This window comes from Daphnia carinata, chromosome 9, assembly GCF_022539665.2.
Source record: "Daphnia carinata strain CSIRO-1 chromosome 9, CSIRO_AGI_Dcar_HiC_V3, whole genome shotgun sequence".
NCBI lineage: Eukaryota > Metazoa > Arthropoda > Branchiopoda > Diplostraca > Daphniidae > Daphnia > Daphnia carinata.
The window spans coordinates 795,754-867,842 of record NC_081339.1 but is presented as its reverse complement, the minus strand read 5'-3'; the positions used below and the strand labels follow the sequence as shown (position 1 = coordinate 867,842).

General features: G+C 39.0%; 3 protein-coding genes across 5 annotated transcripts in view; 2 read left to right on the top strand and 1 right to left on the bottom strand.

The window, feature by feature from the left end:
* Positions 1-2,443, top strand: part of LOC130697319 (cap-specific mRNA (nucleoside-2'-O-)-methyltransferase 2-like) — a 2,459-nt gene extending 16 nt beyond the window's left edge. The window contains exons 1-9 of one of the 3 annotated variants that reach the window (XM_057520237.2): positions 1-139; positions 206-367; positions 432-590; positions 651-839; positions 914-1,025; positions 1,082-1,295; positions 1,356-2,079; positions 2,144-2,273; positions 2,337-2,443. The exon at positions 1-139 is cut by the window's left edge and continues 14 nt beyond it. In XM_057520237.2, coding sequence (XP_057376220.1) covers positions 35-139; positions 206-367; positions 432-590; positions 651-839; positions 914-1,025; positions 1,082-1,295; positions 1,356-2,079; positions 2,144-2,273; positions 2,337-2,428 — 1,887 coding nt within the window. In that variant the 5' untranslated portion in view covers positions 1-34 and the 3' untranslated portion in view covers positions 2,429-2,443. The remainder of the gene's footprint in view (positions 140-205; positions 368-431; positions 591-650; positions 840-913; positions 1,026-1,081; positions 1,296-1,355; positions 2,080-2,143; positions 2,274-2,336) is intronic. The other 2 variants (XM_059496801.1, XM_059496800.1) reach the window with 2 other exon arrangements.
* A 191-nt stretch (positions 2,444-2,634) lies between these two features.
* LOC130697320 (serum response factor-binding protein 1-like) lies at positions 2,635-4,162 on the bottom strand. The gene is made up of 4 exons (XM_057520238.1): positions 4,011-4,162; positions 3,037-3,941; positions 2,842-2,963; positions 2,635-2,771 (listed from the first exon to the last, which is right to left on the bottom strand). Exons 1-4 carry the CDS (start codon positions 4,053-4,055, stop codon positions 2,659-2,661), a joined length of 1,185 nt encoding a protein of 394 aa, XP_057376221.1. The 5' UTR covers positions 4,056-4,162; the 3' UTR covers positions 2,635-2,658.
* Positions 4,163-32,003: 27,841 nt separating this feature from the next.
* On the top strand, positions 32,004-54,650 carry LOC130697304 (chaoptin-like). Its single transcript, XM_057520226.2, has 11 exons — positions 32,004-32,362; positions 46,702-47,083; positions 47,399-47,567; positions 47,640-47,750; positions 47,905-48,023; positions 49,203-49,271; positions 49,336-49,932; positions 50,009-50,557; positions 50,633-52,230; positions 52,416-52,575; positions 52,647-54,650. The coding sequence occupies exons 2-11, from the start codon at positions 46,717-46,719 to the stop codon at positions 52,937-52,939; spliced, it is 4,032 nt and encodes a 1,343-aa protein (XP_057376209.1). The 5' UTR covers positions 32,004-32,362; positions 46,702-46,716; the 3' UTR covers positions 52,940-54,650.
* The last annotated feature ends 17,439 nt before the right edge of the window (positions 54,651-72,089 follow it).

Sequence of the window (72,089 nt, the reverse complement as noted above, 5' to 3'; positions counted from 1 at the left end):
TTGTGATCATACCTTGTGGTTCGTCTAAGTTCAAATGGAAGATGAAATTGATAAATATTTCCTCAAGAAATTTCAGTTTCAACAGTTAGAAATTCAATCTTTTTCTTGCGAAAATCCGTTCGGGAACTCTTCGTGGAAGGTCTGCAATACAATTCTTTAAGTGTTAACATGTATTGATGTCTAAATTATGGAAGTTGTTTGTTAGGTTCCAGAACTACAAAATCTCAAAATCCATTTAAATTGTACAAAAGGTTTTTTAAGCCATATGGAAGCTGAAAGGTGGCATGTGCATACATCTTACACGAATCGTGCAGGGGCTGTTTTTCAAAAGGTTAAATCTGAAGTGTGTCCAGAGCTACTGACGCAAGTGATTGAAAAACTATTTCATGTAAATTTTTCTATGTACAGCCCACTAAACCATTTTTTTCTAGGCTTGGCTGAAATTCTATGAATGCCTTGCTCAGTTTGATTTATTTTGCAACATTCCACAAGGAAATTTTGAGTTAAAAAGTGTTCATTTGTGTGAAGCCCCAGGGGCTTTTGTGACAGCTTTGAATCATTTTTTAAATTTACGCCACCCTGATTTGAATGTAAAGTATGGAGTAAAGTTTTGTGCATGTAGTAGCAATAACATTTTCCTTAATTCTTAGTTTAGTTGGTTGGCTGCCACTCTTAATCCCTACTATGAAGGAAATTGTAGAAAGTCAATGATTGGAGATGACCGGTTCATTCACAATACTTTATGCCACTGGAATTTTGGTCATGATGACACTGGTGACATAATGGAATGGTGTAATGTTAATGCAATACTGCAATGGAAGGGAAACCATGTGAACCTTGTATGGAAATTGAACCAGTAGAATATTTTTAATCGCATATGTGACAAGCGCTCCTCTATGGTCATGATGTATAGGTTACAGCAGACGGCAGTATTGATTGCGCAGGAAACCCAGGTGAACAAGAAAAACATCTCGCTAAATTACATTGGTGTGAAACCATATCTGCTTTATTACTACTAAGTCCTGGTATTTTCAATATTTTTTTCTATTTCATTATCTTACTAATTCTTTCTTCTTCATAGGTGGATCATATGTTTTAAAAATGTTTACCTTTTTTGAACATTCTGCAGTCTCACTGCTATACCTTTTAAGATTGTCATTTGAAGACCTGAATGTGTTTAAACCATGCACAAGCAAAGAAGGAAATTCGGAAGTATACGTCATTGCCCTTCGTTATACGCAAACGCAAGAAATGCAAAAACTATTGAGCATCATTCAAGCACAGGTGTATGAAAGGTATGTGAAAACAATTAATATTAATGCTTAATGCACCTATTTGATAGAGTTATGTAATAGGAAAGTGGATATTTCTTTGAACGCTCTGTTTTCGCTGTCTGAAATTCCTAAAGGCTTCCTACGCGATATTATAAATTGTGCGACGCTTTTCAAGGATCACCAGGAAGAAGCCATCATGCGTAACCTTACGCTTTATAACGTTCCTTTACAAGAAAAAAAATTAGCAGCTACGAGAAAGAACGTAGCACAACGTTATATGCAGAAGTACGGCCTACGAAGTATCGCCGTAACGAAGCAAATTTTGGGTCCGGAAAATTTAAGAGAGTCATCATTGTGGAACTTCCAACCATACTACGAAAAGAATTTAGACTCTTCGCCTCCAACGGTTACTCCGGAACTCTGTACAAAATTGCAATCTGAATTGAAAGAAATTGACTTTTTTCTTGAGAAAGTCAAATCGCTGAAGTGGGTAAACCGAGCAAAGCAAGATTGGAAAAATAAGACCTGCTATACTTATGGGAAATCTTATGACATTATTCGACACACAAAATTTTGCCACGCGTACATCTTTCGCGTTTTTAAATTTCTAGGAGAATTATCATTGAACCTTAAATCCAAATCGTTCTTTGAAACGCTAAAGGAAACAGAGCAAAGTTTCCTCATCAACAGTTTCTTGGATGTAAGTCCAATGATTTGCACAGGGGGGAATTTCGAATTACGACGTCCCGTACTTTCGAGATTCTCTGTGGCGTCTCTGTGGATCATTTCTCTTCTTTTCTCCCAGGTATTATTTGAGATCGCTTAAGCTATCACTTTGCCATGGGTAGTTCTCGAAATTACAAATACAGGTGGAATTTCACTCTGAGAGTGATCCTCTCATTCGGTTTGTGGGCTATCATGAAGAAGCCGTAATTTTAAACTGGATGCGGCAACTCGACCGAAAATTACTAAATTTTGTGGAACTTCCTAGTCTCTTTCGTAAGTTGCATTTCCTATATGATGATAAATCTATAGTAATAGGTAAATGTTTCCTGCTTTCAGAAAATTCGTTTTACAATCTCGTAACACGATATAACTCAAAATTGCTCCTAGAATTTTCCATAGAGATACTAAATACAATGCTTTTATTATGATAAAAGCATCCATCACTCACGAGTATTTCGCATTTGTGATTTGACGCTGTGGGCTTGTAATTGATTGAAAGTTACTCCGACTACTATACTAAATGTGATAGATGATTTACAGTTGCATTATCGAAACGCTTGCAATGACTGCTTGAACCCGAGGGCGAAATGAAGTGAACGGAATACAAGCAAAAACACAAGATAGACGTACGGGATTGCATGATAGAATTTGAATGCTTTTAATTGTCATCAAACCTTATCTTTTTTCCATGACAAACACCGATTTTGATTTGAAGCTCTTTTTCCTTTCTTTTGGCTTGCCAAGATGGATGAAGAATCTCAGTAATTGGAACTGAAATAAAGTTGATAAGAATTATTGAAAATTGAGACATGATTGAGATAAGACATCACACAATCCATACCAGATGTTATTGCGGGTTTGGTATAAGGTTTTCTGTTTGATAATTTATGTCTGGATCTAGATGCCTGAGAACATTTTTCATCTTCAGATTCTTTTACTTTTGAGTTGGTAATCTTGTTTACCCTATAAATAATGTGCGCATTCACAAATTGAAGAACACAGCATATTTTACTTTTAAAGCTGGTAATAATAATACCTTTGCAGGTTGGAATTGTCCTTGATAACCTCATCATCTGACGACGAATCAACACCCCCAAGAAAAAATGAGTCTCTGGGTCTGGGAGTCCGATTGATATTTTGCCTGGAATTTTGTTCTTCGCTTGTTTCATCTAATGAAATTGCATCAGCTTCGTTTTCAAGGTTAACTTGTTTAATTATCATGGTTCCAATTTTTTTGTTAACTGGAGGTACTGAAAATTTTGGCCATGGGACTTTCTGGGCCAAAGTCTTTTCGCTTTGGGATTTCTTTACATTTGAATTTCCAGTGCTACAGGCTTCATCCTTTTTCAACAAATCCTTGTGTTTATTATTTGTAACAGCTACGGAGTTTACTCTACACAAAGAGTTTAACATGCATCCAGATGTAGAGGTACTCTCAATCTCTGTCTCAGAAATTATTTTTTTACTCCCACATGATCTTTTTTGTGTATCACACACTATTTTTCCCTCTTCCTGGTAATTTTTTCTGCTGTCACAATCTACAGATTTTTTTACTTTTTTTTTTTGGTATTGCAAACCAAGAGACCTAACCAAAAGAATTAATCTGTCCATAGGGCCAGTATAAGTTTGGCGGAACACTTGAACCTGTTGTTGAACCAGCCTATGGTTAGCAAGCTGTAGCATTAGTTTTTGGGACAAACCTAATTCACTTTCACTTAACAGAAGACTTGAGGAATCGTTTTTGTTACAAAGTGCAAATTTAGATACTTCATCAATGCAAATACCCTTAATGATGCAAATTTTTTTTCTCAGTTTTTCAGCCTTAAGCTGATTTTTTTCAAGTTCATTAGCTTTATTCCCCTTAAGTTTCTTCACACGTTGAGTCAATCTGTTTATAAGCCACAAACGAGCCCTTTTCACATCTTTCCTCATTCGTACTATCTATAAAATAAAGATAACGTACCAATGATTAACACGAGTGTTGCGTTCCTTTATATCCTTTTGACTAACCTGATTATTTACGGCAAGTTTCTCCATTCCATTTATGGTCGTCATGGTGAAAATCAACGTATAAGAGTGTTATTAATGTACGTGTATTCACCAATACACGAGTTCACTTTAGCCACCACACCGTCTCGGTCCAGAGTAATGTTGGGGATACTGATACCGATACAGCGATGCATCTGTATTTTGAGATACTCGATACCGATTCGATTCAGATGTTTCGGTGTATCGATTCAACGCCATCTACCGGTGGGAATAGGTACAATGGCTGTATTTACAATGGGGACAAGGGGCTTAGTTGTTTGTAATTAAACGGCCTGCATAGAGTAAAATATTACGTCTATTTGGCTTTTCTGTTTTTTATAAATAAATACATTTATTTTTTATACACCAACCCACAGTTTATTGCCATGGGATTACAACGTTCTTCTTGTCTGGAAACGATTTCCAACGATAAAATCTCAATATCAGCTTTGACAAATGTTCGTGTTACACATTTGAAACCTCAAAAACATTTTAAAGAATAGTTTTCTCAATTATTCTGAAGAACTATTTGGGTAGCGAAACAGGGGTCACAGATTACCTTGTCACCTTTCTAGCACTACGCGACATCTTTTAAGTTTTATACACAACAACTACCAAATATATGAAATCTACTATATCGATACATACCGATACAGAAAACAAACAAAAAGATAAACAGATAAAGATAATTTTCTTTCTAGGTATAGAAATCAGAACATAGTAACTTCCAAGCACTGATTGTTCCGACACTCCACGATTGCAAATATGCTTATTGTAAGGACTTGAAGCTAAAATTAAGTTAGTTGGAGGACTCGAATATTGTCCCTTGCTATCTCTCCACCCCACTCGACCTTATTTCTACGACTTCCTCTTTTATTACCTTCTTCCGCTTGACCGAGGTGGGTAGCCGGTGAAATAGGACTGAAACGAAATAGGACTGAAAATTTCCAGTCCTATTTCTACCGGAGAAATAGGACTGGGAGAAATAGGACTGACTTAAAAAAAAATTTAGGACAGTCCTATTTCTCCATGGCATCAGTCCTATTTTTCCTCGGCATCAGTCCTATTTCTCCTCAGAAATAGTCCTATTTTATTTACCTTGTTCCAAGGGGAACGATGAGCCTCCAATCCGCTAGGCAATGTATAGCGTAAGAGCGCCGGCTTATATCCATTTCCCTTTTAAAAAAACCGATGGTGTTTACATTAGATAAATGGTTTACAAAAATTTTTTTTCTTATCCTATTTTAATTTAAATTACAGGAGAACGTGAACTATATTGTATTTAATAGAGTTCATTTAACAAAATACTATTAGACATACTACAGAAATATTTATTACTTATATTGCACATTATGTGGTCATAACCAACTTTTCCAATTGAACTAATGTTTTACTATTTCATACATCTATCGTTATATACAGCTCTTACATATTCTGATTTTGCTCTAATAGTATTTTATTAAATGAACTCTATTAGACTCGAAATAATTTATGTTCCCCAGCAATTAAAATTAAAATAGGATAAGAGATAAAAAATTTGTGAACCATTAAAATAATAAGTAAACCCCATCGGTTTTTTAAAAAGGGAAATGGATATAACGCACGCTCTTACGCAATACATTGCCTACCGGAATGGAGGCTCATCGTTCCCCTTGGAACAAGGTAAATGAAATAGGACTATTTCTGAGGAGAAGTAGGATTGATGCCATGGAGAAATAGGACTGTCCTAAAAGTTTTTAAAAGTTTGTCCTATTTCTCCCAGTCCTATTTCTCCAGTCCTATTTCGTTTCAGTCCTATTTCACCGCCAATCCCGAGGTGTCAACGACACCAACCTCATCTGTTAACCTCGTTTCCCTTTTTGACACTGTTTCGCTGTTTTATTGCCCACGCTAACCTTAGCGTCCCCAAGCTAAGTCGCGGTATAAAACCCCCAGCCGAGCTTCCAAAAGAGAGTCCCCTCGTAGTCGTCGCACGGACTAGTTGTGTATTTTTATAATGTCTTGGTGCCAATTTAAAATTAAACCTAAACAATAAACAAAACGCAACTATCAATTGTTGCATTATGCAATAAAGGAAATAATTTCTGGAAATCATTACCAATACCAATATTTGTCATTTCATAAACGTCTTGTTTCTTGCTTTTTACAATTTAATCTCTTGAAATTTCTTGGATATTGTGTTAGGTAAAGATCATGGATATGGTTTGATACAAATAATATCTGTGATAAATAAAACCAAAACAATCAAGAAAGAAAACCTCTGTTCAGGGTTAGAAGCGATAACTTGAAAAGTATCGGTATCGTGGTACCGATACTTCAATTTTCGAAAAATATATCGTGATAGCGGTACTATCGCAATACTATTTTAAGTATCGCACGCCTTACAGATACCGCTACTTTCAATTTCTAAACGCCATCGCCAGGAGTAAAAGCTATTGCTAATTTTTTTTCGATAGAGGGCGTTAACCAAAATTTCAGCCATCACAGTTTTATTGGGACGTTATTTTATCAGCTGACCAACAATAAAAATATAGCAAAAGTAAGTTTTCGCATTTCTTTTATTGTTTCCTTTTTCTTTTAACATTTAAAAAAAATATGTACCGGAAAGACGATTCCGCGTTGAGCGGAAAATGATTGCTACTAAGACTAGAACATTCTATGGTTATCGTAGAGCCAGCTGTTGACAGAAATTGTAGTAAATTTTTTTGCTCCTAGATGGCACCATAAGTTAAAAGTATCGGGATCGCAAGCCTCAATTTATGCTTCCGATACCGGTATCTATACTTCTTAAAAATATCACGGTACCGGTACCGGTACCGGTAGTATCACGCTACTGCAATACTATCGCGATACTTTACGATTTCGCGATAGCTCAACCCTGCCCCTGTTTCGAACCCTTCTTACTAGGTGTGTTAGCTAGAGGTCAAACCAAAACACCCACGATACTATTGTAATTTTAGTGTTACAGAAAATAGAATGATTCTGTAATGAAACAAAGCGATACCGATTTTTCACAACATAATTTAAAATTTTGATTTGTCCTATATAAAGCATTCTTATTTTTTTATATGGCATCTATATTTCCGATTACAAAATGAAGCATTTTTCGGAATGCAACCTTGGTGTACAAATTACAATGCCAGCACTTAGCCACTGTGCCATTTTTCATGGGTGTATGTAAAAAAATTACGAAATAGATGAATTAAAATCATCCTATACATTCCGATACGAAGAAAGAATATTAGAAAAAAATGTTTTAGCAAAATATCTCTGTAATAAACTTATCTTTTTAATAAATGAATGAGAGAATCTTTAATAATTTTAAAATTTTTTTAAAAATTAAACCATGTCTAATGAAACAGAGTTTGACGTATTTGGGATTCGAACACCAACCACAAGGTTTTCATCCGTATGCCAAACCATTGTGGCATTCATTCTGCAAGGTATTGTAAAATTTTAGAAATAGCTCAATTTAAATATATCGAATCTATTCGATAAAAGTACCAAGAAATATATCTGAAAGAAGTACAATAGGAAAAGTTTCTATCTACTAAAAGTAATACATAAAATCGGATTTTGAACCCATGCTAATACCGAAATGTAAAATCATTTAAAATTGCAGTTATCGCCATTTGCATTAAACGTTTTTCAGTTTTTTTTAAATTTTACTTCAAACTAAAAAAATAGAAAACCAAGAATTGCACTCTGGACTATCAACTCAGAGCGACTCTACTCTGCCGCTATGCCAACACCGTCAAAATTGTTCCAGATAACACTTTAAGCAATGGACTTACCGTTATTAATACGTTTCCGGTACAAAAATGACAAAAAAAGTTTAAATATTTAGATTTTAGAGAATAGAACCCATGATATTTGATTTTAAATCAACAGCTTGTACCCACCAACCAGCAAATCTTATCAAATCTGCAATAAGATAAAATAATAATTCATGAATATTATTAATCCTGATATTTATGATCTTAATTTTCAATTATAGTAGTAGTTGTAGTCGTTTTGCATTAACATTTTATCAATTTGTTCAGTTAAAACCTAGGGGAAAAAAATTTGGGAATCGAATCCTGGAGTTTCAGTTCACTTTCCTCTTCTCTACCATTTAGCCATTACAGTTGAATTCTTCACTCAAAACGACATAAGCCATGAATTTGATTTTATCGATACATTCCGATAGGAAAAATATTTTTGAATAATTACACAAAAATTCTTTTCGTGGACTTGGACCCAAGTAAACTGATTATAGCATGTTATACCCAACATCCTATATTATTTATCATAACAACGCTATTTTTTGTGACAGCTAATGGTTTGCTTCAAAAGTGGACGCATTTCTGTCTGCTTTTACGTAGTGAGTTCCTCAAACGGGAACCGAATAAACTATTTTTGACGGGAAAAAGCAACGTCTTCACTATAAAAAATTCCCTTTCCTAAAATATTTAGTCTTAAGTGATAGTACTAAGTAGTATAGTTTAATAAATACCATATTGATTAATGTAATTGCGAGGACTGGAAAACTTTCCTTGTATGAAAAAAAAACAATTTAAAAAATGAGTATTAGGTATTAGGTAGTGCCATTAGGTATCCCGTAAACTAAAAGGGGTGTTCGGATAATACAGACTAGCATGCTAGTCAATAAAATCTTATAGATAGAAAATTGCAAAGAATTTTGCTGCATAGCGACTGGCTTTCTAATTTTGCACATGCTAACCTCGTTTGGACCCAAAAACTCAATCAAAGCTCTCTGCTCTGCTGTATAAAATGAACAACCTTCACGTGAAATCATTAGTTCAGGTTCAGTGGAAGACGAGTCAGTGAATATCAGTTGAAGCAGCAGTTTATCATCAGTTGAAGAGGCAGTTCAGTGACAGTCAAGTCGGTTTAACTGTTTGTTATTATTTTCGGACTATATTGGGCGAAAGATTGCGTCTGCATTGATTTCTGTGTTACTATAGATTATTTATACCGTACCCAACAAAAATATTATACACTCGGTCATTTTTTGGCCCTTTTAACATGGCGTCTTATGGCGCTACGTTCCCCTAGTTTTTATTTATTTGTGGGTTACCCCTTATAGTTATGTTTAAGAAAAAAAATCTGCGTACTCATAGATGAATTTTTTATCTAGCGATATCCGACGCATAGTTGTACGAAAAAAACCCTGGACGTTATATGTGCGTTCAGGTGTATATTATTTCCCCGTTTTTCCGTTTCCCGCCGCCATTGCCTTGCATAGGGCTTTCCCCAAATTAGGCCTTTTTTTATTTTGCGTGTATCTTTTTAACTAGAAGCCGCAAGAGCTTCTAGTTTGTTTCTCGAATTTAAGAAAAGGTTTTTCTTTATAACAATACAATAAAATATTTTTATTGTATAAATACATCCCGTTATATTTGTTGTTTCGTACTGGCTAATTTTTTTCCTGCAAAATCAAAGAAGACAAAACAAGGAGGGTTGACTCGAGTGATTTTTCTGTACCACAAGTCTGCAACTTGGATGACAGTCAAAAGTGTGTTGCAGGCGCCTCTTGTGGTACAGAAAACAAACTCGAGTCAACAGTCCTTGTTTTGTCTTCTTTGATTTTTGCAGGAAAAAATTTAGCCAGTACAAAACAACTATGCGCTGCATATCGCTGGATAGAAAATTCATCTACGAGTACGTAGATTTTTTTCTTAAACATAACTAGAAGGGGTAATCCACAAATAAATGAAAACTAGGGGGATATACCGCCATAAGACGCCATGTTAAAAGGGCCAAAAAATGACCGATTGTATAAGATTTTTGGTGGGTACTATAAGTATTGACTAATTTCTTTCCATGGGAAATAAAAAAACAAGTGCTACTTGAAAACAATTTTAACCAGGTATAAGTGAATGGTAAACAGTTCACGATGTGCATCCTTGTTCACGGTGTGTAAAGCCGTCACCCCCTACCTAAAGAATACCACAAATATGTTGTTCATCTCGAATAAGAGGTTACACAGAACATAAGGAGGCCGAACCCACCGCACTGAAACTCCAGAAGCAGTCCTCACCGAAGAGGAAGAGGGTTTTATTTTCACGTCCAACGAAACTGTACGATGAAGAAAGTGTAAGGAACGACCCAGTCGGCACCGTTTTCCCCACATCAACCTTGGTTCCCACGGAGGACTTTAACCTCCGAGAACCGGCCATACCCTTTTCACACCTTAGTGTTAAATTTAAATAGCAAAATTCCCTACCTTTCCTGAAGTGTTAAAAAATTCGACCTTCCACTTTCCTATAAAATGTCAAGAAAAATATTCTTCTCAAAAAAAAATTCTGAGAGTGGATTTCAGAGAAAGCCGAGAAACAAACCTGTAGAACCAGTTAATTTTGTGAGTCGGAGTGAACCAATACTCTGTATTAAGTGCGTGCTCAATAAAAAACTTTGTTACTCTTACACTTGTGTTGTGTTATTCCGCCTCCAGTCGCCGCTTCTGCCATGAGCACACTGTAAGTAGAATATTCCTATCTATCTTTATTTTGAATAGCTTGTTCTCCACAATTAGTGGCCAAGCTTTACATTAATGACAGTGAATTTCGAATACCAAGCCTCCGTGGTAGACATTTCTCCCCCTTCTTTCACTTTGACGCACCAGACAGCGCCATCTATTGAGTTTTTCAGACATCATTTTTTATGAACCACAAAACGCCGCCAAAATAGCAAAAATTGAAAAGTAGATGGATAATTTAACAAAAGTATTTCGAAGTGCCGGGAAAATAGTTACTGAACTCGCATCTAAAGGAAAGCTGAAAGCCCAAGGGCACAAAAATGAAATAATTGATTCCCCAATCCAAGCACAAAACACTCAAGAAGCGTCTACCCATACCTTTCACCGGCCAACGCACCAACCCAGCCAGCCCCAATCAATCCCACTCCTCGACCAAATCCAGAGTTAACCAACTTTAGATCGGACAGACCACACTCAGCTTTCGCGCCAAATCCCATCAGAGCAACAGGAAACGGGTACGTAACAAACCAAGAACGAGACACCGGAGCCATTAACAAACCTAGCAAGAAAACAACGGAAGAAGAAATCGATCCCAAATCCGATCCCAAAGAGAGTATCATTAACCCCTCAACTTTTAACAAATACAGGACACGACGCTACAAGCACAATGTAATCGAACCGTCGCCCCGAAATCTGTAGTAGCATGAGCGAGCCAGAAGACGACCTAGTCACAGTATTCCGAACCCTAACCAGGAACAACTGGACAAGAGACGCAGCAGCAAGCTTTGTGGCGACCCTAAGGGGTAATACGAGTCAACCCACGCCGGCACCCCAATATACGTCCACGCCGAACCCTGCTCCGTGGCAACGACAGACGAACAACCCTACTGCGCCTACACAGCAAGATTATCCGGCCATGTCAGCAAAAAAGACCCCTCAACCCCGTTTCATGACCACTGGCGCGTACCAGTCGCAACCATTATACGGGCAACGTCAGTCAACCATCAGCGATCTCGACATCCAAGCGACACAGCTGCTATCACAAACTAGTGTATTCTCCAAGCCAGAAGATAATGTGGACTTGAATTTTTGGATCAGACATTTTGAAAACACAATGGATATCGGAGATTTTGAAGAATCAGAAAAGATTAAATACATACGGCGATTTCATTGAACAATACCAACTCGATAACCCAGTCGAAGCCACCTGCTACGAAAATAGTCCGATCCATCAAACTGGAAAAATGGTGACAAGCAACGGAGAGATTCAAGGATATCCTAGATTTGGATCCGGCAAATCGACATTCGCCGCTTTTCGGATGGCCAGCCGAAAGTTGGGGAGGCAACGATCTGTGTCTTCATTGCCACGAGCCCTGTTAGGGGAAATAATATAGGGGAAAGAAAATAAAGGTTTTAAAACACCTCATTACATTATATAAGGGGGTTGCTCGTGGACAAAAGGACGAATAAGAATATGCTACATGCATAACTTTTCCGTCTATCGTGCCATTTAACAACCCAACTCCCGTCTTTATAACAAAATGTACGTTTTGTCTGCCCAATCGCCACACGTTAACCGCGACAGACTTCTTTCACGTAAATGAAATAAGCTGCCGTAAATTTGACCTTGCATTTTTTTTCTCTTTCTCGATCCACTTCTTATTCTTTCTCTCGCGCCAGGTAGAGTTTTTACCTTCTGTTCAATTCCTTTTTTCGTAGACACTATCGTCCCCATTTCTATGCGTTAATGTTGCCTCTACGTTTTGCCAAAGGGCAAGTAACACGTCTCATTTCCAACACAATATGCATGGGGCGAAAGGCCTTGTTTCACGCCTAGAGGAATAGAGCCACTTCTTCTCGTATATCACATTCTTTTCCCTCTGTCTCTTGCTTCCATTCTCTTTCCTTCTCCCTACGTTCGACTAAAAGAAAAAGTATAACTTTCGCGTCGGTTATTCCACCATATATATATGATTGGCAAATTTATATTCAATTCCTTCTTGTCGATTGCTATATCAGCTCCTTCACTAATGTTGAGTTAACTAGTCAAACTGGGTATTCGAACCTCAAACCTTTGGCATCACAGTTAAGAGCGCTACCATAGGGCTATTAGCATTTATATTACATCTGGCGTAGAAAATTAGGTAATATACCATTTGCTTCCGCTAACTGCATTGTTTGTCTTCTTTTGCCTTTATGCGCTATCCATACCGCCCTTGTAGAACTTAGGGTATGACCTTTTGCTGCAAAACTTTTTCCGCCGTAAACTTTTAAACGTTTCTTTTCTCGTCCTCCCCGCTAAACTATATTGTATTTTCTTATTTTCTCTTTTCGATAATTAAGTATGTTTTCTCCTCTTTCCAATGATACTAATTATAATATATATAAAAATTTTCCTTCCCCTCGAAAACGCAGTTATATTCCAGTGCCCAGACTTGCCGCGATCGCGATCATCGATCACCGATTACGATTAAAAAAACGATCGGCGATCAAATCTTTACGTTTTGACTTTGATTTGATCGGCGATCAAAAAACTCGTTGATCGACAGCGATCATATTTTGCGATTGAATTCAGTGCCACCAAACGTAAAAACTTAGAATTCATATAAATTTTTGCTGAACAGTTCTGCTGAGGAAGCTGTTTATCCTTCTTTCGCAGTTGCCTTTTTTGTCGCCATTGACTTGAAATGGTGACAGTTTAGTTTAAATTTCCACTACTAGATTTCGCCCCAAAAAGATCGCATTCGCAGAAATATGATCGCCGATCAAATCATTTTGAAAAGATCGAATCGCCGATCAAGATCAATCAGTAATGATCGGATCGGCGATCAAAATAAAAAAACCAATCGCAACGGCAAGTCTGCCAGTGCCCTATTTGTTTCTTCCCTTTTTGCCATAGCCAACTAATAAAAGCCGACGGGAAAGTAGTTGGCCTTTCAAAAGCCGTAGAATATTTTTCGCTTTCGTTTTTTTACTTCTTTCCTTCCTATCTTTAATTCTATTTTTATGAAACCCACATGATACATTTATATATTTTTGTCAATTACATTCTTCTCTTTATTCTTGTATGTTTTGTTTTCTATATTCTTCCGTATATAGAAATGTCCTTATTTCCATTTTTGCTGCTATTGTGCTTTCACGGGTTTCATCCGCAAGCATTTGAAACGACCGTGTGTGATTGCTCGGGGCCATTGAAAATGGGAAATATTCAATTCTCTGATTCGAGTTGTCAGCCGACATCTACCGATAATCCGGCCTTCAATGTGAAATATGGCGTATATAGTGAGGAACGAGCTGCAATTAAGATTCCGGGATATATTTGCGCGCGCTGGGAAAATATACGACATATTACAATTAATTTTTTCGGACAACTAGTGATCGTTCCAGATAAAATTTCCATCGATACAACACCCGCCAAGTACAACGAAATGATGAAAAATAAAAGGTGTGACGATAATCGAATGATTTTTTTGATGGAAAATTTGTGTTCGACGATAAACCCGATATTTCTGGATATTGGTTGCAAACAATCGATTCAGAAATAATAAACTGTGTTCTTGAAAAGATTCAACTTTTCCAACAAAAGGAAGATGCTGGTTTTTCAACACCTTTCGGAACTGCTACAGCTGCGCCAGGCAATTTTCATATAATAATTTAACACTGATTTGGAACAAAACCTACCCACAGAAAACAAAAACAAATTTTCAGACCTCAAGACGACAAAAGTCAACTAGACTTCCATTTGTCACGGGTATCCTGTTGTGTTTCCATCCAACAAATTACTCGAATAGGACTTCTTCCTATGAAATTATTCGCCAATCACAACTCTTAGTCACGACGGCAGCCATCATGGAAAATTCAACAATATTGGAAACCCAGGCGCCATCTAGCGCTGAAAATTTAAACATGCGAATATTCAATATATTCGAGATCAATAGACCGCTCATGAAAATGAATTGGCACAACAAATTCAGTTTTTACAGTGTGATGGTCGCAAAGCCAAGCATGAAAGAGCCGTTACACCTGTTCAATATAATGGATGGTTAGCAGTCTCACAATTAATAAGCTCAAGCCCGATTCAACTCCGATGGCACATACTACTCGCAATGTTCCAAATTTTTAACCTGAGGATAAGGAAATGTCCTTCGACTGTGTTCTGATATCAAGAGGCCGTTGGGTAACATTTTTACGAAAACGGGAATCCAAGAACTATCCATCAAACACGATCCTACATGGCAAATCTCCTTCCTGGGAACCTCCTAAAAGGCTGTTAGCCTCCCCAGCGCATCAATCATACCGTTGAGAAGCACTGAGGAGGCCACAAGAGGCTGGAAAATTGTGGAGAAACATGCCAATATTTTCAATACAAGAAATTGTTAGTGATATGGTCAGGAGTGCTTTAGGAGATACCTCCATGAAAGTAAGACCGAGAGTTTTAAAGTATCACAAAAACATTTGGCTCAAGTAGAATTGCTAGATAATCTAAATTTTAGGGTTACCATTTCAAATTAGAATAAAAAATAAACAATTTAGAATTAGGTAACAATAGTAGTATGAAATAGTAAAAAATTTATGCAATTGGAAAAGTTTGTTATGGCCACTATTAAGTGCAATATAACTAATAAATATTTCTGATTTTGCTCTAATGGTATTTTGTTAAATGAACTCTATTAAATACAATATAGTTCATGTTCTCCTGTAATTTGAATTAAAATAGCATAAGAAAAAAAAGGTTTTTTGAACCATTTAAATAATGAATAAACACCATCGGTATTTTAAAAAGGAAAATGCATATAGTCCGACGCTTTTAAACAACTAATTGCTAACCGGATTGGATGTTCATTGTTCCAATTGGAACAATCTTAGAAAATAGAACTATCTATAAATATATAGGACTAATGCCTTGAAAAAATAGGACAGCTCTAAAATATTTTAAAAGTCAGTCCTATTTCACCGCCAATTACGATAAAAGAAAAAAGTTTTGGAAATTGAATATTCAATTTCCAATGTTCTTTTGTCGTATAATATTCATTCTATGTGTTAATTACATTCAATTCCTATAAAACTTATATAAAGCCGCTGGGTATATCGAAGACATATGTCGCACAACTTTTTCATCATTGGAGGTTCTAGGTACTAGCTGAGGAGGATGTAAGAGGGACTGAAGAGCCTGTCAGGCTGCTACCAGTCGACCAAAAAGAAGGTTCTAAGAGGAATTTAGCATGGTTATAGAGAAGACTTAGGAGAAAAGTAGGCAGTTCTGCAGAGGTACTGAGGAGCCCGTCGTGCCGTGTGGGTCGGTTAAGCGTGCAGGCGGCGTCGACCAGCGAGGTTATAGTCAACACGATTTGGCGATTCATTGATTGGGGTGATTCCATCGATACATCTACGGCCAACCGGTAGTTGGTGAAACTGATCACAATGTATCGGCAGGTCTAATTGACAAACCAATTGCTATGTCCCCTTCTTGGATTCAGAGGATGAGACCTCATCTTCAATGATATTGAATGACATCTTCATGATTTTGAATTGATTTACAAGATGAGAGCATGAACTCAAAAATAACTGACGCCCTCATTCGCGCTCCCCATCCGAAGCTGTATAGGGAAGACGCAGTGCAATATAAAAGAAAACATATTCACGCAGCTGGAGGCAGTGGTTCCGGTCTTGGCTACGCGCGCCCGGTACGCCACTGAAACCACTGCGGATCCTTGTTCAAGTTGTCCAAAATGTTCTATCACGTAGCTTAAGAGCATCGATGGTGGAAACCCAGTTTCAGCTACGAAAAGCCAACACAAGTTACCATAACAATCACTCGCTTGACGTTCGTTGGTGAGCACCATCGATTTGACAGTCCGTTTGGGTAAGGAAATCACACAAGTAGATTCCACGCAAAATTGTTTGCATTTGCGATTATTCACATTCTTATATAGCCAAGACACAATACGGACGCTGTTTCCGCCGAAATCGACGGGCCATCAGCGTTAGCAGGGCTGTTACAACAACTCCAAAGAACTATGCGCTGGAATCCTTATCAACATTTTCCTGTTCATCACCATCATTTTCCGCTCCACCAGCACAGTCATCTCAGTTGTCGCCGTCAATTCAACACCAAGTGGAATACTATAAGCTAGCATGGCCGGAACTATTGAAGCTGGTCGGCTGTATTCAGCGCCACGGAAAAATGTTTTTTTGGTTATCTGTGTCGAACTCGCGTTTCTTATTTATCGTTTTCAACCCCGAGTTGTTAAATGTTGTGTGTTATTTCTTATAATCACCCTGTAAACCGGAAATGTCAAGGTTTTCCGCAAGAGGCACTACCGATCTGTTGTAGCTTAAGGGTCGAAGCCACTAGAAAAGTAAAAGGGCAGTTTTTTGCCCGAATTAGAAACTACAACAGCAGTTGTAAGGAAAAGAAATAGTAACAAAATCCGGTGAATTTACTCGTTCTTGGTTTTTTTGTTGCAGGCAAAGATAGCGAATGTAGATCTAAACCCCTTTTCGTAAATATGTGTTTTTCTATTGAGTTAAAACAGAAATTTCAGATTCCTTGTTCTCCATCTACAAACTATTTTCCTTTACAAAATCATATTTTAAAAATTGCGAAGTACACTAAATCCCAAATTTTGTCTGGGAATCGCCATCTCAATTAGATCTCCTTGGATTTTACATTTTTTCTTAGTTTTCAGAACACACGAAACGATAAGTAAGGTTTTTAGTCCCAGCATCGTAGTAGAACAATGTTGTCTACATATTGGGTACGAGATTACAACTTAGTAATAACCTTTTGACTACCAACCAAGCAACAATGAAGTTTATGTTGACTGCTGCATGGACAAACCGGCCCTTCATTGGTATAGGATTAAGAATTTTGCCCCGATGAACCAGGTTCTTTCGTTTCTGGTGATTTTTCAAAGTTTTGTCACGATCGTAACTTCGTGATTCGTAAATAACAGTGTTGTTTTAATTACAAATTCCCACACAAAACGGGTTCTCAGATATATTCGGTGGGAAAAACCTGGAATGTATTCCTATCCTTACAAATATCGAAAAACCTTGACCATCTTTCAACCTTGAAAGATACATAAAACTGACCTTCACGAAGTCTACCCAGAACCCAGTATCCTACCCATTTTAGTGACCTAGATAAAACCTTTGAGTTAGCTAGAAGTAGGTTTTGTGATGTGTATGTGGTTCAGTTGTATGATATATGGGTGGAAAAAAAAATTCAACTGAATTTTTTTACCTTACTCTTTCTTCCACCTTTGCCACCCCATATCCCAAGGCTAAGCCGCGGGTAGGGACACTCCATGTGTGCGATTTTAGGGGTGATCTAATATTTTATGTCTATGATTTATTTCATAGAATCCTGAACGGATTTTACATTTAAAAAAAGGAGATAAAGAACATTCCTTTATCTTTCGAATGCAAAACCCGATAATTTTCCGAGCAATATTTCTATACGAAAAAAATTCCGGCGTGAGACACCGTAGGGCCTATCCTACGCGTGTTAAAACAGCAAAATTGGACGAGGGTGATCCAATTCTTCTGGTGGCGACTGTATAACCGTTACCTACCAATCATCTATAGGAGATTGTGTAACGCAAAGAAGGTTGAACATCCATAATAAGAACAATTTAAGAAAGTGAACCAAAAAAGGGTAATGAAATTTATCTAAATTCGATTCCCTCAACTAGGTAATTATGAATTGCATGATTTTATTTTGGGAGATAGCTAGCTAAAAGTGTGAAGTTGAAATTACCAATTTTTAATAAAATTGTAAGGATGAGCCGGCTAAATAAATTCAGAAAAACAAACGTTCTATATGCGACCGAATTCATCAACAGTAAAATTTACCATACTCCTTTTATTGCCCCTATCTTTCTTTCAGTTACTGGCCTATTTTGACCCTAATTTCGTTGTTCCGAATGACTCACTTTCTAATTTTATTTTTTTTAATGGTCAAACAAGTGTTCTCTCGCCTGGCACATAGGTTTGCACATGCTGATGTCGTCTAACCTAAAACACTGCTCTTTCTCTTGCCATATACAAGACAGACATGCATCACACGAAAAGTCAGACGAGCCAAACAGCCAAACAGTCTGAGTCAGGCAGTACAAAGCCGGAAAGTCGGAGTCAGAAAGATGGTCGGCAGGCAGATTTCCCAGAGTCTTCTTTCGGCTCTTCCTTCAGCTTACCCTTTATTCCACCTGTCTTGGCACCAACTTTAAATAAACTCCCATCCCAGCTCTGAAACATTAAACATCCCCGTTGTTTCAATATTATTCCCCAATCTTAGACTGTTTTTAAAAGAAATGTCGTCTACAATAACCATTGAATCATAGAACAATAGATTGGAAATCCCATGTCTTTCCACTACTCCACATAATTTAAAGTATTGTTTACAAAAATTTTTGATAATTGAAATAAAGTACATAAGGTAATAGAACATTTTTCGAAAAAATTTCGATACATTTAGAAACATTTGATATTACAAGCTAAAGTTTTGCTTTAAATTACTAAAGATGAATCTAAGGTTAATTTCATAAATTTTAATTGGTTTATTTATTTTTACCTTTGGACTGTAAGCGAATAAACAAAACCAACATAAGATTTTAAGCAGATTTGTTCCCCGAGAACTTATTTGTCGATAACCTTTGCTAGGTATTGCATGCAAATTGTTCTACCATACAACTGTGTTGACCTTCTTTTATTAGCTACTTCAATGCAGACTATACAAAACTTTTTTTTTTTTTTTTCATATATAAGAGGGTTGGGGAGGTAGACACACCGCCAGGCGGCGACACCTTAACCCGTCTACCCTCAGATCTTATTTAGCTATTGTCAAGTGCAGTCATGTCTGGAGAAAGTGGAAGTGATAGTGAAAGTGTCTCGTCTGGATCACGAAGTGGTCGCAGCTGTATCCGCGATCATCGGGCTAAGACTAGCTCGCAGGATGTCGAGGATAGTCTCTTTCAATCAGAAAGCGAGATGGGTGATAATTTTCAGTACGAGATTGATGTTCCGGGCGACCCCTTGATTGAGACGGATCCGCATGGTTCGGCCAAACGCAAGGCGGTGGAGTGTGAAGATGACAGGCATAAGAGGCAGAGACTAGCCGAGTCGGACAGAAGTAAGACTGTGGAAAAATTCACGCTTTCGGAACGCAAAACAAAAAGATTGAGGAGATGGATTGTGAAAGGAGTAGGAGCAGCTGACGCTAAAGATCTAAAAGGCAAGTACGCGCCGTCCTTCGAGAAGCGATCGTTCTCCCTGCAGTGCCCGGATTTGGATGAGGCTATGCTGAAGCGGCTAAAGATCATTAGGAAATCGCCATCAGCAAAGAGTGTCTCTGACCCACGCGAGAAAGAGCTTCTGTCGATGCAGTATAAGATCCTCGACATAGCTCGTCCCTTGCTTTATTTGTGGGGCATGAAATGGGCCGACCCCAAGATCCAAGAAGCAGTGGAGGATTCCATGCAGTTATGGGCCTGCTCCTTTAATGATGTGACGCGTAGGCGTCGGTTAAACATCTTATCCCAAACGAATCCTTCGTTTATATCTCTGTTGGCTAACGAGCGCAACTTTTCAGAGAGGGAATCCCAATGGCTCTATGGAAAAAAGCTGATCCAAGAGATGGTCCAAACGGCCAAGGACGAAGCTGCACTGAACGCTGTTGGTCGAGCTAGCGAGCAAATGCAACGCACGTCTTCCAAGGGCAAAAGCTATCGAGGCGGATACAGCGGTGGTCATAGGTCCTCACACCAGCCGTACAGTGGATCGGCCAGACAGCGTTCCGGCTCAAACTTTACGCCGGCGGCGGGGCCTAGTGGCCATGGCAAGTATGTCTCTAAATTTGTTTTACCTACCTTTGTGCACTTGACACCTATCGGCGGTCGATTGAAGGAATTTGCTCATTCTTGGTCTCGGTTTTCTAACGACCCTTGGGTGCTACATGTGGTTTTTGAAGGCCTGAAGCTGGACCTAGTAACTAGGCCTATTCAGTGTAATCCTCCGCCTAACCCATCGTTTGGGGAACAACAAGTTGAGCTCTGTCGAGCGGAGGTCGCATCCTTGGCGGCAAAGAGAGCAATTAAGGTGGTGTCGGATAAGGGTTTTATCAGCACCATATTCGTGATCCCCAAGAAAGCCGGGGGCTTCCGTCCGGTAATTAACCTTAAAAAACTAAACGAACATGTAGTGCACCAGCACTTTAAGATGGAAGGTCTAAATTACCTCAGACATTTGCTTCGGCCAAATGACTGGTTGGCTAAAATGGATCTGAAAGACGCGTATCTAACAGTGCCCATTCATCCGGAGGATCAGAATCTCCTTCAGTTTATCTGGGAAGGGCATATTTGGCAATTTACCTGTTTACCCTTTGGCCTAGCGTCAGCCCCTTGGGCGTTTTCAAAGCTCCTCAAACCGATTGTAGCATTTTTTAGGGCAAAAGGTATTCGAATGGTAATTTATTTGGACGATATTTTGCTTATGAACTCTTCGTGTTCAAGTTTAGAGAGGGAAATAGCGCTTATTTCAGATACCTTTGCGCAAATCGGGTTTATTCTCAATGTCGAGAAGTCGATTCTGACGCCAGCGCAATCCTTAGAATTCCTTGGTCTTCTGATCGATTCAAAATCACTATCTTTGGCTCTTCCGTTAGAGAAAAAAGAATCGATCATTTCGCTTTGCAGCATAGCTCTTTCAAAAGACAAGGTGTCGCTTAGAGATCTCGCGTCGATCATGGGAAGGTTGTCCTGGGCTATCCCAGCCGTGCCCTTCGCGCAAGCACACTATCGTAGAATGCAAAGGCTTTTCATCTCAAAATCAAAACAGGTTAATGGTAACCTCCAGTGCAAAGTCTCTCTCTCGGCCGAGGCGGTAAACGATCTCAAATGGTGGGTGGCTAATTTGGCAGGGTCAAAAGGCAGGCCTTTATCTTTCCCGGGACCGCGTCTGGTCATTTATTCGGATTCTTCCTTATCGGGATGGGGTGCCGTGTGCAACTCAATACGCGCGAAGGGCCCTTGGACGGCGGTCCAAGCCCAGAAGCACATAAACTACTTAGAACTATTGGCGGCTTTCAACGCACTTAAATGCTTCGTTAAAGCTCCATTCAAGGGCACAGTTCTCCTTAGGCTAGATAATACGACCGCGGTTTCCTATATCAATAAGCTGGGGGGTTCCCATTCGCATTCGTTGTGCTCCTTAGCATTAGAGATGGCTTCCTGGTGCGAAGACAGAGATATTTTCATCCAAGCTGTTCATGTGGCCGGAATTCTTAATGTGATCGCAGATCAGCAATCCAGGAGCGGCCAGGAGTCAGGAGATTGGAGGTTGGACCCATCGATGTTCGGGGCAATAATGAGGATCTGGCCGGCCAAGGTGGATTTATTTGCAAAGGCATGGAACGCTCAACTGCCTCTGTTTGTCAGTTGGTTCCCCCAGCCGGGAGCTCTGGCAACCAATGCCCTATCGATGAATTGGGAAAACATAGAGGGGTTTGCATTCCCCCCGTTTTACCTGGTCAAGGATTGCCTTTCCAAGCTGAGAGCGGAGGCAGCCTCGTTGGTATTAGTGTGCCCCCTCTGGCCGAGCCAGCCGTGGTTCCCGCTGCTATTGGAGTTAGTGTGCGATGTGGTTCGCGTGATTCAGCCGAGCCCGACTCTGTTGAAATCGTGCCTCAATGTTCCGCACCAGTTGTGCAACAACCAGTCATTCCGTCTGACCGTCTGGAAGTTGTCAGGAGACGGCTCTCAGAGCAAAATCTTCCGGAGCAAGTGGTCACACTATTGCTGGCCAGCAATCGTCCCGCCACACGCGCTGCATATCAGAGCGCCTGGAACGCTTGGTGTGATTGGCACCATAGAAGGAACTCGCATCCCCTGTCAGTCTCTATAACCACGGCCCTTTCCTTCTTGACGGACGAATTTCATAGCGGTAAGGCGTACAACACCTTAAGTATCTATCGCTCGATGCTGTCAAGTACCTTTGCGAATATTGAGAACCACCCAATTGGGGCTCACCCTTTAATAAAGAAGTTAATGGCAAGTATTTTTTATTTGAGACCAGCCAAGCCCAAGTACTCTGTTACCTGGGATGTTACCTTGGTTTTGGATCACCTCAAGAGCCATTATAGAGAATCTACAACGTTAATGGACCTGTCTTGCAAGTTAGTCACCTTGCTGGCTCTGGCGACAATGCTAAGGGTATCGGAGCTAGCCTCTATAGTTAGATCTTCGGTCAATTTTTCAGCCGAGGCCGTTTCCTTTGCTCTGTCCAAACCAAGAAAGACACAAAAAGAGGGCCCGCTACAGTCCTTTGTGCTCCGAAGGTTAACGGAGATCGAGATAGACCCCGTAAATTGCATGAATCAATATTTGGGAATGACGGAACCCCTCTGTTCAAACCATTCTACCCTTTTAATCACCACCAAGAAACCTTACAAAAGTGTGTCTGGATCTACGGTTGGCCGTTGGATAAAGAAGCTGCTCGGGGAAGCCGGTGTGGATACAAACACCTTTTCAGCACATTCAACGCGCGGGGCGGCAGCATCTAAGGCAGCAACCATCGGCGTTCCCGTCGAATCGATTTTGAAGGCAGCAAATTGGGCGTCAGAGAGTACCTTTACCAGATTCTATAGACGGGAAATACCGGAGCCTTCATTGGCTGAAAGGGTCTTGGGCTCAGTGGTTAATGATTAGGTGCTTTTAAGTCACAGTTGTATGGTAGAACAATTTGCATGCAATTGTAAATTGTTCGAGAAAGCGCGGAGCGCTTTCGATGAACAATTGTAATTGCATAATGATTAGTGAAGACCATACAACTGTCTGTATTTCCCTAGCGAACCCGCCCGCCCTAGTCTTCACTAATTGCATCATCTCTTTCATTTTAGATTTCGTCAACCCTTCCGTGGCAGCGCCAATGGGGGAGGCTCGGTTTTCCGTAGGAGCAATTTGCGTTAGCAATGGAGAATGCAGAGAACGTCACCTAAACAAGATCTGAGGGTAGACGGGTTAAGGTGTCGCCGCCTGGCGGTGTGTCTACCTCCCCAACCCTCTTATATATGAAAAAAAAAAAAAAAAAAAAAAAGTTTTGTATAGTCTGCATTGAAGTAGCTAATAAAAGAAGGTCAACACAGTTGTATGGTCTTCACTAATCATTATGCAATTACAATTGTTCATCGAAAGCGCTCCGCGCTTTCTCGAACAATTTACAATTATCGGTGAAGAAAATGATCGAAATTCAAATGTTTTGAAAGATTTTATTAACTTGTTTCAAAACTTTTATTACGTACGAACCAGTTTGTTCTGCTTGCAAGCTAACCCAAATACTCACGAGTAACAATTTTATAATACATTTTAATGAAAGCACGCCGTTATTTAGTTCATCCTTTTCCAGAAAATGACAAAATATTAAATAAAGGTAAAAACATTATTTTGTCTAAATAAACAAAAGACGAAAAGCAGACAATAAACGTAAGTAATAGAAGTATAGGCCTACATAAAAAAAAAACAAATGAAAGCGGCAGCACGACGGAAGAATCCAAACACCAGAATAAGGCTGCCCACATAGCACAATTCGGTCCCACGGACATCCGTGGTATATCCTATTTGGATAACGATGACATCTTACGAACATCCGTGGAACTGCCCGACCTCCTGGTTGGATGTCCATCGGATGCAGACGGAATATTAGAAGACCTCCCGGGAATATGCCGATTGATATCCGAGGGAAGTCCTGTTGGACGGGAAAAGAACATGCTCTGAACATGTGAGAATTATGGAAATACCTTTGTTTAAGCATTCCTGGCTAAAGTAAAGTATGAAAAATAAATAATGTAACACAACGATGGAATTATGGTGAGAAATTTCTTTGTATTGACATATACCGACATATAAGATACAACATGTAACTTTCAAGTTTGGAAGACAAATAAAAAACTGATCCATTTTAATAATCTACAGTGAGGGGCCTCAGTAGGAAGACTACGCAGCTGGAGAGGAACAGAGCAGGCCGCTGGACAGCATCGAGAGAAGCACATAGGCACTGAAAGTAATCCGGAACGGCACAGCACAGACAAAATGGGAAGACGGTAGTAGCCCACAGCGTAACAGAAGCACTAGTTGCTAACGAAAAAAGTTCCAAACGCGAAATTCACTTAATGTTACACGAAAACTCCAGACGTAGCACATAAACACCACAGACGATAAACTACACCACGAACAACTAAACGATGACTAGCTGAAATGCTGAATCAGCATGCGAAAATTGGAATGTCGAAACTACCATTATTTATCATTTCAGTAGTCTTTCCCTAAACACCGGGGAATGGTTTCATCTCAAAAATCTTTTTATATAATAACTTGATTATTGAAGGAGTTTTTTACAAGGATATAGTTTAAACATTACAGTAAGTGTTTAAAGTCCGTTTTAGATGATAATTGTGAATTATTTATTAACATTGGGTTACCTCTCAATGCTAAATTTGAATTCAGTTGGCGATTGTTAAAGTAACGTCTGCTCGAGTGAGACATCAGAAGAATATCAGGCAAGTTTACATTTACTGTAATTTATTTTGGTTAACGTTACATTTTTCTTATATTTAGATATCAGAGTTCGACAATTTATACTTAGAGATGAATGGGATTATTTACAATTGCTATCTTCCAAATGATTTTTATATTTTTCTATTGAGGTTGTGGCTCCCCGAGCCAAAATGAGCCCACAGTGAGGGAGAAATTTCAACTCTACACAATTGGTGAGTCCAACAGACAGTTTCATTAACATGTACGTTTCAGCAAACACTTTACGTGCTCTTCTTTAAGGTATTGATGGGGTTCTTGGCCGTAAATGGTTACCTAATCTTCCCCATTTTAACACAAACAACTTTTGATGTTCTAGCAAATGTTTTTAAAGACAATTTGTTACCTGTTCCTTTATCATTCTGAAGGAGACACTTTTCTGTGTGGATTGGGAGATAAAAACAGTCAGGAATTTTGGCACTTCGAGCAATTGCCGAATGTATTTACTTTTATCATTATTAAGATTGGTTTATTGGTAACGGCATTATCTACCTTTGTAGGATGAACGAGGAGATAAGGTATTTTAATCTAGTTTTGACACAAATCAGATGAATAATGTTAGGAATTGTAATTATTTAATTAAAAAATAATTGAAAATTAAAATTATTATTGTAACGTATGTTGAAAATTAAATAAGATTTGATGAGATAAATATATTGCAATGTACAATGTATTATGTAATATGTTTAACATTTTGTCATTTCATTCGCCATGGTCTAATTTTTAATCAAATAATTTTTTTCAACGACCGTTCAATTATATAACATCATTTTTACGTATGGTGATCTTTAACAAAGCTTTTTCAAGTTGAATCAAAACCTAAGAGGTCTTTTCGATATCGATTTAAAACATGGTTTAAATTCTCTTTTTTTAACAACGTTTATTTAGAAAAAAGAAAAAAAATTGAAACTCTTCTTTGCTGTTGCAGGGACGTCCTCAGGATCTTGTTTTGGCACCTCCACCGGGCTTCAAATTCTAATAGCCGACGGACATCCATGGAACAACCCGATATGGCGCAGGATATCTAACGGATGTTCGGATCACAGTCGGACATCCGACGGCAGAGATGTGCTATGTGGGTGTGCCCCATCGTCTTTGATCGGGGAAAATTGCGGTTTGTCGAAAAAGCTGTCGGTTCGGTTTAGCCATTTACGACTGCGGTTCCGTTCTCGGTTTACAACTAGGCATAACTCCATTAATTTTCTTGATTTAGTGGAAATTCCAAATCAAACAATCATCACTAATTGTTTGAGCGTAAGTGGTTCCAACGGCGTAGGTTAATCAGGCTCTAAGGCAACATATTTATTGCTGCTTAGCAATGTACGAGTTCGGCCTTATCCAACATAAGCGGAAAAACTTTATTCGACATCAGTGTAACTGATGAGAGAGCATCAATTTCATAATTTGTCATATGTGGCTAGAAATATGTTTAATATTCCAGCCACTAGCGCAGGCAGTGAGAGGGCGAGGAAGAAGAAACGGGAGAAGGCGTTTTTGGATTGATAGAATGGGGCTAAACCCAGAGCCTCTTGAAGCCCTTCATCTGCCTGTGCTCTTAGTTTCCAGCAGGATGGCTCAATGCATTTAAAATTATTGAAACTCAGAAAATACAACTTGTTCTAAACCTAATCTCTGATTTTTTTGTTTTGTGCAACCATACAAAATCGCGGTGTAAACCGTGTGAAACCATGGCTTACACCGCGGGTACAAACTGTGGGTACAAACCGCCAAACCACAGTGCGATCTGTTAGAACGAAAACGGCAACCTGAACCACATCGGTTTGACCTTTCTGTTTTAATAAACCGCGCGGTTCGGCCAAAGTGTGCTCGACCATCGCGGCGCCGAGCGCTACACCCAGAGGCAGAAAAAGATGGAGTGGTTTCAGGGATAAAGAAAAGGACAAAGCCAATCAGAGGACCGGGATAGTGCCACTGGTATGTGTCAGTGTATGTCGCTACTCTTCGAGAACGTCAGCTGGGACCAAGCTGTGGAACAGGAGCAACATGGTCTCCGCGAGTTGACTCGACCGTTCGGATTCCCAGCGGCACACGATTCTCGCACTGTGATTGGCTTTCTTGTGATGCCAGGGGCAACCAGCACTGAAAGAAAGCAAGCTGTTGATGTGTCGTCTGCGTGTGTCGTCTGCACCGATGTCAATTTTTTAAATAGGCCCTAATCACAAAATTACTAATAAAAAATCATACAAAGGTCCTGAAATCAAAACTGACATCTTTTACTACAACTACTTTGACTCGAGGGTAAGTGATTTTTTTGGTTTTTCAGTGAAATACGCTAATGCCAGTAAGTTTAATCAGTGAATGTAATTCGAATATGAAAATAAGAAGAATGAAAACAACATTTAGCTTTTTTTGTGTTGCAATAATGATAAGCCTATACCATAAGACAAATATAGAATTCTTAAGACTATTTTCAAACTTTTTTTACGTAAATAACAATTGGAAATTCAAAAATTCCGCCAAAAAATAATGGCATCCTTCTTTCTCTATTGTGATTGGTTGTTTGCAATTTAGTATTTTTTCAACTAATTTTAATAAATTTTGCTTCATCTTACCCACCAAAACATTTCTGGCGAAACAGGGAATCGAGATATTACCTTGATAACATGTAATAAGTCTAAAGAATGCCCAAACGAAGGGCCCAAAGTTGTCGACTTTTCGTAGTTTCTCCTCCTCCCAAATACCGTCCAGAAATAAAATATTTATTAATGGGCAAACTATTGGTCTGAAATGAATTATTTTAATAGCAATGAATGATTTTTTATTACTAATTTTGTGATTAGGGCCTATTTTAAAAATTTACATCGATGCAGACGACACACGCAGACGACACGCATTAATGGCATGTACTCTTTTGGGCGAGTTACAAAAAGGACTCCAGGGTTTCCGACTTTTGGTTCCAGGTTTCCGACACTTGGACATCTGGATCCGACGTTTGGACTACTGGTCCCCGACGTTTGGGCGCAACAATAAATTGTTGCTGAACCCAGCGAGCACTACACTTTCCGACAAGAGGACTCCCGTGCCATCGACATTAGGACTTGAGACCTCTTTTTTTTTTACTTGATGATTGGGATTTTAAACGCCAAACGGACTCGCATTTAACGACAAACGGACTCCCGATTTAGCGACAAATGGACTCTCGATACAGGTACACGTAAATGTTTTTTATTTCTTTCACCTATAGTATTGCCAAGTAGGTAGGGTATTTAATTAATGTAATTCCTACAGAGATGTTTTTCTATGATATATCGGCTGATGAATTTTAATATTTGTATTATAGAAAACAAAAGACAATCGACAAACGTCGATAGGAATGCAGCAACAGGTAGTGAACCTGCAAAACGAAATTAATGATTCCCGTAACTAAGGCACCACTCATTGGGATTTACAGTTTATGACGGCTTATTAAAATTCAAAGTGATTGCGCTACTTCGCGAAAGAATGGAGCTTATAAATAAGCCCTACAAAATATACAAGCCCGACTTTTTCTATTTTTTGTAAAAACCTTGATAGTGTTATACAAATACGTGATTGGCATTCCAAATTTAACGAGGATGTTGAAAATAAAGTTTATTTTGATTTGGAACACATAGTTTATGAGTTATTCAAATTCAAAATGGTGCGATAAAAACACATTGTTTTATTAAAATCACTTGATTGACAAGAAAACTAATATTTTATTCGGAATCTTCAAATCAAAATTTAATGCCCAACAAAAAGTATCTATGATGTATCGGTTTATGAATTTTAATATTTGTGTTATAGAAAAAAAAATATTACAATATTATATAAGTATACATCATAGAAAAACATCTGTAGTCCTAATGTCGATGGCACGGGAGTCCTCTTGTCGGAAAGTGTAGCGCTCGTTGGGTTCAGCAACAATTTATTGTTGCGCCCAAAAGTCGGGGACCAGTAGTCCGAACGTCGATTGGCAGATGTCCTTTCGTCGTGTACCAATTGTCCAAGTGTCGAGGTACAGAAGTCCTTGTGTCGGAAACCCTAGAGTCCTTTTGCCAAGTAGCCCAAACGACTCTATCCCCGCATTAATCGCAGCGAAATATGTAAAGGACTACTAGTTTCAATCACAGATGTCGCACACACATGATCAAAAACCAAATCGGTTAAAAAATCATTTCTTTGGCGATTAAGATCAGAAAAGAACGATTGTATTTTCGATCAAAAATTTGATCGGAAATAGGTAATTATGATGTTAAATTTAGGTAGTTTTCCCTAAGATAAACAACATAACCACATGTTTTCAAAATTAGGTAGTTTTAATAACTGATACGCTATTTGTGGAAGACTAAAGTACCGTCTTAGGTAATATTGTATAAAATAGATAAGTGTTACCAAAATATAGGATATTTTCATAAAAATTGAAAATGCATTTTACCCAAAAAGGTAGTCGCTTTTACAGGAAACCTGTAAGTATTTTAACCAAGGCCAAGCATAACAGTTCATTAGTTTCTCTTCAAATGTTATATTCATTTGCCATTTCGTATGCTAAACGACAAATCTAAAACTAGTCTAAGCAATACGTTTACACTCCGTCGTTTCAAATGAAAATTTAGAATTGTTCTCTTAGTGCTGGAATTGCCATCCCTTCTGCAACATACACATATGTGACATTGACGAATGATATTTAAACCATATGTGGTTTATGGTTGTTGTAAATGTTCATATGGACGCCAGTAGTTCCAGAAACCCAGCACATCATCCTTCCTGGTTGGGAAAGTCATTTTAACTCAAGCTTCAGTATAGCTACTACCTAAAGCTGGTCCTATTTTGTCGACGTTCCTCAGATGACTCATCCTTATTCGTTCAACTTTTGTCCATTCGACTTTGGGTCTTGCACTACGCTCAAAGCACCCCTTTCCATACCACACTCGCGGTCGATCTTGTAATGGCCCAGCCTAGAACTAACAAAGTTGAAGTAACCAAACTATAACAATACCTTAGCATAGTCCAACTTGTGTCCATACAACTCACCTAGAAGTCATCGATCAGCGAAGACTGTACTAGTATCTTGGCGATTGACGCAAGTGATGGCGATTCAACTTACATCGCTTGATTGTACACGTTTGTTCACTTTGAACGCTAGCGCCTACGCATCTACGGAGACAGATGATTCCATTCAATCCTTTTGGTGAAAGAATGGACACAGAAAATAAATAAATAAAGAACCTAATTCATACAAATCTTCCATTGTCCCTTGATTCAAATGATGAGAATGAGTTACCGATAAGTCCACGTAAAAAAAATCTGGTTTTAAAGTTATATTACCAATACAGGAATCCACAGGTTGAAACAATAACCATATATGCGCTATTAATTAGTGTTATTTTATTCCTGAACTTCCTGAACTCTCCCTTATTCATGAACAAAGTGAAATTTCGCATATAATTAACTATGACAAAACTTTCTGCCTTTTCGTGGATAAATCAACTAAACGTTTTCGTAGAGGTACCACAATGCTTTTGTAAAAGTAAAAAATAAAAATAAATTTAATAATTTTTAAAAAATCTTTAAATGTGTTTTTTCGGTTTGCGCAGGTCCTTTTCCATGAAAACCACTTTTCTTATGGCTTCAGTAGGCCCTCCCACAGGTCGCTCGTTGACTCTAAAAACACGGCAATATTTCGACGATCGTTACTTCTTCCAGTGGTGCAATTTTTCAAGCCTTTTCAGTTTAATGCTCTATAGGGTTTTTTTTCGTAACGGTTTGGGAATAATTTTTATCTGCTTTCTGTCGTCTAAACGTTTGCTAGAACAGTTAGAGCATGTCTACTGAACTATGATGCTTACGGTCGGGAGATTTTGCGCTTTTCATCTCTCAATCTACAAACATTAGAGAAATGCTATAAAATGCCTTTGTGTAAAGTAGATTGAATTTTAGAGTAGAACAATAACCAGATTTGGAATGGGACTCGGAGGAGGATCATGCCCCAATTGTTGCTCCCACGTGATGTTTTGTGTAACTAGTATGACTTAGTTTCAAATGCTATCAAATAATATGGTATTGGGTAACATCTAATCGAAACAAATTTTTAAAAAATTTTACAGTCTAATATTAAAAAATAATGATAATAGTTTTACAAATGGTGTTGGTTTTTTTCTTTTTAAACCCCACCTTTGTTAGGTCGATTCTCAACAGATTTTTTAATTAGATCTTACATTGATGTTATTAACAGTACAGATTTTCCAGTACCAGACCTATTACTTATAACAAGAAAACCGATTTAATCAGAAGATTGAATCAGTGGGCAATTTATGCCACCTGACGTAATTAGGCTACTACGTAACCTATGGTGTGGCAACAGGAAAACGAAACATGGGTTTCATAATTTCTCCTTAGGATTTTAGGTCTCTTATAAGGAAACCTCCTGCTTGTATTAGCTAACCTTTTTATAAAGAGATCGTAATTACGACGTGCGATATGGAACTTATCAGCGGCGTTTTATTCGCTAGCGTTCACACAGCCGTTTCAACTCAGAGAATGGTATTGATCGGATAGAGCCCGTTTTATTTCTCTGACGTATCGTATCACATAGGAACTACTGAAATATGACGTAGAGATACCATAACCAACTTTTGAAGAAGAACGTTGGAATACGAGGCATGCAAGTGGTAAATTTAATACACTTTTCCCTAAAAAAGGAAAGGTAAGAAGAAAAAAACATCGACAAACTATGAGACTAATGTATGTTTGCGAGCGATTGTAGACGATTGCAATACTGCCTATAAAAAGCAAGAAGTAACCCATCGTCCTATGTACGGAACTCAGCGACTACGTAAATGCGTGTGGTGCGCATTCGGCGTTCTCCGCGCGCTTGCGTAACATCGTTCTGCATTGAGTCATCCACAGTCCAGTCAGTTCGTAGGCGATAACCGCTCAGTTCAGACGTGCTTCTCTCTGTCTGTGTAGTCTGAATACAAAACCTTGACTGAAATAATACACATTATTCTTGAGACAGCCAGCTTTAAAATCTGTTTGATGGTTCTCGTCTTTCTGAACAGAAGTGCTATCCATGTGTCTATCCAAACGACCAGCTGCCGGCTGCTAATATCAACCTGCACATAAAACAAAAAAAAAAGAAAAAGAAAAAGAAAAGAAAAAAAAACCAACAAGTAAGGGATTGGTGCTAAAACTTTCGAGGGTCTTACGGCGCCATCGAAATTTTATTAAGAAGTTCGAATAAGGAAACGTGACTGACGCTGCCCCAACATCCAATAGGGAATAATCAGGTATGGTCAGTATTAATAACGTTTACAAATTCTAATTTAACTTAAAGTTTAAGATGATGTAAAGTCAATTAAAACAACTTTACGATTTTTGCGTACTCAACATAAAAATCTGCTATTAGTCCACAACTTCATAGCATTGCCGATTAGTTAGTGGTAAAAGAAAGCTCGCTAGTATTGAGTTTCTGTTAGTTTCGCTTGGATGTGCTGTTAATTATCTATTGCCCAAAGCTTACGAGTTTCCGCGGAGAAGCGTACAATAGAATACCAAAAGACGAAAGCTCGATATTGAAAATGTAATATTTAATGAGCGACGTGTTTTATTAACATTGCGTCACCTCACGACTGGCAATAGTATCAAATGCAAAGGCTGTGTGGGCCATTTGGGTTGCTTTCCGCGCAGATGCGCAACAAGTACAAGCAAAGGTACTACCGAACTTTGGAACGAGCCTTTTTCTACCTTGTCTCCTATCGGGGTCTTTGAACTTAGTCGAAGCAGGCACTTGCGCGAAGCTTTCTCCCCATTTTGTTTCGTGAAGGCAATTCATTCTTTATCGATCAACCGTGTTTCAAATTGAATAGCAAACAAGGATGGAGCTTGGATTCGGATTGCTTTAGCTTAAACAATCGCTACGACGTTTTCCTATTTTATTCTTAGTCCAGTTCCACATTATCTGCCATTTTCGGCTCTTCGTTACACAAGCAGAACACTTCCCTTAATGTTCTGAGTGCTTGCAGGTATTACATTTGCGCGAAAGTGAGATTCATTTTGCTTCTGACTTGCAAGTTGGTTGTAAGCAGACAGACGAAAACAAAATTACCAACCGTAATTATTGTGTAACCAAGCAAGCAACACGAGTCACCAAACCTGATAATCTGGCAAGGTAAACGTTAAAGCCTTCCTCTTATGCTTTGCCCGGCAGACGACAGGTCTTTTCATAATTTAGTGTCTTTCTTTCACCATGCGAATACAACACGACCAGCCGGTCTGCGCACTCTTCCACTCCCACACAGGATTGACAGTTAATTACTTGTTCAGTTGCCTCTTTTCCACCGTTGGCATACACACAAGGCCAAACAGGCTATATGGTTCGACGAACATTATACTGACGTCATATGCCAGCTTGTGGACGCTGCCTGTAATTTTTTTTTTTTACCTCGTTCATCAGACGGGCATTGGTTAATAGGCATTCGAACATAAAGAGGGGACGACTAAAATGCACTGCGACTTTAGGAGGCCGTGAGGTAATATGTCTCAAAGCCTAGAAGGGTCGTAGTTCTTACCCGACTGCTAGTTCGTTTTTGGCTTTTGTCCAAGCGATGAAAATGGCCCCTGCGTAGTTTTGAAACGACATTTGCATGTTTTTCTTTTCTTCCTCTTCCCGTTTCACTGTCTTTTCGAATACGGATTTGGAAATGGCAGGTAGTGGCAGTACAGACAGTTGTGCACCGTGCTATAAAACCGCTACTAGGTTTGGAAAGGCGCCTTGTTTCGGTGCTGGGTTGGCGACCAATCGATAGTAACATTGTCAGCGAATCGGTGATGTTCGTTGATCTTTCGTCAGGACATAAAAACACTGGACCTTCGAGGGTGGGGCAGGGGATGTAACAACATCGGAGACGTACACAATTCGCTAGCTTGTCTCCAACAAAACGGAGAATAAGAAAAGGTGTGGCTCCTGTTACTGGCCAAAAAAAACGCTCGTTTTTCCTCACCCCTATACCTTTCGTCTCCCTCTCGCTTTCCCAATATTTCCTATTGTTCTCCGCTTTACACGCATGGCTGGATGCGGATCAGCCTACCTGTATCGACCTAACAAGGCCATTTGCAGGAAAGCACTCCCTTTAGTGCTGCTGAATCCCCAACTCAACCGTAACTCACAACAACAGAGTGAATGCAACAACCTAACGTACGCCTGCATTTATATCAGTCTCGTACGCGAAGCTTCCCAGGAAAAAAAAACCTGACTTTGAACGCTAACTTGAAAACTTCAACAAAAAGCGACCCACATGTATTGAAAGAAAATCTTAGCGTAGTCTTCTATAGTTGATTCTACAACGTCGCTCTATAGAATGGAGATTTTTATGATTTGATAACGAACCTTTTTCAGCGGAAAAGCTTGTAAAAGGAAACGTTTATCAACATTAAAAAGAATTTACTCGGTCCAAAGAAGGCAAAACGAGGGTTTTTTTTCCTTTTCTTTCTTAATTTTTTTTTTTATTTTATCCTTTTCCTTTTTGTTTGTTTTGTTGTTGAACAAACTGCAATGTAAATTAATTTGCGGCTGGCATCTGGAGTGTGCAATATTTGATTAGGAATGGAAATTTTTAATTCTATCATCAACGGCCTATCGCAATGACATACTGTCAAATTCTCGAATCCAACTGTTGTCGCTATCTCATTACAATAGTTGACAGTCAATTTAGGTACGGCATGGTTCGTAGGAAAACCAATCCGTTACTGCGTCACATGGAAACAAAGACTTTTGGCTAACAGCAACTATGTTTATAGAAAAAGCGAGAGAGAAAAAAAAATGCTAAAATGTCGTCTACTACGGGCGAACGATTTCGTGAAATGCTGTTTACAGCGAGGAGCAAAGAAGAAAAAAAGATAAAACAACAGCAGGAATAAAGAAACACCAAGGTGACATCTTGATAAGGCGTTTCAGCTTTGGTGCCAAAAATTCTTTAGGACGACGTGCAAGAGTCTCGCCAGAGCGGGAATAGCTAATGAACAAACGGGGACCATTATGCGGCTGCAGCGGCGCATGCTGCAGTGTAAACTGGCTTCATGCCTCAAACTTGCGAATCATTTTTGGTCTTTTGCTCTCAAGACATATCGACCATTTGGTATCTCAAGTGTATTGGCTCAACGTGAGCCCCTTCTTTTCCAGCATCTTCGGTGTCGACTTATCTCAGTTCTTTGAAAGAATAAAGGTGATTTCAACACCTGTTCATCCGCACCAGAAGTCGCCTACAAAATACCATGTCTATTGGCAATCTTTTAGCGCTAAAGTTGGTTTGGGTCCTCTAAGTTTTCCTCGTCTCGTTTGCTCCATTTCCGACAGCCACGTGCGTGTCCTTCCCTGATTTCTTTTTGTTGTTGCTAAACGTCATGATGCTCGCCAGGCACGCAGTGGTACGTAGTAGAGCCACGAAACGCTATCAAGCTGGATAGACTACTGACGCGCAACGTTTTCGGGATCAAAAAAAAAACATCCAACGTATCTTTTCGTTTCTGCTTAGAAGAAATTGGTTGCGCCCTCGTATGAATAGCGCATGCGCGAGAAATCAATTGTGGGAGTTAATGGGATTGTAACGAAGTGTTGCTCCTGCGGAAACAGATTAATGTACTAGAAATGATTTCTGAAAAAATGGCACTGAAACTCATTCAGGCCGTTGGCTTGTAACCTAAACCAATCAGTGATTTACCAACACACACCCTAAGGCGACCGTCAGGAATGTCACACAAAGCCCAGAATTGACACTAGTATACGATTGACGAATGTGCCGACTTCAAGAACATTATTTGCGACATAGTTCTATGGAGAAAATATTAGCACACGCCTGAAATATCGCATTTGCTGTACCAATCACAACACCACTTCAAATTTACCAATAAATTGTCGTACTATAAGTGTCTTGTCGATAACTGCGATATTATTTCGTTCCGCTTCTCTTGTTGGTATTTATCACGAGCAGCCTACTGTACGTGTACCAGCACCTCTATCGTCATCGGCAAAATAAGATAATTTTTTTTTTTTTTGCAAAGACTGAGTCGTGACGAAGAAGTGATATTCAACAATATCTTGTGCTTCAGGTCCCTTGACGCTATAATTGAACATTGCGGAGCGTCTAACTAAATAAGCAGCTGATTGTTGATGTATTCGACGACTTTCATTCGTTTTTGTAAAATAGCTATGCGATCCACCTATTTTTAGTTGACGTTCCGTTTTCAAGTGTGATATTAGCCTACAAAATAAATGAATAAATACGTCGTACAATGGAGAAAAATAAATGAACGATTTGTAACTTCCTGCTGGCGATCGCAATTTCATCAGGATGGTGCGTATGAAAATCGACATTTAGAAAAGCTTTCGAAAAGTAAGGTGACAAATTGTAAGATATCGGCGAGAAGCCAAATTTCATTGAAAAAAAAAATGCAGGAAAGTTTTGAAATTTACTGTAGGGCATAGTTCCAAGGTAAAACTAGAAATTAAACACTTGCGGTTTTATATGGAAACACGTTCAGAACGAAAATGATGAGGGTGAAAATAGATTCACATTTCGGCTTCCCTTATCATTTCAAAGGATCAGATACAATGCCTAATTCCCACAGGCATCCAGAAGAAAGAAATGGAAAAAGAAAAAAAGAAAAATAAGCCTGTATTTTGTTGTTGATCCACCACTAGCCTATATATTTTAGGCCAGTCGAAGATGGGGACCCCTGTGCTATTATTGTTGTTTTTGACAACCACTTAGTCATATAAGTTTCAAAGGAAAATGTAAATAAAAACGTATACTCTAATTTACTGTAGTCTAGTGGCATTTTTGAGAAAAAGTGCGGTTCATTCGATCCTTGTTCGTATCCTCTTTCTTCTTGTCAGATCCAATCGATGTTTGGTGCTGCAGCAGAAAATGCAAGCAGCACGAGTAGATCTAGGATAGTTTCCATAGCACGAGTAAAAAAAAAAAAATTAAAAGAAAAATAAAAATAAAAAATGAAGTAAAATATAAATAATGACGTAAAGCTTTTTTTCCGATTTCGTTACTAACCAAACTGTCAAGCTCAAAGGCAAAATGAGAAGTTTCGTGACATATGTTGATAAGTGGAATGACGGGAAAAAATGATGCATCAATTTGCTAGCAATACAAGCTATGGCATCAGTGGGTGTCATGATAATAAATAGCTTTAACGTAGAACTTCTTCTTGTTTTGACGTGAAAAGTAAGTGTAGGCCTTCCCCTAATTTTTTCACTTTTTTTCTAAGCGGGAAAAAGCTTTTATCTGTGTAAGCGACCTGAGAAGTGATGAAAGGAACGACGAATGATTATCGCGCCCTAATGTACTTTGGAAGACGCCGGGAAGGAAGAGTTGTGTCATACAAATAGGCGACGAAAGAGCTCCATCGTCACCAGTTTTTGAATACGACGTATACAGTTATGAAGGTTTTAGGGTATATGAAGCAACTTATAATAAACTAACAATGTCAATTTAGAAGTAGCGAGAATAAAATCTAGTGAGATATCGGAGCTGCGAAAACCGAATCCTTTCTATATATTTTTTTCTATTTGCCATTTTTACTGGCTACGTTTTAACAGTTGCGCAAGGATTCGCTTCTTGGGACATAACAAAAAACCTTTGAACTATTATGGACACATAAAGAAAGGCGAGGTAAATGTTTATAAATTATTAGCTGTAAAAAAACAAATCTAATAAAATGCACCGTAGTCGATCTACATTTGTTTCTACGGCGTTCCCACAAAGCTATACGGCATATGTTTATTTACGTACCAGCTGCACAGGCTAGATGGTAAAATGAAATTTAACGTCCTACCAAGCATTGAGAACTATTTCTTAAACTTTTTTTCATGCGAAGATAACAAGGCGCCTACGTGAAGTGCACGCCAATGAAGAAAATCAGAAAGAAAAGCAAATCGAAGTAAGCGCGCAGGAAGATTTGGGAGGGTGGCAACTTATTCCTATTTTCTATCAGACGCCGAGAGTGATTTTGAATTTTAAATACAAATCGTTGAATTTTAAGTCAAAGTTCAGAATCTGAAGCCGCAGACTTTCCGTACGCTTGGCATGTTAACAACGAAAACGAACAGTCACGAATGATGATGTATGAAAATAAGAAATGAAAAAAACGATGCGGGAGCACCGAAACTGGAACTTGGAGAAAAAGGGGATTAAAAAGCATTCAAAATAAAAATAACTTAGGGAACAATGAAATGCTGTATAGGCTAAGACTACTATTCTTGCGGCGATGGTGTGACTCTCTTTACTAGCAACATTCCGCGTTTTCTTTCAATTGGAAACCATTTGGTAAGCGATGGCCCTTAACACTACATGAAAAAATATATGTGGGAAAAACAAACAAAACAAAATGCGGCAAAAAATTTAGTTCACGCAAACATCGCGGAAAAAAAAAATAACCTTTCGGACAAGTTTTTGTACTTTCGTCTCATGTTTCCGTTGTTGCGAGCCAAGGTGCGTTGCAACAAGACAGTCATTTCCTATTTCTCAAACATTTCATCCGCAAAAATAGCAAAAGCATGTCTCAGGATTATCAACTAACGCAATTTTCTTTACAAAACCACGGTACAAATTGAAGCGGCTAAAGATAGTCAATGCAACCGAAATAACTCACAGCTCTATCACTCGTGAGTCACGGGAAGAACAACGTATAATCGGCTTTAACTGAGAGGAAGCTTGAGAGATACTTGAGGCTATAGCTTTTTTTCCGCCTTTTTTGGCCCACACTCAAATTCATGTCACTGAGTTGTTCACTTGTTAGAGCCAGGAGACGTGTACCACCAGATATTCTGATACACAGACTAATGTAAACATATGCCAACATGACAAAAATACAAGGTTAAAAAAATGCGAGTGTTGGCCATTTCGTCATGAAATTTGTTAGAACCAAAAAAGGCCTGCATCACTATAATGGATCAAATTTATGTTGTTGAATTTTGTCACCAATATTTCATGTTTCTGAGACGCATACGACACAGTTATATTTGGGAGCTCTCCTTCGTTTTCTTTTTCGTTTTTTTTCTTTTTTTGACACTAGAGGAAATCTTTTCCAATCCCTATTGGGCAACACGTAAATCGCTTTCCACACTCTGATTTATTCACTACTTCCCTAGGAAATTTTTATTGTGAAAAGGTGAGACGTTGGTGGTCCAATCCATTTAATTTTTGCAACATATAAACAAAAAAAGCATGGTTTTTTTTTGTTTGGGGTGACCGTCCGGCAACACGTAAATTTCGTGCTTTCCACTTATTCTCTGATTTATTCACTACTTCCCTACAGTTTGCTTCATTTGCATATTTTTATTGTGAAAAGGCTATTGATTATACATGTTCATCCAATTCTATTGAAACTTCCTCCATCAGCTACACACCAATTTAACACTTGGGCCAAGCAACACCTAAAAAATGCAGGGCATGATGCGCCCCTCTATGCTCTTTGGGGAAAACCAAAAAGCGGTAATCTAAGCCAACTGTATCAGCATGATACTAAATGAAACGCGAACCGAGCGGCTCCAAAGTGAGCATCATCTCCTGTTTTTAGGTGAATGGAAAGAGTGCCCTAGAGCTAAACGCCAGATGGCAGTTTCAAGTAAAAAATCCCTTCGTAAATTCATGAAGTTCGTCGCATTTCAGGAAGAGATATCTGCAAATTGGGCTTGGCCTCAGTCTATCCATGGGTTAGTCGTGACCAGCTCCATACCGGGCGAGACACACGTAAAATGATTTTTTTTTTTTCAACATTTCTTTTACATTCACACCAGAATCATCCGGTAGTAAGCTGTTCCCGGGTAGCCTATGGTTAGACCGGGCCTGTCTGCAAAAGTGGATCGGTGAAATTTGAAGGAAGCCAGCACTACAAGCGGCCGCGTTTCAGGTCGATAGTTTCAAGATTGGCTTTTTTCGTAAACCATGAACTGTGAGTGCAAGAGCAAGCACGCAGGAGTACAAAAGCAGAAAGTGGTTCTAATTCCAAAAACGGGGAAAATGTTGTGAGGGGCGGATACTGTCCGGCACAAAACCATACGACTGTTTTGAGAAAACTTTCCATACATTTATCCACTGTTTCAGGCACTGTGCTTAAACGAGTGGTGACGCCACATTCACGGCCGAACCAAGAAGGCTATTTGACGTTTCATTCCGTTTGGAGCGGATTCTTCTTCTCTGTGTTTAGAACCTTAAACCACTCGTCAGACATCATGTAGCTCTATCTATGCCTTTAATCTAGGCAACGCAGATACTTTTTCATTTGTCCGAACTACCATGACCATGGCCTCATATAATTCAGTTCTAAAGCAGTAGTAAAACGGCAGCTCTTTTTCCGAGTTCGCCAACCACTTGCATGAGCTACAGGGGTATTCAGTTAAGTGTTATTATATATTTTTTCTTTATTTTTTAAACTTCTCCTTCTTCGCCTTTCTACAAATATAAATATTTTTTCCTTTGGAACTTCCGACTCATAGAATCTAGATTTTTTTTTTTTAGGTTTTTCGTTGAAATTTCTTTGTTTCGCCCCGATTTGGCGCTGAACCAGAGAAATGCGTTCTTATGAAAGCAGTAGCATTAGGCCACATGGCTATGTCTCCTTTCGTTCTGACAGAAACATGCGTATCCGAAAATATTTCAACAATAGTTAAAATCAATCCCTTGTTTTGCTATTTGTTACTGTTGATTTTGAGCGTTAACGGTCGTCCGCGATACTAAACACTAGTGGCGATCAAATCATTTGCCAATGATTAGTAGATCAACTTTTTACCAGTCATTTTTCCGGCAACTTTTTCTAACCATTTCGTGGCACGCACAAATCTAAATGCAAACTACATTTAGAAGAGATTCTATTTTTACTGCTAGATGGCGGGCAGAAAATGATTACAGCATTGATCACATCGGCTATCAAATAACAAACCTTTTTTTGTGATTTTACGAACGCAAAATTTGATTATGAGTACGGCAAAACCTGTGTTATGCGGTTGACAGACAAAAGGCATACCTGTTGAAAGCGCATGAAAGGAAACATAAACCGTTTAAAATGATATTAATTTGCTTGTTTCATGATTAGAACCTCTTTGCAATCTTGCTTAAAACAGTCGATACGGTACTTATTCTCGATTTTGATCAGGCGTAATCACTATGTGGAAACGACATTCCCATACTGAAGAACAAAAGCAAAGTTTCCAAATTTCAATAACTTTTCGTCACATGATACCGAAACTTTTACACGACATATTGGCATTGCGCCATACTGCATGACAAACGTAGATCTTCAACACATGTATATACGAACATCTTTGCACTAAAGGAACCATTTCTTGGAAAAAATAAGTCAGATGGCATTGCCAACCAGCCGTATCACCATTTAGACTCCTACAAATGTTCCGAAACTTGCTATGTTGGTTGTCTCTTGGTTGGATTTGAATTTATGTGAAAGAATTTAACGTCTTAAAAGCTTTTCAGAATTTAAAAAATTTTAAGGTTTCATTTTGCCGCCTAACTATCGTTGCTAGAAGGGAAAATGACGAGGAACCGATTATCGTGCTTCGAGACTAATGCGCTAATTTTCCGTTAATAACGAGTGAATTTAATTCAGAAAACCTTCGAATCCTTTTATCATGCTTCGCCGTAACACTAAGGAGAAATTAAAAGAAACTGGAAGGTGGTGGGAGGGAGCAAGGAAGGGGAGATTATGGCGAAAAACAATGTGTGGGGCTGCCAACTAGAGATCGGGAAAAGCGATTGGGTTTGTGAACCGCTGCATGAGATTAGATTATACTAATGTTTTTTGCAGCTTACCTTTTAAAAATGTGCAAGATGTGCTCCAGAAAACAAGGGATTTCCAACAGTATAAAAACAATAAGTTGCCCTCAAAGAGAGCTTAGCAACTATGACCCTATTCATCTGCATGAGGAAGAGTGACGTCGCGAGTGTAGTTAGTGATGCTAAAACTTACGAAATAAGTTTTTACACCTACGAGTTCGTAAGAAAAACATTTTGAAGTAAATACGTCATTCGTCTTTGTAAAAACGAATGAAAGAATTCCGCTGAATTCATTAGATAACCTACTTTCTTTTTTACCATTACATACTCTACTTAATTTTTTTAAAATATTGAACAGTAATTGCACTGGGTTCTCTTTGTTAAAATTCTTGGAGCCGTTTGCCAACCCCCGATCTAAACGATTGCCGTACGTACAGTTCGTTTTAAAAAATCCGACCACACTATTAAAACAAAAAACCCACCTTCCCCATATCGCCGTTCGACACAGTTATCTTGAGGTAATAGGCCGAAAGAAGGGATTGTATTAAAATTGGGATGTAAGCACGGAAAATGCTGATCTCTGCTAGTTCGATATTCGGTTGCCCAAATTTAGTTGTCGAACCTACTAGTTTGCAAGCAAATATTGAAATACTAAGTCAAATGCTGTTTGAAAAGAAAAAGAAATTTAAATAATCCAAGATTTCAGTTAAAACTGATTTGAAAGTAGTAAAAATGTTATCGAACAGTTATTTTAAAACCAAGTCGACAGAACCTTATTAATTAGCTGGGATTACTATGGAGAATAGGTTTTTAAATTCTGACATGCCGACCATTGCACACATTTTTTTGGCATTGTGACAACGTAAATGGCTATCTGGTTGCCATGGCGATTTTGCCGCTGTTTACTTCTAAGCTTTTCTACAACCTCTATCTTAAGCCAATTACACTACGTAGTTATGCTGAGCGATGGTGACTAGTATTGGTCTTTTAATAGGATGAGCTGACTTATTTTTTGCACATACTGTTCCCCGTTTCTGACTTTTTCCCCATGCAAAAGCATAGGGTGAACTCATCGACGGGCGTTGCCATCTCAGCCAACATTTGTTATTTGCTCCTTTTTAAAATTTTATATAACACAATGTTTTTTACATTTTGTAAATATTGTTGTATTCACTGGCTTATTATTTTAACTAAACAAAGTGGCATTTTGGGAGATTTTTCCCAGCTGTCGCGCCAGTATCTTTCGGATTTTTGTATATGGCCCGAGATTTTGCCCTGAATTATGAATAATTCTAGAAGCACTTTAAAATAAGTTCACTATATTTCTTGTGCTACGAGAACACCTACAATAATCTTAGTCATTAAAAATATCACGTTAATTATTCATAATCAAACACAAAGTAGTAAAGCGTGTATGGAATGAACTGAAGAAATATAAGAGGCATTATGCCGAATGAATAAAAAAAAAAAAGGCTAACAAACAAATGTTGAGACAGGCAAAGACGGCAACACCTTGGCCCCCGGTTGCCTTTTTCTTGATGGTTGGCTACCATAGCATGGGGAGAGTCCAATACTGAGAAAGTAACATCCTAGCGTGTCAGAGCATGCTAAATACCGAATTTTACTTGCGCCCCTATTGAGGATAGGTTGCATATTTGCTCTAAGGTATCTTTCTGCTGTTCTCCACTACACCACTGCCGCACTCGTATACTAAAGGTTATTCTTCGCCTAGTGTACGAATAAGTCTTCTTTCTTGTAAACGTGAAACCCAAAAAGTGGCGGAAGCATCGTCAAACGTTTGAAAATTCAGTAAAGTAAGACGATTTGTGTGTTATTTCTAAAAGTCATTGAACTTTGCCAAGAAATGCGCAAGCAGACGCAGTTAATTGTCGCCTTTTTCCCAAGAGAGAATCGTTTTGATGGGGGTGTTACGAAATATGGAATTTCAGCTAAAAAATGTAGGTTACATAACGAAATAACGCATGCCGAGCAAAAGGAGTTTTGGAGACTTGATCTCGTTTGAACTGGCTTGTTAATGACTTGATTAACGTTTTGCATGCTATTAAATCACTGTGCCGATTGTTCAAGTTGTGACGAAACCTTAAAAATGTGCCACTAACACTATCGTTCGTCAAGTGAGAAAAAGGCTACACGCTGGTTGCACTATGAAGAACCCTATTTACGACAAACAGGAACTCGATCAATGTAGTTATACCCGGGTAACGTTTTTGTTAGCATAGTTTCAATAAACCGCTCAATAAAAAAAAAAATTGGCGAAGCACACGAAGCAGCTTTTAGTACACACGAAAAAGTGGGTACATTAGGCTACGTACTCCTATTTTAATCCATGCATAAAACCCCGCCATTTAAGAAATCAGTGATGTTATGTAAGACACTTCATATACTGTTCTTTTATGCGAGGTGTGCATTGTAATTCTACCACCGCGCCTGCCAATGAAATATAACCTTCAGCATGGCCTAATGAAATGGTTTTTGCACGTATTAGTTAAATAACAAAATGTTAACATATTGAATTTTCAATTTTCACGCAACATGAATCATTCTGTAATTAATATCATGGATAGGGCATTGAAAAAACTGCTAGAGATACGAAATGTATCTCAGGAAAAAGGTTTGGTTAACAGGCTGAAAAATTCATCAAGAACGCCAGCTATAGTGATTCACTGGGAAAACCGATTGGACTGTAAGTTCATGTTAGCTTTTGATTACCCCTACCCAGAGTAAAGTGGCAAAAACATGGGGGCATTTGTTAGCGTTAGAATTGGGAGAAAGAGTTATGGCCGGGTAAGGGGCGGTCGGTGCCACCAGGTGACATTTGTTGAACGGGTCAATCGTTCCTACGCGGGTCAAGATACATAAAATGTTTTTAAGATATCGATCTCATATAGTTAACACGTGTCAGCGGAAAAATGTATAGAGCAATTAATTTACTTTTTTTTTGCCACTCATTTTCTAAAAGTGTTATCTACGCAAAAGTTAAACGCAAAAAAATGCATTAGCAATTTTTTGCGATTTCTCACTCATTAACGTAGCGATTCAAGTGTAAGGTATTGGACTTTACGGTGTTACGGAGTTTTTGTTTACGGAGTTTTCTAATGCTAACGAAACAAGCTTTCGACATACCATATCACTACGTCTGTGAATCTGATCGAAACGCTTAGTATACGAATGAAATAAAAAGCTAAAAAAAAACAAAAAAAAAAACAATATTGGTACTGCCTTAAACGGAATTTTTAGTTAACCGTTAATTAGCGAAATTTTCAGGGTATTGTTGATGTGATTCCAACTTAACCTTATTTTATAAGTTTCTATAAACAAAATTCACTGTGCGCTCTGATGTCAGGTTTATTAGTAAATGTAAAATTAGTTATGACGTAGGCCCTAAATACTAACAGAATTTTTTACCACCTACTTTTTTTAAAGAACCTTCGCAAATGCGGGAGTTCTAGTTTGTTGAAAACTTCTGTCCCTCAACTGAATAGGTTCACACTTTCGCATTTTAGTATTGAAATGACTATTTTTTTTTTTTTTTTTAAAGTTTTGTTTGGATATTTCCCAAATTGTGAGTTACTGCCTGTACGTGATTCCGTGGCTAAACTGATTAACGAATCCGCGTTAAATAAGGCCGTTGCCTATCCTTTTCAATTCTCTGATATTCTTTCACCATCTTAATGGGCAAAAGTTTAGCAGCTTGCGCAGCTAGTCATGCTTGCTATTGCAGGAGGCAACTGCTCCTACTGCATGAACGAATGTTCGCCGTGCGATGACATTTTGTATTTGGTGTCTTAGCGAATTTACGTTACTTTCTTCTGACTATTCATTGCTAGAAGGAGAGCTCAACTTTAAAAACATTAACTTATCCCAAAGAATACTTTGCCTACAAACACCACGACTGATGCGCTGGGGAAACAAGGGGAAGGACGGGGGAAAATCTCGCAAAGTACACGTCATATAAATAACTATATACAGTCTGTACAGTCTGTGTATTTATATTATATCATTTTGGGAGGGAAATAATTCCGTAACTCCTGTTGCGTCGAAAATGATTGTATTTTGCAACGTTTGTCTGCATAGAATGGCGAATAGAGCAATTAAATTCCTACTTATTTATTTACTTTTTCTTGCTTTGCGACAAATTAAATTGTACTGTCGTTTAATACTCGTATCTTTGGCTGACAGCGATACATTCTCTATGATGTACAGCGTGTTTCGGGTAGCCAAATAGGTTTTTGTGTCGTCATTCTTTTGCAAATATTATCAAGTTTCAAAAATAATTACCGAAAAACTTAAAAAACCAGCTGTGTGTGGAAAAATCTTTACTACACGGCGTTTTTCTATGTTTTCTATTAAACAAAAGAATATTTGGTCATACACTTGGGGCTTTTTAACGTGGTGCCTGGAACTTTCGTTCTTGCCGTTCTCCTTCAGTTCTAACGTGGCCGTAGCAGTGTGAATATTAGTCATAGCCATTTGTTAGCTCATATTGACGGTAGCTTATTAGAACGTCCCAAAGGTCAACTGGCGATAGGACATCTTGTTACGTAGACTACCCACATAGCATTTTTTTTCGAAGCAATTTAACCTTGATTACTATATTCGAAGAGAGTGGTTGGTAAGGAACATGTTAGACGGCGATGGTGTCATGAAAACACTGTTGGCATAGTTCTGTGTCGGAGACAGCAAATTTGCAAAAGGAATATCGTAACTAGGCTAGTCGTTTCAGGTGTACCTAACAATGGTATTACCGGTTATTAAGTACACGTCCATTCATAGACACATCTCACAGTCAACTTATTATTAAACTTATACAGGAAAACAGACAATACATGGAATATACTCACACTAGTCCCATGAGGAAACTAATTCTACCGACATCAATTGCATCGCTGCTGCTATCCTGCCTCTTTATACTGTTTCTGGCGGTGACAGTGAAAGCGAATACGCAGTATGTCGTTCCTTGCAGCTTCAACCCCATGTGTTCGTGCAAGATGTCACAATCGTCACTCTTGGTCAAAAGAGACGATTATTTAAAGGAAATGGATGTGCAAAACCGAACATCATCCGAGTTGGCAGCGGATGGAACACAGAAAGAGAGTAGACTGGAAGAAGATATGTCCACTATCATGGAGGCTGGCAGCATGGAACAAGCATTCGACGTGTCATGTGTTGGCGTCCCATTTGCATTTTTACCAGGTACGCGAGTGTTCGAAGCTCAAATTGTGAAATGTCCTTCTAAATCCGTTTCTAAAACAACTATGATCCAAAATTGAGGTTGAGAACCGTCATTTATTTGCTTATTCACCTTCTTTCCAGCCTTGTTCTGCTAATTTAATATCAGCTACTCTGGCTTGGTTCCCTATTTGCGAATATTGTCACAGTACGTTGGATGAGGGCAATGTTTGTTTTTTTCGTAAATATCGTTTTTAACCGGTTATTGCAAATCCGTATCGCTTTAAGATGTATGCATGAATTATACAATCTGTTCTGTGACGCTTGGTCGCAATTCAGCATTGCCATCTGGAAAGCTTTCCCATGTGGACATAGTTAGCTCTGGGTTGGAAGTCGCTGAGCTAATCTCTCCCTCGAGGATTTCTTCTTCCATCGCGCCACGCATCCAAATCGAATCGTTACGTCTTATGAGCAACAAGATCTGCCACATTGATGATAATTTATTCAGGTAACACATAGTTCATAAATTGAAGCCTTAATCTTAAGAAAATTGTGACGAATGGACATATAACCATTTTAGAGGTATGGAAGATGATTTGAAATCGTTGGACCTGAGTTATAATGAATTGGACGAGATTCCGGTTGGTCCTCTGCATACTCTGCGAGCATTGGTGTGGGCGAATTTTCACAGGTAAAAGTACTTTAAAATATTAAGAAGTCAAACAATATTTCAAACAGCTATTTTTTTAAAACTGAAATTCTCATCCGGCAGCATTTACTCATTTTAAATGTTTTTTTTTTCGTTTTTCCCTTTTTTTTCCCATTTCAACTTGTAAATGTTTTAGTAACCAGATTTCGTCATTAGAAGGACTAGGGCAATTATGGACTCATTTATCGCCCAGCTTAGACGCTCTTTTTCTGGGAAACAATGACATTATGGCCCTTCAAAGATCGAAAAGCAATGGTAATTATATTACTTTGCTCATTAAATGGCTTCTAAGCAAAAAAAAACATGGTTTCCATCCCTTCAACAACTACTGGCATTGATCGATCAAATGTATTTATGCGGCTCTTCATTACGCAAAAGGATCAAAAGCACAAAAATAAGATTCACTTTTCTTTTTTCTTAAATAATACGTAGCATATTGCATCCACATTTATAGCGGTAAAAGATCAGCTCGGAATCGACTACCGATATCGATTATTAGGTTGAACATTTGACCAAAATGGAAATAACATTTGGCACACGTACTAGTACGTTTTCTTAATACACTGAGAAGTACACAACTGGAAGCCAATGGTGCGGTAAACTGAGACATATAGAGACATAATTTTAGTCGTGGCTCAAAGAAAACCTACATTAAAAAATAGTTGTGCACTCCTTAGTATTTGTAATACTATTTACTTGATAAATATCTTGACAAGTTACGCAGAAAAAAAGCCAACGTGCAGGTGTCCTAGTCTGTTCTCCTTTAGTTTCAAAAAAAATTTACTAACATCGATTTCAATAATGGATGAGGTCCACGTGACCCTAAAGGATTGGGACGCATTGGTAAAGATTATCGATTAAAGCAGCAACAGTGCGTTAACAAACACGAAGTAAAGATAATTTTTGTTGCATACTATCATTACCCTTATTTGAAGTTTCTGCCCACGTATGAATGGATAGCAATTAAAATTACATCTCCCCTTCAAACACAAAAAACAAATGGTTGTATTTTGTGTTTTTCGTTTGGTTTTCGTTTTCGTTGATCGTTGGCATGTCATCCAGGAAATCAAACAATTTTAGGCGTATGCCTAATCAAATTTCGTGAATAATTTTTTTTTAGTTTCATTGGCAAAAACTGCCAACGTTGTTTGTCAAATTGTGGGTTGTTAGTTCTTACTTCCTAGAGATTTCCATAGAATGTTTTTCATTTCATTTTGTTCGTTCTGATTCCACATTTTGAAATTCTAAGATGGAAATATTCAGCTTTTTCTATTTCATTTTTAAAAATATACAGTAATATTCATAGCACATAGCTATACACGTCGCATTATGATTTCAGTTGTGCAACGAAGCAATTTTCATTAAAAAATAATATGGCCTAAGTTCCAAAACTATTAATAAAATTTGTTGAATTTTTTGTTTTTTAAATTGAAGATCAAGGATGGGATGGCTGGGGCCATTCTCTTGCATTACTGCGGAATTTGAACTGGCTCAACTTGGATGGTAAAGCACTAAATGTATATTTTAACAGTTAGTTCAGCCACTTTTATAATTGACCAAAACTTAGGCAACCAACTAACGGATCTACCAACAGACACTCTACCACGTCAACTGCACACACTAAGTGTTGCTCATAATCGTATAATAAGGTTTCCGAGCAAGTGTGTTGAGCAACTTCGTGATTTACGATGGCTCGATTTGCGGGGCAATTTCATCAGTGAATTACCGATTGACACCATTCGTACAGAGCCGGGCTCCAAGTTGCGACTGAAAAAGTTAGATCTAGGAGAGAACTTGATTAGTTCTTTGCAAGGAGGAGCAATGTTCAACCGCAGTCTTCACGTTCGCGATCTCTACCTCGACTATAACCGAATACCTCGAATACCTGATTCGGCATTTCGCGGCACGAACGTGAATCGCTTGTATCTTGCTGGGAACGGGCTGTTTAGTATTGACGAACGGGCGTTCCACTCATTATCGTCAACCCTGACACTACTTGATTTGGATAGGAACAAACTAAGTACCTACCCGGCAGCGCTCGATCATCTGAAAAAGTTACGGTTTCTTTATTTGACAAATAACCGCATGTCTTATTTACCTCATGGTACTTTTGCTAGCTTCGGCTTGCAACTAGAAGAATTGAATTTAGCAAGTAACAGATTAGGTGAGCTTTGGTTCATTTCAAATAACGTTTGGCACGCTTTACTGTGTTTCACTAAAAATCGTTTCGAATTATTTAGAAGACTTCCCAGCCACCGCTCTTCGAAATTGTCCGAAATTGATTCACCTAAACCTAGCTCACAACGTGATTGAAAATGTAACGAAAGACATGTTTTACGGTTGGGCAGAAAGCATGGAAATTCTGAATTTGAAAGGAAACAAGATCAAGGAATTGCCATCACGTCTCTTCCAACACTCTCTCAAGATCCGCGAACTAAGCCTGTCTTTTAATCCATTGAAGGCTATCAGTGATGACGCATTTGTAGATATCGCGGATACGCTAGAATCACTAGAACTGAACATGGTGTTTGAGGAGGACTCGTTCCCCGTTGCACTGCTGCGATCTTTGCGTCAACTAAGGTGGCTATCGTTGGAATCCAATGGCATTATGTCATTACCAGCTTTAACGCTGGATCTTGATAAACTCCAGTACCTGAGTTTAGAGGGAAACCGAATCGCTGCATTAAATAGCAAGTTTTTCAGAGGTGCAAAGCTACGCTCGCTTCGAGATGTACGTTTATCTCACAATCGTATCCAATTTCTACCAAAACACACTTTCCACAATCTAGGTACTGGTTTCTTCATGTTAATGTTCATAGTTTTACAGTATGTAGTAAATGCTTGTTTTTATTTTCATCATTTAGAGGCAGTCACTAACGTCGCACTTGCAAGCAATCGCATTCAAGTTATTCAACATTCTGCGTTTGATCACTTACCGAAACTTGTAACACTGAGTTTGGCGAATAACCACATCGACAGACTAGAGGCCGGCGCCTTTCTACGGCTTCCTAGCTTACTCAAGATTGATCTTCAATCAAATAAACTACAAGAATTTAGCTGGGATGCTATATCCAATTGCACGAATGTGTTCATGGCGGCAAGTCTCAATCTATCAAACAACTTGATAACTAGTCTCGAATACGGCGCAGAGCTCGAGACCAACCGGCTCCATATGAAATCCATCGATTTGAGTCATAACATGCTGGCGATTTTCCCTAACACAGATTTTCTATCTGTAATTGCTGTTGGTAGCCTAAAGAGACTACTACTTGGGTATAATAAGATCAAAACGCTGCCTGATCGGATGCTGTCTACAAGTTGCCAAAATTTGCAAGTGCTGGATGTGCAACACAACCTTATACAAGAAGTGGGGCGCTACACCTTGATGGGCGCCACCAGCTTACAGAGCGTTGATTTCAGCGGAAACCTACTTGAACAACTTCCAATGAACTTCTTTGCTAACCTAAGGCGGTTGCGCATTGTTAATCTCTCGAATAACCGAATACGTTTAATTTCGAACGATATCTTTGACGGAACGGCCATTGAGACGTTAAGCATCGCCCATAATTATTTGACCAAATTCCCCAGTTCTCTGTCATCTATATCTTCAACTTTAATTAACCTGGACGTTTCACACAACCAAATCGATCACTTAGATGCCGTAATGTTATCCTACACACCTAATCTGGTTTCCTTGAACTTGGCGCATAACAAATTGACTTTGTTATCCGACAATGTTTTTTCTTACCTCAACGGACTGGTATCTCTTGACTTAAGTTACAATGCCATCAGGGCTAATTTCAAAGAGCTGTTTCACGAAATTCAACATGTAAAAAAATTGAATCTGGCAAGTACTGGCATCAACAATTGGCCACATCTCCCATTGCCAAGTTTGATTGCTTTAAACCTATCGTACAATGCACTGGATTGTCGGACGATTAACGAGATCCCAGCCAACACAGTAATTCGCCTTGGACGCATAAGAAGTCTTGATCTGTCGCGGAATCGCTTCACTGTTGTTCCTAGCTTCCTGTGGCAGTATATGCCTCTACTGAAGCATTTGGATCTTTCGTCTAATCCCATCCGTAGCATCAACCGTGACAGTTTCGCCGGCTTAGTCAGAGTACAAACACTCAATCTTCAATCCGTTGGGGTTCCTGTACTCGAAAACGTCGACAGCGATTCGTTGCATTCGCTTTTTTCCTTAACTCAAATAAAGATGCAGACGTGGCCTGGATCGCATCTTTCTCAGATATTGGGCGGATTGCGTGGTTTACGCAAACTTGATATTGAAGTAAGAGGCCCTGTTCTTTCCTCCCAATTGAACTACATCGCCACAGTTGATGCAGCACCAAAGTTGAAAGACATTGAAGTATCTGGATCCTTTCTCAAGACCATAAATCCAGATGTCTTCGCTAACACTGGAATTCACACTATGCCAGAATGCAGCATTTCCCTCAAGGTATTGGATGTTTGGTCTACTTTATAGGGCTTGTATAGTAGCCTAGCCTTAGAAATGTGATTGCCTTTATTCGCCTAATAATGATTTGACGAATGGGGAAGGGAGCAGAGGAGTAGAAGAGTGGTGTAATTAAAAGAATTATAATATAATTATTCAAAATACTAACTTTTTTTTTATGCCTCCAGCACACTGCAGTGAGGTATTTACCGGAGCGGTTTGTAAATGGCCTCGAAGGATGCACTTCCCTTGCTTTAGATTTGAGGTCAAACGCCTTGCAAACGATCGAGTTACAATCTATCAAAACTAATAACTCGCTGTCGGGGACGTCAACAAAACACCTCGCAGGTAACAAATTTTTACACATACAGTATACTGAAAGAGAGGAGTAATATTTTTTCTCTGACACCGAATAAAAGGTGGCCTTTGGTTGGAAAGCAACCAGTTAACGTGTTCCTGCGAAAACGCTTGGATTGCAAAATGGCTGACAAGATGGAATTTAGAGACAACTTCCATGGGACATTTAATAATTAGATTGCCCGATGAAATTCTTTGTCGAGATCCCGCCAGCCTCAAATTTAATAATCTATTTGATCAACCAATAAGCATAGAGGCATGTAGTAATTCAGCAATCACTGCTCTTCGCTTTTCTGTTCGAGAGCAATTTTCTATTGTATTTTTTGTGTTGGTATCCCTTCTATATGTTTTGTGAGAAACGTAGAAGGTTCAGAGTAGAGGTGAACCTGCTGCTACCCGACTGATCCTCAGGGTATGAAAATTTTCATCTCATTCGACGTCTACAAACAACAGTCATACGTACATCTTGGTATAGGTGTTTGCAATCTAAAAATCAATTGCACCTTGAACGTTACCAAGTGGTAACTTACGTCACATTTTTACTTCACCAAAAGAAGGTTACTGCAATATTAGTATAAGCATTCATTTTTGACAGACAAAAGCAATGATGTGTATACTTTACCTATCGGTTTAAAAAAAATAGCCAGTGGTTTGCGATTAAGTTCAAAAGGCGAATCTCTGAAGGAGTTAGACTACTTGGGGAAAAAAGAGACTAATGAGAGAAAAATTCCTACGGAATTTTTTGATAATGTTATATGAACGTTCATTTCGGATTATGGGAGATATTAAGTATATTTATCCTACAATGATTTAAGTTTAAGCTAAAGTGCAGTTTTGGGGAATGGGATCAACAACTGACCAAGCTCAACAAGCGGTTTAAGAAAAAATTATAGAACTAACAATGCGGATGTTGTTCGCCTTTTTCACGGCAGTCAGCGTTGATAACTGAGCCGTCCACAGGGAAAAGTCGGCAGTCTTCACTTTTATTTAGAGCTTGCGGACTTTTCAGGATATTTAACTTAAATATTTGACGTGAAGACGAAACCCACTTAAGACAAAAGTTCAATAAATTTCATCATAGAAATAAAAACCCTCAGCAGAGAGGCTACTAATGTAGCGTAAAAAAAAAAGTTTTTTTCACGTTTTTGCTACAATTTATTGTTCATTTTCTAGCAAGATAGTTTGAATGTTGTTTCAAAATTTTTCGCACCTTAATTTTCCATATCTGAATTTTTATTTTAAAAAAAAATGCGTTGTTGGTATAATCGTCCACTTAACTCACCTTCTGCAATCCGAGTCCGAACGATCTATCTGGTAATGATTTCTTGTTTCCTTTAAGCCTCTTACGTTCTGCCGTTCTCCAGCGTTTAACCCAGGATGAAAAAAAAACAAAAAACAAACGATCTTTGACTGAACATATAACGCTTTTATGAGAACAAATAGGAGCGAAAACGATATTTGCATATTTGAAACAGTCAATATGTTCACAGTTTTTTCCTTGCTAAAAGAAAGGTTGGGACGATCTGCTATCATTTGCTTAAAATAACTTCCGAAAAAACCTTTAATGATCGTCAACATTGGTCATTTTTCAGACTTTCTTATGGTACAGAAAATGTTAATTGCATTACTACTGCCAGCTACAGGCAAATATGTTACCTTTAGTGTCACTAACGCGTCTTTTAATATTTATTTTAGCTATTCACAAAAACATCGGTCTGGCATATTTTATCCCAGATTTTATTTGTACTGAAGGTGTCTCGACCAGGATAAATTTACTTTGAATTGCTTCGCAACTAGTAGTTCCAAGAACTGGATACTTTAATGTCGTATGTGTTAGATGATCTCTGTGTATATGATTTGCTTGAGCACAAATTTCACTAATCACTGAACCATTTTGATTATAAATTAGTATTCAATGTCATAACGGTGCAACCCTGTGATATATTCTGAAGTGTTGAGGCAAACACTGTACTAATAATTTGTATTTTCACACTGTATATAATAGCAAATATAAAAATTATTCGTTCTATACAGAAAATGTAAACAAACAAATAAGTAAAATATCTGAGTAATCATCGTCTGTGATTATATTACGAAAGTAAATTACTTTTGATCCTAAGGGTGTAGATGATTTGCTCTTCAACTGCATTTTGCTTACCTCACCCCTTGCAATGCCCATTATACTTTAGACTTTTTCTAGCTCCTGTCACAGAATGTCGTCAAATTTTCCTCGAGGTGGCCCAGCAGGCTCATGTGCAGAATTCGTTGATTCTCAATTTGATTGTTTCTTTGACGACCAAGTGCCTTGGGGTTTACGAGAGTAGGCATAAGCCTCGATTTCCGCCATTTTTTCGCCATTAAGAAAACCAAGTTTTTACGATCCGACGGCTAGATTGGGTCATCGTTACAATCATAAGTGATTGCGTGGACTACCTTCGTTATCGGCTCGAATGTTACCGGGGTCCTTACAATGAACAATACGATAACGGCCCTCGTTGGTATTCAACTCATGGTGATTTCATGCAGGAGGATGGGCAACTGAGACGAGCAAGCAGAGTACGAAGTGGTAGAAAAGTGCTGCAAAGAGGAATGTGAGCTGGAAGCAGGCGGTCGCGACTTCCGCCGAAAGGGAATTTACAACTATGCAACTTAGAAAACGAAACAGAAAGTGAGGTCACAGGCCCATCGCTAGGCCGTAAGCAAGCCGAGCAGGAGCATGCTAGGGATCAAACCCTACTCGGAGATACGGCGTGGGATCATAGGGCGCGACCCAACTAGCGATCAAGCCAGCCAATCTTTTTCTCACGGCCAGTAGTTTCGACAGCAATTAGCAAGAAAATCGCGTCGCTTTTGGCAGTCAGTGTGCCAAGGGAACAGTCTATAGACGCCGAAGGAATTCCCGCCTACGTTCGAAAAGGAGGGTTTTTCGCTTATTCCATTTTAGCTCGACGGCTGAAGTCACTGAGCCAAAAAGAAAACTGTTTTTAAAAACATTAACGTAAGGGAAGATGCGTTTATTCAGACGCAACTAAAGGTAATGGACATCGGACAGCATTAATCGATTTGTACACAATACTTAGTGAAAAAACAATGAACACGCCGATGGAAATTCAGACTCGTCATTCTATTCAGGCCGCTTGCAGCATTGGGGCAGAGCATTCGCACACATATCCAAAAATCGACGGGAAGCTAATACGAATCAAGAGCGCGGGTCCCAGAATCGGCTAGCTTTTGAAGGAGGATATCGGCTTAACGTCCAAGAAGGACGCCACCGAGTTCTTTGTCACGGGCGAAGCCCGACACAACACAACTTTACAAGCACTGGGGCAGGCTTTGGAGGAAAAAACAACGGCTAAGTTAACATGCTCGTGATAAAATACAAAGAGGAATTGTTCAGCGATAGTGTTATGGAATCACGGCAGGAGAAATAAGTACAGGAACAGGCAAGTGCAAAGAGCTAAGGATATAAAAGAACTCTGTTTAGACATGCACAACAACATCCTGAGCAAATAACTAACCTTAAGAGGATGAAGGACACTCACAATAACTGCGAATAGAAATTATGTCGAAGTTAGACTAACTAAATAGGTAAAACGCGTCAGGCAGTGTGTGGTTTTCAGCAAAATTACAGAAAAAGCAGGAGACAATAGAGAAAACGATGGGTTAAATAAGATTCAGGCTATAATTGGCTGAAAGGCTCAGGAAATTACAGCAGACGTTGCTAGATAGGCAAATATGGAACGGCCTTTTGCACCGTAACACTTAATGCCTTTATTTTGAACTGTGGCGATCTACAAGGCTATGGATTTTCTCCTTTCGCTTTAGTTCCTCGTTGTTTGGCAAAAATTAAACGAGATCAGGTGGATTTGTCTTGAGTTGTCCGTTATGGCAGTTAGGAGTGGTTCTCTCTTCTTTTGCATGTGTGCAGACATTTTACAAGTTTTTCACGGGGTTCCTTTTTTAATCATTCTACCGATTAGAGCCACATCGTCTGTTGCCGTCGAGGAATTTCAAGTTGAGCACCTGGAGGGTATTAGGCAACGTTTTGAAAATCGAGGCATTTGAGCGGGAGTTGTTGAGCTTTGCATGGGAAGCGTTTGACGCTTACAATCTCGTTCTACCATTTCGCGTGGAAGCAATGGATGGATTGGGGTTCTAAACAATGTTCGAATCCTTTGTCACATAATTTTGGAGGATATTCTTGGCTACTTGTCCTTTTTATTTCATGCCGGGTATGCTATGGTTTGAGTACGCATTGCTCGACGATATCAATGACCGAGGCCGTATCCAAGGTTGTAATGTTTTTGAGGACCCAACGGCAATACAAGAAAACAAGTTTTTACTAGGTGCCGTTTTCTCCAAAACCTCAAAGAGGCTGTACAGTCCGGTTCTTAGGGGTTATTACAAGTTTACAACTTACAACTTAATTCTTCCAAAGCCTCGCTATAATTGTTTCCGGGATCTCGATATGGTCTTTTTGTTATATTTATATTAACTACTTTAATTAATTAGTTTCTGGCAGCGGCTTAGTACTACTTAGCCTATCTAAGAAACCAGCAATGTTGTTGGCCTTAGCGATGTTCGTTTTTTTCATTCTTCTATTTAAATTTCAGATTCTGCCGCTACGTTCTTCATTGCCTGCCTTATAATGGCTGACCTTCACGCCTTCTGAAGGGAATAGTCAGCCAGTGCACTGACTTTACCTTGAATAAAAATACCTTGAAGATTTAGTAGATGAAACACGGGAACACTGGTGGAGACTTGTTGTTAACTGTAGGAAATGTATTTCGCGACTGACTGCCCCTTGCCCTCTCTTGCGAGACGTCCAATAGGCCTAGGGCGGGGCTTAGATAAAGAAAAAAGGGGTGAAAAATGTACAATGGTGGCCCTCTATCGAGAACCACCCAATTCAAATAAGTGGAAACGGCTGGGCAACCTCGTGCGGCGTCCAGACCGCGTCGTCTGCTGTTGGGAACCAAATATATTCCCAATACACTCCCCACCAGAGCCCGTGCTCCACGGCTCGCTCTCTTCGACCGGGCTGGCGGCTGAAACGGATGGAGTTGTGTCTTCTTCCTGCTCCATCTCCGGCGAGGGTAGTACTTCCAAGTCGTCGGGCTGGTCCTCGCGTAATTCCAGGGGCTGTAGGGATTGAATCGCTCGGTTAACCAAGTTCCCGTTAGGGGTCTTGACCGTTACCGATCGAATCAGCCCGTCTTTGCAGGAATTCAGCTCCTTCACCACTCTGACTGTCGACATAAGCCGCTTCGTGTTGTCATCGTGGATGATGACAACTTCGCCTACTCGGATCTTGCGTCCAGACCCTCCCTTGCAGTGAAAATTGTCTACTTGGAGCAAGTAGTCGTTGACGAATCGCTCCCAAGTGTCCTTGACATATTCTCTGCGTAGACGGTCCATTTCAATGAGTCGTGCGTTGGTTGGGTCGGGAGTCAGTAGATTAATTGCTGGCTCCGGCGGAGTGCAATTAGATCGTCTGTTGTTCAGAAATTGGTTTGGAGTGATGGGAAGTGGATCATCGCTCCCCTCTGCCACATAAGTGAGTGGCCTTGCGTTCACTACGCTTTCTGTCTCAATCAGACTGACTTCCAATTCGTCGTATTCTAGACACGCACGGCCATTGGGTCGCCGTAGTAGGTCTTTCATTGTCCTAACCATTCTTTCCCAAAAGCCTCCCCAACATGGGGCTAGGCTGGCGGAGAAGATCCACTCTGTCTTACGCATGGCTAGAAGGTCGTGGAACACTGGATCAGATCTTAGGGCCTTTAAGTGTTTGGAAACGCACCTAAATGTTTGTGCGTTGTGAATACATGACAGACACGTTACCCCTCCTAGCCGAAAATCTTCGGAAAGCTAGGAGAAAGTCACGTGCTGACATGGTTTTAGTCAACTCCAAATGGACGGCCCTAGTCACCGCGCAGATGAATAGGTATAACTTTTGGGTTGCTTGATTGTACCCTTTTTCTTCTTGCCTGATTCGCCCGTTTGGAGGTTTTCTTTTTCCTCCGTTTGCTCCATGGCTGGAGGATCTGCTGGAGTCTCCATACTTGGATCATCCGTTTGTGGGAGGTCCACGGAGGTCGTAAGCTCCACTTGCTTGCGTTTCTTACGTGATATTGGGTGTTTGTAATACAAGGGCCCTGCGAAATCCACATCCGTGATTTCGAAGGCTTTCGCTTGTTTCAAGCGATTTAGTGGTAGAGGTGCAGCTACTTCTGTAAATGGCGGTGAAGACCTCTGATCCACCCAAGTGCTACTAACGAGTCTGCCCAAAATATGGTTCGCCATGACTACGTAGAGAAAGGTTTTTAGTTTTTCTCCTAGCTGTGCGGCTAATAGCGAACTTAATAATTCCAATCGTGGTAGGGTGACTTTTTTCTTTGGGAGAGGCGCCACTTTTGTTTTACACTGGGATTTCCAAGGCATTAATATGAGACTGGACTGTGAGTTGCAGTTTCCTAAGCGCCGATACTTCTGCCATTGTTTTAACAGGAGCTAGGTTGTCAAACTTGCATAAATGAGTTTGAATGAGAGCCTTTGGTTTAGCGTGACGTGTTGCTTGTTTTACTGGAGCTGCTGCTACTGCTGCTACTACTTGCACTGGAGCCTGGTTTTGCGCCATGAGTTGTTGTATTTGTAAGGCGTAGGCTTGTTGTTGTTGGAGGCTTTGATTTGCGAAGAGTTGCTGCTGTTGAGTGAGCAGGTCTTGAAGCAATCTGTTCCTATCCTCATCTATCTGGCGTTGCTCTTTCCTCTGCAACTCTTGAAATTCCAAGTCTTGTTGTCTTTTATACTCGTCTCGTTTATTTTTAACGAAAGCGAATATGCTGCTCATTTCTTCTTCTACTTCTGCTAGTGTGGAGTAATCTTGTTGAATTTGCTCCTCGGTAGCGTTCGTAGTTTGCAAGGCCCAACGTACTTGGTCGCTTGCTTTAATAAATTTTTGATAACGTTGCTTTAGGAGTTCTGTATCCGTTGCAATATCGTTATCAAGTTCCGCAGTCATCGTAAGGTCCTTGTATCCCTTGATCTTCTCCATTGTCCTCGTAAGTTGGCCTTTCAGGCCCGCTCGTGTTGCTGCAACCGATCGTGACATTTTTGTTTTTTGCTAAAATTGTAAGGTTAGAATTCTTTGCAATTTCTGCGGGGTTCACTTCTGGATTTCCCTGGAAGAAGTGAGAAAAAAGAAAAACTTGGAAAAATTTTACTTTTGGTGCTTCCACTAAATTATCGGTGAATAAAAAGGGAGCAGCGCTGACGCCGTGCTCCAATCAGTGGGCGTATTTTTTGAACTCCACTGGTTGAGGTTTTTCCTTCTTACTATGACAAAGCAATTTTTTTGAAGTGGAAGCTTAAATTTTTAGCTCTTAGTTAGCCTTCGTTAACTTTCGAGCAAATAAACCGACCTTGTTGTCAGTAATAATAAAATGTCACGTTTTCATTAGTTGCTAGCACGATGCGTAATGGTTAGGAATGGGAAAGGACTATTTTCAGATGATTTGGAAAATAAGGTTGCTTATTTGGCCGTTAGGCTGCATAAGCTTTCAGTTTTTAGAAGAAAATGAGGAAAAGAAAAAGTTTTACCATCCTTTGGTTTTTGACCGCTAGATGGTGTTTGTGTTCAGTTTCTGAACAAAAATCAGAAAAAATGAAAATAATAAAGAAGTCTCTTTTTTGACCGCTAGATGGAGCGGACCTTCAGTTTTTGAGAAAAAGGAAAGAAAATTTTCAATTTTAGAAATTTCTGAATTATTAGTTTGCTTATGACCACTAGGTGGCGTAAGCTTGCTGTTCTGGAAAGAAAATAACTTTAAAAAAAAAGAGAAAATTAAACTTTGAAATTTTAAGCCCTAGATGGCGCTAATTTTCTAAAGGAGGAAAAGAAATTAATTAGTGGGAGTTTAGGTTTAGAGCCCAACTCCAAAAAAAATGTAAGAAAGTTTTCTCTTTTGGTGGAGTACGGTTGAACCGTTTCTCCTGCTGAAAGTAAGTAACAAAGCAATTGATCAATTATTTTCTTGTAACTAATTGATCAATTATTTTATTGTAACATAATGAGAACTACAATTTTCTATAAAGATCAATAAGATCTTTATAGAAAATACCTTTACACCGATCCTTTGGATCGGTGTCAATCCAAAGGACGGCTTCGTCTTCTTCTTCCTCTTCCTTTTTTTCGGCTGGGCTCTCCACTGCTCTGGCTGGTGCTACCATCGGTGTTGGATCTTGAATTGGAGCATCCAGCGGGTTTTCCTTGTGGGAGAATATTGGCCGACTACGTCCGCGTAAGTTACCTGGCCCTGACTTGAAAGGTGCAAATTTGGTGAGCAGCGCGTTGTTACGCCCCACGCCTGGGGTGGGTAACAACTGTTCAAATTGCTCGAGTTGGTTGACAACTGTGGAGATTGGTCAACCACCTCCGCGTGAAGATTCTACTCCGACTTGGGGCTGCTCACTCTGGTTGACAAATTTGGAGAGTAGCCAACCTCGTGCACGTGAAAATCCTTTCTTTGCTGCTGTTGTTTGGGGGGGGGGGGGGGGTTGCCCAACCCACTTGGAGTTGGTGCAGTTAAGGCTCCCTCCTACTTCTTCTCCACAAGCTGGTTGACCGGGTGGTACCTTATGTCCCCGCAATACTTTGGCTGAAGAGCTTCCTTAATGGCCGCTAGGGGGCATGTGACTATCGGGAGTATGGAGTTGAGTGGCGAAAGGGTTTGGTTGGTGTCGACTGTGGCTGCAAGACGGTTAAAAGATTAATTTGCCGCCTTCTTTCCGGGGTGTAACGGAATTGCCTCGTCTGGTGTGGACCAGTCCACGACCTCTCCAAGCCCTCAGCCCTCCTCTTTGCCCTCTTAATCTTCTCTGCGTCACAAATCTTGAGGCTTGTTTTGGAGACCTTGATGGTGTTCCGCTAAGGCGGAGAAGAATAGAGTGTTAGTGGAGGATATAAATATCCTCCAAAAAGAGAGGATTCAATAAAAAAAAGAGGGGAAAAGGCCCCCCAAAATGTGAAGCAACAAGGATGGCCGCTACACTCGGCAAAGCGAAGCAGTGAATTCGAGAAAAAGGAAAAAAGTTAAAGAGAAAAAAAAATTTGGGGTGGAGTTATCAATGGCCGCCGACCACGCGACCGAAAAAGAAAAAAGAAAAATTTTCCACCCTACTCAAACCCTAACCCCCGAAACATAATCTTAAACGCTGGTCCAGAGGTCACCGCTGATCTTCTTTCTTCTAGCCGCGGGATGATCCCTTCCTATTTTGCTCCAACCTTTCCTTTTCCGACGCTTGAAGGGTTTTTCCTGTGGCTGCCACCCTTCTTCCTCCCGTTGGTTCTTGACATCCGGTCCGGTCTTCTATCGCTAGAGACAATTCTATATAGATGTGGAAGCAGTTAGCATAGGGGACACCGGGCTAATCGGGACCTTCGTTACTTTTTCCGAAATGTTCATGTATGAGGTTCGTTCATGCATTGGGTGATGATTTTTCACAATTAATTTGAAAATTGAATTTTATTGCGAAATGGTCGTGTCAAGAACTTCTACTTGACATTAAACTACACTTTGTTTATTAGATTCGTTGAGCAGCCTCTTATTTTGTTTCACAAGGGACACAATATGTGACTAGGCCGATGATGAAGCGCGTCCTATCCTTTTGAGGAAAAAAAGCTTACTGACCTGAAGACTTAGGCCAAGATCTTGATTTCAGATAAGGGTAGGAGAGACAAACATTCTTCTATCACCGTTCCATTATAGCCATCCTTTTGATATTTCTTACGGCTTGTTGGGCTGCCCTACGCTGGATTCGCCCTGGTCTGGGTGGCATTTCCTCGGCGATTGGAATCGGTATCGACGACACGTATTTATTTCCAGATGGATCTTGAACTGCAGGCACCGACGGACTTGTGGCTGGGGCTTCAGTAGCGGTTGGTTTTTCTGATTCTGATTCGGACAGGATCAATATTTCAGCCGGCTCGAATACCAGCGGATAGTGCGTTGATGGGACGACTGCTCCAACCCTGTGCCGTCCGTATTTCAGCCGGTTGTACCATACCATCTGTACCTCGGTTAAGTTGTTCCACTACGACTAGCTTTCACTCCGATCTTTGCTGTTTTGATAGACTTGCACGACGCCACCAATCTTTATTACTTCTTTCATGGTTCCATTTGTTGCTTGATATTGTTCTCACAGTAACGGAGATAAAACATGCCCCATCTGCGCCAGAAAGCGCGTACAACATTTTGTGTTCTAAGGTGCGTCTTGACAGAATCAGGGGTTCTGTAGCTCGTCCATAAGTTGGATCTGCTAACTCCTAATTTACTTCATGGTGAAACTATAGTGTTGTAATTCGCCGACCGTAGAGTAGATGGGTAAGCGGCTCAAAGTGTCTCAAAATGTCCATTGGAACGCGCATTAAAGGCTGATAGTTCACTATGGATCTGGAAGCTTGTACGACGGTCCATGGTCTCTTCTGCAGTTAACGGAGCTTCACATATTCTTTTAACTTGTGCTCTTGCCGATGGAATTCGGTAACGTTGAATAAGTTGAGCTGGAGTCGACTCAGTTCCATAATGGAAAATTTTCTCATGAATTGAAGTGATAATAAATAGGGCTAGGAAAGAGTTCTTTGGAATTAACACCGGATATTTTGCTGAATCCGCCATTGTGGAAATTTAGAACCTGCCTTTACTTTTGACGTATCCACCGACATCCAAAAATGAATAGAGTTGGGGACCAATGAGGGTCTCGAACACTTTTTCTTAGACTGCAAATAGTGTAGTTCAATGGGGAAACACTTTCTCTGGAACAAGCGTATCCAAACCTCTTCGGCCTTCTGAAATTTCCCCGAACTCAGCGGCTTTTTATTCCATGAGTCGCGCGATGGATCTATTAATCGTAGATTGTTCAAGAGACGGAACACTTGAGTTTCATCAGCAGCAGCATATCAAAACTATATTTTTCTATGTCTATTACAGTAGAGATGCGCTTTACGACTGGATCTGCTCCTTTAATGGCGACATGCATTACCTTGGATTTTTTAATCTCCAACCCCGCCTTCCATAATTTAGACGCCTGTAATCTATTGAAGGAGGCACCTCTGGAAGGTCAGCTGGATTATCTGCCTATTGGACATTTTTATACGTAGATGTATGCGTTCCGCTGAAGTCCCTTATCCTTTTCACGCGATTGTCGATGAATGGACGTGGGTGATCATCTTCTTTATTGATCCAATGATGCGACCATAAAAATAATAAGGCCTCAACACTTTCCACCGATTAGGAGGAATAGAGAAATGCTAGGACTTGAAAATTTAAAAGAGTTTTAAAGGTGATTAGATAAGAAACTGTATCTTGGGAGTAGTTATTAGAAAGAAATAGCTGAAAAGTGGCAATTTACTGAAATACTATATTTCGACCAACCACAGCTATCCAACTCGAAGAAGAAAGAACAACAAGAACTTTAATGTAACTGTAATATGAACTGGGAATAACTAAAATTACTGGAAATGATTGGTAGAGCAAAAAATTAGATTGATCAAACTGGAATGGTTGATAAGACTGATGAGACTGAAAAGGCTGACAAGACTGATGAGACTGACGAGACTTAAACGGATGAAAAGAGTGACGAAACTGAAATGTTGTGATCTGATAGGAGTCGCATCATCTTCTCCAATTTCAACTCTTGTTTCTTCCGCAAAAAGCGCCTGACGTTGTTTCTGCTCTTCTAATTCCTCCTGATGTTCTCGTTTCTGACAACTAAACGCCCTGAGTAGCTTTTCGTTTTCTTTCGAAACAACATGGCGCTCTGAGATGAATTTCCACACCTCCTCAAACTTGCCAGTAGTAAACCATTTAGATTCATTCTTCTTAAGTTTATCACTTACTTAGGCATTAGAACATTTCACCTCATTCACCTCTTTCTGCAACTTCCTAATCAATTCATCTTGATCTGAGAAGGCTTTCCTCATCTGCTGCAGCTTGGAGTCTTTTGAGTCCAAAATTTGACTGTGCTTTTCTGTCCCAGCAACATCGCATTCAATAACAAATTTAGGCAACTTCTCTAACTGTAGGTTTTTCAAAGCCAATGCCTGAGTTCTCCTTGGTTCAACAGGGTGTAACGCTGCCTCAGTTTTTCAAATTCCTGCTGATATTCCTCCCTTTTGTGTTTCAGATGGCAATGAAGCATGGAGGTTTCTTCGTGCCTCAGTCTGGTTATTTCCTCCACGTCGTCTGGTTGGTGGAAAACTCTTTCTGGTCCGATTTCTGTTTTGATGTCTGTGTCGATTGTTAATCTCGTTGTGGACTTGCCACATCGACAGGAGCTGGGTTGTCAGATCCGAAAATCCACGTAGGGAGAAAGTAAAGGATGAATTCACTGAAATAATTTTGAAGGTAATGAAGAAGTGTTTGTTAGAAACTATAACTGATATGTTTTATTAGAACGTCGGATGCTATTATTTCAGCGGTCAATGAATCGTTTTCCTTCACTAACTTTGATTAAAAAAGGTTTTTCTACACGGAAATGGAAAAGTGTAGTAAATATTTAAAAAGATTTATTATTAAAGACATGTTGCAAAGGAATTTATTCAAATATCTTGAAGGAAATTAACATTATAAAGACATTTCCTGATACCTACCTATCCCTCAGTCTCAATGACCTTATTACGAGTTTTCCGCAACGTGACGTTTGATATTTCGGACCAAAGTAAATCAAGCTTCGAAGAGACTAGAGTTTTCTGTTGTACGCAAAAAAGAAACGTTGCGCGCAGACACTGTGAGAAACTCGACAACTGTGCAAGAACAAGTCCACATGTGAAGAACAACAACATCTACGCACAACACCGAACGTTTAATGTGTACACATAGTATTTTTGTGCTTTTCTGTTTTATATGGCTACAAAAATTGATTATGTGGTGTTGCCTATAGTTTTTCCTTTGTTTTTTATTTAAATAAAGCACATCAAAATGGAATATTTTGTGAAACAGATAAATCTTCAGATCAGCTATACCAGAGCAGCTATATTCAGAGTTCATAATTCGTTCATCAATTTAGGTCAGTTGTGATTTGACAAGTGCGCTATGTGTTGTGTTGGGAACCATTTACCGTCGCCATTTTAGCAATATTTTCGCTATTTCTACTGAGCCTGAATTTGATGCTCTGATTACGAATTTTGTAATAAGTAAAGCGCTTCCCCTCAACACGGTTGATGATACTTCTTTTATTGCCCTTATAAACGGTCTAAATCCAACAGCCAATGCCATTTTTCAAAAATTATTTCCTGTTGGTACACTTTACCAAGTCAGCGAATGTTTGAGTGTGGGAGGCGACAACAAGTAGTCATGGTATACCAATATAAATGTGCATTTACAATCCAATACATGATAGACGATTGATAGATAAACTTGATTCGTTTGTAAACGAATACGAATTACGAATAACGAATGAAGTGGACGTTTTATTCACGAATATGAATAATTTTCGAATACCGAATAATGAATAAATTTTCGAATCAAATATTGAATAAAAATGCATTAAGCCTGCCTTTAGAAAAAAAGTATATTGAATTTTAAATGCACGTTTTTATTGATATAGCATGACTACTTGTTGTCACCTTGCACAATCAAACATTCACCGACTTCGTTAAGTGTAATAATAGGAAATATTTTGGAAACAATGTATTCCAGAGTTGGGTAGTCAAATATTCAAATTTAACGATCTTAATTGAAATCACATTTGGCAACCATGTTGACGAATGACAAGGCATTGAGAGTTTAGTGGCAAGATTTTGGCAAATTTCAAAGAAGGAAAAGAACATAATTTGTTGTTTTTGGTTTTGACTTGGTTACAAGAGATCCATATCAGTATATAAAATACTTAAGATGTAAGATTGCCTTTTATAATAATTCAAACAAGACATGCCAGTATCATAAGACCAGACCACTTACAGCCTTTTGTAGACTTTAAAAATAAGCGTGTGAAAAAGATAGTAGAAGCGTAAAAAAATAGTGTCCTAAATAACTCATCAGACAAACGATTTCTTCTGGTAGTCCACACCAAAGGAACAGAACGTTCGACTGGGACGCTCGGCGAGAGGCCAGTGTTAAACGAGAGAAAAGGAGTTTTTACAAGGGGTATTTATGTAATGAACTTAAGGTTCGATAGTTATCAACCAATAAAAGGTCGAGTTCATTCATTAACGATGTTCCTCTCGAAGGGATATACTTTTCTTCCAGTTTCGCACAGTGGGACGTATCTCCTTGAAGATGTAGTTTTTCCAGTTCGGCTTCATTTAAGATCCTTACTTTTTTCGCAATCATTTTATTTTCTTTGGCTATCCAGTTCAACTTGAAATTTGAGTGGACTGTGGTTTGAATCTAACAATAATCGCAAATTCATAACAAGAGCTTAGAATGTTTCGTGCTTAATTGGTTAAAGACTAATTCCCAGTCAATATTGCCGAGAAGCCCACGGGAAATTGCAACTCCATATCCATTGGGAACCAGATCATTGTATTCAGCCATGGCCGATTTTACCTTTTGGGGACAAGGTATGACACAACCGAGATAATCGTTTGTCTCGGATTGAAAGACATTTTGCAAGTCATCGTTGAGATCGTTGCAAGTATCTTGCTATTGGCTCCATCACAACCAGGTATCCCTTCAAAAGAGTGAGATCTGATTCGCAGAGGAAGTCGATCTTGAGGTTCATTCTAACAATTTAAAGTGTCCTTGTTATGGTTAATATAACAATGGTCATCAATGCCGAGATCGTCTACATGCAGAGACCCAAGGAAAATAAGTTTGGGCTATAGAAATAACGAATTAGAATTACCGACAACCATCAGCAGCAGTAACATCAACAGGGAGTTTTTTTTTTGTTTTTTGGGAGGGAGCTCCTTTTTGTTTTTTTCGCATCATTTTTGCCTTTTGTAGTTTGCGAAGTCGAGTGTCATTCACCCTTTCCTTGTGGTTGGCTTGCATGGACTGCACCGCTTTCTCTATGTTGACACAAAAGTCGGATACTATGCAGCACACCTTTCCTTTTATGTTGAACCTTATTATTTCATTTTCAAGGAAATTAGGTAGAACGTCAAACGTGTGGCTGCCTAGAAAAAATAAAAACAAGATAACACTTTCCGTTGGCAAATAAAATTTGACTTAACTACCAGTCATTCTTTGCAGCAAAGTGCTTCAGATTTTCTTGTTAGACTTGTTTCTTCGAGCCAGTGAGGTGTGATACCGATCCACGATGAATGTGGCGTAGACCACATATCTGCAGTTAAACACATAAATTTGGTAACAGCCAAGGCACTAGTAAGTTCTTCTTCAAATTTCGGTTTTTCTTCTCTGATCAGTGATCTAGTTTTTTAGCACCCACGACATTGGCTCTTGTATTTAGACCGTTAATAATGGTAATAAAAGAAGGAGCAACCGCATTGAGGGGAATCGTTTTACTTATTATAAAATTCGTAATCAGAGCATCAATTTTGCTCTGTTCCAACTTAGGTAGTTTGGATGGAGCCTTAGGTAACGAAAAATTCAGCTTGGATTGACGAACAGTAATTCTTTTCTTCTTTGCAGTAATTACCTTTGACGAAACAGCTACATTATCTCTAGCATGTTTCAGTTCCTTCTTCTGTGTCTTATAATCAATAAAAAAGTCTATTTCTGAGATAGTTAAAAGATGTAAGGTATTATTAGGAATATTATGCCAAGACTAGTAAGTTGACCTTAGTATTTTTATTACCTTGATGTGCCTTATCCAATTGGTTGTTGACCAAATTTGGCCACTAAATGCCATTTTACACTTCTTACATGTGCCTATTATGTTCTTATTAATCTTGGGAATCAGCTTAATAGAAAAAGTAAAGCAAGAAAAACAGGGACGGCTATACTAACTGTAGCCTTCAGCCACAATAACATCTTCACAACGAGGCTTTCCAGAAGAAGAACCAGCAGCGTCACTTTTCTTCTCATGTATAGGATTATGATTGTTCTCTTCATCTTCACTTGATTCTGATGCAGAAGAAGTTGAATTTTCTTAGGTGCTTCTTCCTTCCGGATAATTATTATTAATAACATTCGAATCATACTCAAAGTCTTCCGACATGATTTACCCAACTCATTAGCTTAGGGGTTTGGTATCAATAGGCAATAGCTCAACTGAAAATAAACATATGTATCTTAAACGTGAGTGTAGTGTAAATACTTATCAATGAAATTATACCTTTTAGAATAAAAACGTTCGTAACGACGAAAACCGGAAAAGAAAAAACCGCAAACGTTGTGGCTAACTGGCTATGAGAATATGAAAAACGTTGGCGACTAGCAGACCAGACGATCATCTTGGTAACACAAAAACAAGCGAGAGGAACAGGAAATGCTTATACTTATACTAACAAGTAATCAAACAAGACTTCCTGTCGTACACAAAAATTACTTATTCGAAATTGTATTCGGAATGATACAATACAAAATTACATAACGAATAAGAACGGCGAATACGAATAAGGAAGGAAAATTTTTATTCAACAAATTGGGAAAAGCTAGACTAAATCAAAACATACAATTCTATCAACCCATACAAAAGAAACAATTTTTTTTTCTTACGTTGATTGCTACTGGAGAGAAACTGAAAACTTGATAAAAATTACAATTAAATCTATGGATCCTAATTAACATCTAGCTTTTGTCTATGGAAAACTCATGAGAAGAAAGTCATTAAAATTATACGTTTATAGATTTGGAAGTAAGTAGACCAGAAATTTCCTAATCATATTTGAAAGGCAAAATAATTTTACTCATTCAACTAAAAACACATCGCCTTTTCTGCGAAAATTGTTTTTGGTGCCCAAGTTGTACAAACAGCATGGGTGATATTTGATATGGAATGGGCGTGCAAGGGAGAGGTCACGTCAAAGCTAGAAAATTTGAAATTTTTCTGTTTAACGGAAACTCAAAATACAGCTAATGCTTCTTTATATTTTTTATTGCAAGTGAAAAAGCATTTTGTTTTGCAAAAAGATGCAATATCTTGTCAGCTGAAGCAGCCATGACATTACAAATAAAGAATCAATGAAATCCATAAAAATATTGAAAAAACCAAATTATCGATAGTGTATTGGCTCCAATCTCCTCTATCGTTGACTCCACCCCCGTATCTATAGTAAAATGAAAATTTTACAGGGATATTAAAAGTCCTGAACTTCAGATATTATCTTCATCAGGTATTAAGTTCATCGTTAAATAAAAACCGTTATAAATTCTAAGAAACTCACATAAAACGTGGATATAAATTCTGAAGAGTGGGGGAAATGATCGAAATTCACTTGCAAACAAATTTACGAAATTTAGCGTAAGTGGGGTAATAGATATGGGGAAAACCGACACTGTACAAGATGGGTCCAATTTCCCCTACACTGGATACCTGCAGATCTCAAACAAGCATCGCATTGCCTCACCATTCGTTGTGTCAAAGAAAAGTGCGATTATGAAGTTCTGGTGAAACTAACTGAATCTATTCACGAAGAATTCGATTTAATATCGACAATAGTGGCCACGATCAGCGACAGCGGAAATGTCTTTGTTAAAGCCTTTTGTCTTATCTCTTTTCCGCTATTGCTGCAAGTCATTGGAAACTAGAAGCTCACTCCAAATGTAAGTATGAAGAACAAACTGGCTTTTTCTGCGTCTTCGGCTAGTCAGTTTTCGTTACCGCATGAGCGTCGCGCAGAAATATGCCGAGGCAACAGTGATGTTTCCCTGTTAAACTACTTGATGTGATTTTTAGCGAGCGACGCTGAAAACAGCATAGGTACGACAACATCCAGCGTATCAGAAATTGCTGAGCAAGAGGAGCGTCGCGAGTTTTTCCACTCAGTTGACGAACGTGACGGCTTCATTCCAATGGCAAATACTTAATGGGAAAAGGAAAGCGCCAATGATATTTACTCTCTTCCCACTCGTCAGCGATGCGCTAGCTACACATTGAATCTGAGTGCGAGTAATGGTGCTTTTGAAAAATTGAAACCAAATGTGATAAGAAACTAGGGGAATCCTCAGAAGGAAAACTGAAATCTCTTCGTGTCAAACAAAGCAGAGCTCCAAGTCATCCTATGTCATTGAAGCCAAATTGAAGTTAATGTTCATTACTCTTACTGAAACGCACTGGAATTCTTTCTTCGATGCAGTTGAAAGATTTAATTATCTGGCAAAGAATGGGAAACGAGATTTGAAGTACGTTCGAGCGCTTCGAGCGGGAAACGTTTAAGTTTGAAGTGTTTTCGAGCGCTTCAAAATCTAATACTCTATGGAGAAAGATTGCATCAAGGAATATGGGACGATCATGAGGCCACTAGCTGAAGCGCTAGATGTCTTTCTATCGGACATGAAAGTGTCCACAGCATGCCTCCTGGCAAGATGAACTATTTTGAAAAAGAAGATGATTGTTTAAGGAAAAGGGTGATGTCTTTCATTGTAAATCATTTATTTCTTCTATGGTCAGCATTGGAAACTCTTCTTTTTCTCGTTGCCTTGAATACGGTGAACTAGCTCTCTCTGCGCTTGTAGACCCGAAAATCAAACTGAATTGGTTAGATGAGAATGGCAAGTAATCTGCTATAAATACTTAAGAGGAATTATCAAAGTTTTTTTTTCAAGAACTTGCTTGGGCAAAAAGTGGCATTATGCATATTATTATTGTTTTAAATTTCTGAATTACTTTATAATGTTTATTTTAGTTCCTTGGTATATTTAGGTTGGACACAGCCATTATGTCTGAAAGAAGTGAAGACCGTGATATTATCTGTCCCATGAAAAGGAAGAAAAACATTTTCCTGTCACTGGACGTTTCAGCTTCTAAAAATAATTGCGGTAAAGTTGTTATTTTCTTAGAAAATCCGTCAAATACTATTTTGAGCTTGACGAAAATTTTAAATAATACACCACGTATGGGCTTTCTCAGGAAACATACAGTTTCTCGGGTCCTAAAAAAGCAAAAACCGTTACGAACTAGGATAAGTTACACGCATTAAAGGAATCTATAAAAAAAAATAGTCACCTAGGGTCCTCGTCAATAGCCTATTCAAATCCCCAACAAAATTCAACTTCTTACAACTGCTGGTAATCCAATAACATGTTTAACTTCCAGCACATGCAACAGATGTGCAGGTTAATATGTAAGTTGCTCAGATCTCCTGCAACTTAATTGAAAAAAAGCAATCACCATCCACAGTCACTAATTGCTGGCAATCCATGTGGAATAATGCTACTAATAAAATATATTAATACTACGTAAAAATTCTTTTACTGTCGGAGGTAGGGATGCAGTTAAACGAGAAGCCACAACTTATAAATCGTGTTCGTAGCGAGGAATCTCCAAATGAAATTCGAAGCGATATGCTTTATGTTTTCTTGTCAATTAACTGGCAACATAAAATTATGTCAGTTTCCTTCTATATCAGCTGAACTACAAAAAATCAACTAAAACTT

What these genes read in the sequence shown, in the direction of transcription:
- LOC130697304 (XM_057520226.2), top strand. Translation starts at nt 46,717, where the DNA reads ATGGAATATACTCACACTAGTCCCATGAGGAAACTAATTCTACCGACA. An exon ending in ACACACTTTCCACAATCTAG is followed by an intron (nt 50,558 to 50,632) that starts GTACTGGTTTCT and finishes TTCATCATTTAG; the next exon opens with AGGCAGTCACTAACGTCGCA. An exon ending in GTCAACAAAACACCTCGCAG is followed by an intron (nt 52,576 to 52,646) that starts GTAACAAATTTT and finishes ACCGAATAAAAG; the next exon opens with GTGGCCTTTGGTTGGAAAGC.
- LOC130697320 (XM_057520238.1), bottom strand. Translation starts at nt 4,055, where the DNA reads ATGACGACCATAAATGGAATGGAGAAACTTGCCGTAAATAATCAG. An exon ending in AACTTGCCGTAAATAATCAG is followed by an intron (nt 3,942 to 4,010) that starts GTTAGTCAAAAG and finishes TTTATTTTATAG; the next exon opens with ATAGTACGAATGAGGAAAGA. An exon ending in CAAACCCGCAATAACATCTG is followed by an intron (nt 2,772 to 2,841) that starts GTATGGATTGTG and finishes ACTTTATTTCAG; the next exon opens with TTCCAATTACTGAGATTCTT.